Below are 72,089 nucleotides of genomic sequence, written 5' to 3'. Positions count from 1 at the left end.
GGTAGCGGTTGGTGTGTGTTTTCTTCTGGTATATGGTGTGTCCTAGTGTGCCATCTGTTTTTTTGTAGATTAGTACATCTAGGAATGGTAGTTGTTTGTTTGTTTCTGTTTCCATGGTGAACTTGATTTTGGGGTGTGCGCTGTTTAGGTGTGTTAGGAAATTGTTTAGGTTTTCTTGTCCATGGGGCCAAATCACGAATGTGTCATCGATGTATCTTAACCATAGTTTGGGTTTGAGGATGGCGTTGGCCAGGGCTCTGGATTCAAATTCTTCCATGAACAGGTTTGCAATGACAGGTGACAGTGGTGATCCCATGGGGGCTCCTTCTATTTGTTTGTATCTTTGTCCTTTGTATATGAAATATGTGTTGGTTAAGCAGTGTTCTGTTAGTTCCATGAGGTGTTTAGCTGGTTGGTATTTATTTTTGATGATTTCAAGGGTCTCTTTTATCGGGACTTGAGTGAATAGTGAAACCACGTCGAAACTTACAAGCAGATCTTCTTGCTCCACGTGTAGATCTTTGATCATTTCCAAGAAGTGGTATGAGTTTTGTACATGAGAAGCTGCTGTTTCAGCATGGGGATGTAGCTCTTTTGCTAGGTGTTTAGCTAGGTTTTGTAGTGGTGCTCCTCTGGAGCTGACTATGGGTCTGAGAGGTATGCCTTCTTTGTGTATTTTTGGGAGGCCGTATAGTTTGGGGCATCTGGAAGATTTCTCTCTGGGTATGATCGTGTGTTGGATCTCTTTGCTTATGTGGCTGGTTATAATTTTCTTCTTGGTTAATTTTTCCAGATATGTGGTTGGGTCTGTGTTTATGGGTTTGTATGTGGAGGCTTGAAGTAGGTCTGTCAATTTTGTTTCATAGTCTTTTCTGTCCATTACTACAGTGGCATTCCCTTTATCTGCTGGGAGGATGATTATGCTGCTGTCTCTTTTCAGGGTTTGTAGCGCTTTAATTTCATTTTGCTGTAAGTTGCTTTTTGGTGGTTTGCTTGTGCATAGGATGTTGGTAACTTGGTGTCTTATTTTATCAGCTTCATCTGTATTTAATTTAGTTAGGCTGGATTCTACTGCACATATGATGGATTCTGTGGGGATTTTTTGGGGTGCTATAGCATAGTTGAATCCTTTGGTTAGGACTTCTGTTTCTGTTTTGGTGAGTTCTCTGTTGGAAACATTGTACACTAATTGTTTCAGGAGTTGTTGTGAGTTGTTGGGGGTTTTCTTGTCATGTTCTAATTTCTTTAATTTTTTCAAGAGCTTTGCCTGTTTGTAAGTGCTTGCAGATTCTGATCTCCAAGTTGTGAGTTGTTTTATCTTGTCCCAAAGTAGAGGGTGGATTTTGCTGCTCAATTCCAGGTGTAGTGCTAGCAAATCTTTGTTTAACTGATCTAATTGGAATCTCTTACTGTGGAGCTCGTTCCTTAGTAGAGCCATTTCAGTTCTTTTCAGGATACGTTTAGTGGCTGCTGTGCTTTGATGAAATTTTAATTTGAAGCAGGTTGGTGTAGTATTGTTATCTCTGCAGCTGCGTAGGAATTGGAGGTCACATAGTATTCCTACTCTTTTAATTTCCAGTTTCTCGTAGGTTTTGATCTGGCTGTTTAATCCCTCCCCGTAGAGGTTTGATATTTGTTTTCTTAAGTTTTTGCGGGTACTTACATGTATGGCCTTCAGCTTTGTTCGGGTATTTTCCCACGTCATTATAGTTGTGCTTTTTAAAGTTGTAGCAACGTTTCAGCAGAATCTCATCTGCCATCATCAGGCTTCTGTATTGTGTCCGTCTGTGAGTCAGACTTTTACAGTGGTTTCAGATTTAAATTTGGGGCAGCCTATTGCTGTGCCAGAATGGTTTTTTCTTCATCCTGATTGGTTGGGAGTCTTGGTCTGTGTTTATTGGTCTCGGAGTTTGCTGTGTTCTGCTTGATTGGTGTCTCTAATATCTTCTGTCTGTTTTTTGGCTCTTTTTGTATCTTGATTGGCTGGCAGCATTGTGTTACTTTATTGGAGGTCTTTATTGGAGGTTATATATTTTCTGAGGTTCTCGCGGGTATTTGTATGTGGATCTTTGGTTATTCGGGTTTTCTCCCGCGTAAGATTGGAAGTATCTAGGCAACGTTTCGATGAAGTCTCATTCATCATCTTCAGGCTTCTGTCTTCAGCTCTGTGCTTCTCAGAGTGAAGCACAGAGTGAGAAGCACAGAGCTGAAGACAGAAGCCTGAAGATGATGAATGAGACTTCGTCAAACGTTGCCTAGATACTTCCAATCTTACGCTGGAGAAAACCCGAATAACCAAAGATCCATATATATATATATATATATATATATATATATATATATATATATATATATATATATATATATGTTTTCTTAAGTTTTCGCGGGTACTTACATGTATGGTGTTCGGCTTGGTTCGGGTATTTTCCCACGTCATTGTAGTTCTTTTAAAGTTGTAGCAACGTTTCAGCAGAATCTCATCTGCCATCATCAGGCTTCTGTATTGTGTCCGTCTGTGGGTCAGACTTTTACAGTGGTTTCAGATTTAAATTTGGGGCAGCCTATTGCTGTGCCAGAATGGTTTTTTTCTTCATTCTGATTGGTTGGGAGTCTTGGTCTGTGTTTATTGGTCTCGGAGTTTGCTGTGTTCTGCTTGATGGGTGTTTCTGATATCTTCTGTCTGTTTTTGGCTCTTTTTGTATCTTGATTGGCTGGCAGCATTGTGTTACTTTAATGGAGGTCTTTAGTGCAGCTTGGCTTCGGGTAAATGGACGGCTATCATTAGTTAGGAAGCTGGGTTTCATCTGGGTGCCTGGTTGGGGTGTGTTTGAGCTGGAGGTATCAGGGGGATCTGTTTGTGCCCAGGTGTTTGCCTGGCTTGTGGTGTGGAGATTTTTTGTTTGTGAGTGCAGGCTTCCAAATGATTGACAGCCTGGTGGAATCATCTCTTCTGTTCATGCTTTCTGGTCTTTTTCAATCTCTATGGCTTCTCTGATGACTCTGTGGCTAGGGTTTTCCATAGTGGCCAGGGTTTTGGTGCCATTGAAGTTGATGCTATGACCTGTAGCTTCCATGTGTTGGACTAGTGAGGAAGTGTGTTCCAGCTTTTTGACTGCATTTTTGTGTTCATCCAGGCGGTACTTATTCTTCTATTGGTCTGTCCAATGTATGTGGCCGGGCATGATGCACAGGGGACTTCATATACGCCTTGGTTTTCCAGGTCAATTTTATCTTTGGGGTTGCTAAGGATGGCTGCTATTTTTCTGTCTGTTTTGAAGGCAGTCCTGATGTGATGTCTGTGTAGTACCTTACTAATTTTGTCTGTAGTACCTCTTATGTAGGGCAGGACAGCTGTTCCATAGGTCTGTTCATCTTCTGGGTCTCTATTATGTTTCAGTGTGTTTTTGTGGATCAAGCTGGTGATTTTGCTTTTGTGGAAGCCGTTGGCTGTCAGTACTTTAGTCAGGGTGCATAGTTCAGCCTTAATGTGTGTCTTGTCTGCCAGGCGTTTGGTTCTGGTAATTAGTGTTTTAGCCACGGAGTTTATCTGTGCTGGGTGGTGGTGGGATTGGGCGTTGAGGTAGCGGTTGGTGTGTGTTTTCTTCTGGTATATGGTGTGTCCTAGTGTGCCATCTGTTTTTTTGTAGATTAGTACATCTAGGAATGGTAGTTGTTTGTTTGTTTCTGTTTCCATGGTGAACTTGATTTTGGGGTGTGCGCTGTTTAGGTGTGTTAGGAAATTGTTTAGGTTTTCTTGTCCATGGGGCCAAATCACGAATGTGTCATCGATGTATCTTAACCATAGTTTGGGTTTGAGGATGGCATTGGCCAGGGCTCTGGATTCGAATTCTTCCATGAACAGGTTAGCAATGACAGGTGACAGTGGTGATCCCATGGGGGCTCCTTCTATTTGTTTGTATCTTTGTCCTTTGTATATGAAATATGTGTTGGTTAAGCAGTGTTCTGTTAGTTCCATGAGGTGTTTGGCTGTTTGGTATTTATTTTTGATGATTTCAAGGGTCTCTTTTATCGGGACTTGAGTGAATAGGGAAACCACGTCAAAACTTACAAGCAGATCTTCTTGCTCCACGTGTAGATCTTTGATCATTTCCAAGAAGTGGTATGAGTTTTGTACATGTGAAGCTGCTGTTTCAGCATGGGGCTGTAGCTGCTTTGCTAGGTATTTGGCTAGGTTTTGTAGTGGTGCTCCTCTGGAGCTGACTATGGGTCTGAGAGGTATGCCTTCTTTGTGTATTTTTGGCATATATATATGCCAAATATATATATATGGCATTCAGCTTTGTTCGGGTATTTTCCCACGTCATAGTAGGACCACTACTATGTGAGACCACTACTATGACGTGGGAAAATACCCCGAACAAAGCTGAATGCCATACATGTAAGTACCACGAAAACTTAAGAAAACAAACAAATATATATATATATATATATATATATATATATATATATATATATATATATATATATCTCTTTGTCTAAGTTTCAATACCTTTCCAGTCATCATATTTATACTTTTGTCTGTCCTGTTTCAATTTCATATTTTCTTGCTCATTAAACAAAATTTTCCCCTGTAGTTACTAATTGGAGTATGACACCTTTGTATCTTTTAATTTTTATCCATTCAATTCTTATTTCAACTTCAATTTATGCATTTACAATTATAACATTCAATACAACACATAACTTCCAGTCGAATTCCGCTTGGTACATTCTTAAAATATGCACTGTTCTTAAAGAGAATATATATATGTGTATGTATGTATGTATGTATGTATATATATATATATATATATATATATATATATATATATATATATATATATATATATATATAAACAACAATAAATAAAATACTTATTCTATTCCAATTCAGCTCTATCATTAATGTTAGTTATAATCTTTGACATCTTTAACATTTCTTTTCAGTAGGATATCATACTTCTAGGAACACTTATAATATTTCCATAATTTTTTCATGTTTCTTTCATATTCCTCTTCACTTAAATTTTTATAACACATTTATAATAATTAAAATGTTCCCCTCCTTTCCTAATTTCATTCTCTCATTCTCTTTATTTCATTTATTTATTAAACATTCCATTACATTACAATGAGTATTTTATCTATCATTTTAATCACTCTTGTTTCATATTTTCAAAGTTCATTTCTATTTCTAATATAACAATACTATCTTATGTACCCTTGCAGAATCCCCCTTTCAATTAAGTTTTCACCCATTATCTTTGTGTCTTGTGCATTTTCCCTGTTTCTCTATGTCCTGATTCTGTCCTTTATAATTTCTTTTCCTTTCCCTTTTCTCCCTCTTTTTCTCCCTTCCCTTTTTGACCCCTTCTCTCTCTAATTCTGATTCTCTCTTCTGTAGTCCTCTCTTCTGTTTCTTCCTAATGTTGTAGTTATTTTTCAAACTATTCTTTTTTTGGTTGTTTTTTCAGATCTTAAATTTTCCCTCTTTTTCCACCCCTTCCCTTTCTTTTCCCACATAAAAATACTTGGTCATTGAAAATGGCTTCTTCTTTGTCCCACCCTTCTTGTTCTAAAGGCATTTCTTGTTGTTTCTCATAGTTCAGGATCTCCATTTCTAAAAATTGAAATACAAAGCCAAAATAACCGCTTCCTTCTTGTGCATCTTCTTTATGTTTTTTAAGTTCCATTCTCAATTCTTCCAAGAGTGAAACCATTTTAAAAACTTTTGAACAACCACCTGATTAATTTTAGTCCTTTAGATCCAATAGCCAAAAATCCAAAAATCACCAAGTACTCCAAATAATCTAAAGCTGTTTCTTCTTGCTTCTTTTTCCACTTTCTCTTCCTGGGGTTCTCTTATCTTGTTACAACATTTCAGTTAAAATGTATCTTCTAGGAATCTTGTTAAAGTTTCACTGTTAATTCTTTTCACTTCCAGGTGGTCTGCTCCATTTTTCCAGATCTCACCCTTTTGTTTTTTTTCCTTCTTTTAAATTTTTTTGAGAATTCAGAAATCTTTATTATCCCTTTGACATTTTATTTTCAGCTTAAATACCTGTTAATGTCAAAGTGGATTTTTGCCGGTTTCTTTCTTAAATCTCTTCATTGTCAATATGGAGAAGAAAAGAAAAAAACCCCAATCCTTTCCCTTCCCTCTCTCATTCACAGCTTCAAAGTCTTCTTTGGGAACAATGTTGTTCTTTATAATTCAAATTCCAGGGTACCTTGTATTGTTGCTTTTCCAGTTTGACCCGGTCAGCCAAAACTTTCTCTTCTTATCTTCCTCCTGCACATTCTTTTCCGGTCGAGTTCTTCTTTGAGGTGGCCATTTCTGACCACCGCTGCAACTGTCTTCGGGAAAGGGAGTAATGACCAGCTGAGGAGGAGAGATGCAGCTGTTCTCGACCCATCTGGCAGTTTCTCCCCCCCCCTTCACCACCTTTACGGGGTGATTTAGCCCCAAAACCAGCCAACTCGGGATGCTCCAGCAGCAGGCACGGATCGAAACTGGGCATGATCGCAGATTTCAGTCTGTCACCAAAGAAACTCAAACTGGAACAATGTGAGTGCTTTTGAAGAGTAAACAGAAGATCAGTTATTATTTGGGAGAATTTCTTGCCTGGTGAATTTAATCATTTTTATAATAAAATAGGACTTTTCTTCCTTTCTCTGTTCTCATTTACAGCCAGGTTTGCTCCCGACTCTTCTTTCCCTCTTTTCCCACCTTCTTCTTATCCCACCTGACTCTTACATTGTCTTTCTTTTTGCTATTCCTTTTGGAAAGAGGGAATGAGTATAGATATGGGTATAGGTTTCCTTGCATGTTTCTTTGTGACTAAATAGCTGGTGTGTGTGAGACAGAGTGCATGGTGAATTTGGATGGGAAGCATTTAATGTTACAAATGGGACCCCCTGTTTTTATTAGTGCTTCATATAAACTTTTGTGTCAGGGCCTTGTCATTTGTGAGGGTTTTTTTTTTTTTTTTTTTTGAGAAAGAAGAGAGTGGCATACATCCCTCTCTCCCTCTCTCTCTCTTTCCTCCCCCTCTCTGTCTCCTCTCTGTCTCCTCTCTCTCTGTCCCACTCTCTCCCTTCCCCATACATACAGTTATTGAACAGAAATCCCTGTATGGGAAGTAGTGAGGAAGTGGATTGCCAGGAGGAAGAGGTGCTCTCCAGAAGAGTAAGAGGCAATTCAGCTCAGATATTATGTGGGCAAGAAAGATGGTAAAAACAACCCCTCCCTAACAGTTCACAGAATATATGATAGAAGCAGTTAATAGAATCTTCACTTTGGCAATATTCTGTCTATAGGTGTAAAACAATAAAGAGCTCTGCTTGGAAGGATCATCACAAGTTATTCTTGGTTTGGGGCCTGGCATCAGGATTGTTTTAATCTGGAGATGACCATTTTAGGTTGACAAAATTTGTCTTGCTCCTGCATTAAACAATACTTTTTTCTGCGTTTATTAATTCTTTCTTTTTTTCTAGCCCTCCTTTGCGGTTGCGAAGGAGGTTATCTTAAGTGTACACTTTTAAAGCTTCTGTTTCCCAGGCTGCCTTTCAGCATGTTTCTCTTTCTGAATATTATGTTCCAAAATCATTGTATTTATCTAGACATTCTTTGGCACCAGGTATTTATCTGCCCCAGCAATTGCATTGCAAAATAATAAGGAAAAATGTCGACAACCAAGCATTCAAAATGGAAGCACAGCGGATTAGCTAACAGGAAGGAAAGATGGTTTTAATATAATCTTCGGACCACAATTTCACAGTATATAATGTAATAAAGTTACGTGTTTGATTTTTTAAAAAATGCCTGGAACTCATTAGAACCTTAGTGAAATCTGACAGTTTCAGTTATTGTTGCTCTTCTGGGAGGGCAAACATCCCAGACTATTATCTGTTATGGGATCCTATAGCTGTAAGCCGCTTATGTTTTTAATACATCTATTCAAATTTGTTTCACTTTTTTGTGCTCAGTCCAAACATCTTCTAATCCCAGCTAATAAGGATTTATCTGGACTTCAGCAATGCATGCAGAATAAAAGCCTTGAGAAAGTTATCTCTGGCACCCATCTTCTTCACTGATAATGGGTATGCCAACAAATCAGGAATAGAATGCTCCCTTCACCCCCCAAAATTTTAAACTGTAGCAAATACAGAAAAAAGATTTCAGTTGACACCAGCTTGGTAAAGTTTATTTAAAACACAAACACACACACACACACACACACATCCTAACCAAGCAATCTATGTTTTATTCATGAGGAAGCATCGTGTTCTACGTCAGAAATTGAGAAATTTATATGTAATTCTAGCCACAGGGCATTGATTTGGCAAAAAACAGGGGAAGAGTCCAAGGTAAAACCACCCCATAAACAGCCTGGGGAGCAATCCTAACCATTGTCCCAAAGGTGCTTTTTCAGGAAGCAACTGGACTTTCTTGGTTTTTTTCTTTTCTTTTGAAGACGTTTAACTTCTCATCCAAGAAGCTTCTTCAGCTCTGACAGGATAGTGGGGAATGGAAGGATTTATATTCCTTGCTGATAGCTGGTAATCTGCATCCTTTTAGGATGCCTCCTTCCATTCCCCACTATCTTGTCAGAGCTGAAGAAGCTTCTTGGATGAGAAGTGAAACATCTTCAAAGAAAAAACAAGAAAGTCCAGTTGCCTCCTGAAAAAGCACGGGACAACCATGACCTGGATGATTGAGAGTCTACAGAATCCTAACCATTGTGCACAACATTGTGCCCCATCATCTGCAACCCAATTTAGATGTCATGCAAAATATATTCTAGGTGCAACGGTCTAGAAAAGGCCTCTGTTCAAAAACCTAGAGTCAGCTAGACCAGGAAAAAATATATATCACAGGATGGAATATCCTCCAGATAGTTGTGGTTGCCGTTTTAATAACTGCAACGAACATGCCTCATGGGAAGAGATTTTGATAATTCTACATTAAGAAAAACATTCTGGAATTACAAATTGTTGTGGAGAAATATTAGACTATGTAAACCAATAATCTGATTCTGAGTAAGAGATACTTGCACTTTTAGTCTTTGGAAGTAAGACCGCAGGGAATTCACGAGGATGCGCTCGATTCGTAACAACTCTATGAAGAAATGCTCACCATCTCAATCTGCTTCCGGAGACAATTCACAGCTCTTGCAAGGACAGTCCAGCAATTTCCTTGATACAGGCCATCCATTGTCTTCTCCCCTTCTATTACCTTCAGCCTTGCAAAGCATAGCCATTGTTTCCATCACCTGCTTGCCCAAAGTATGCGCCTTTCAGCTTGCCGTCTATCATCTCAAGGAAGCAACCAGCCTTTATTATTGCCTATAATTTCTCTTGATCTCTCCATTATCCCTCTTGTCTTAGCTATGTGATCATATGACCCTCTGCCTGATAAGAAACCTGCTTTTTGAAGGGGAAAAAAAACCTTCTCCATTTTTTGAGAGGAAACCACACAATCTCCTTATTTGAACAGCGCTAGGGACAGACTGCAAGATTGTGCCCACCAAAGGAGGGTACAAACAAACTTTATATCAGTGGCTAAGACGCTGAGCTTGTCAATCAGAAAGAACCTTTACCTAATAAATGCTGACCTGTAATGATACCACATGCCAATCATAACACCGTTTTTCTGTTTGTTATGAGATAACCAGAATAATAAAATAGGCATCGGTGTTAGTCAGTTTTTGTAATTCGTTATACTTCCCAGTTCCCGTTTAAAAACACAAGAGCTGTTATAAAATAGCTCATGAACCAGCATTGGCCAATGCCTAAATAAACGATTTTCAGGAAGCTTATTTGGGTTCAGGAGCCTTGGTGGTCTGGAGGTTTGAGTTCAGGTATTTGTTTTACTCCTTCACTTTCTTAAGTTTGACTAATCTTCGTAGAACTTTTCTTGGATAAGATATTCATGCCATGGTTTTAGAAAAATATGCATTCTCTACCATCTCCTTTCTTCAGAATTGGGATACATGTATCAATCTTTTTCAATCTCAAGGCCCCAGCCTGATTTCATATTCATTGATGCCGAGGGGTCTTGTCCTACTGCTTCAAACAGTTTAATGGGCAATTCATCTGCTTTCCTATTTGATAGCTGGTTGTTTGCTGGTCATACCTTCCTTTTGAATGAAATTGCTTCCTGAGCATATTCTCTCTGTGTGTATGTTCCGTCATGCATTAATAAAGAGTTTCAGTGCCGTATTTTCTCTCTGTGTGTATGTTCCGTCATGCATTAATAAAGAGTTTCAGTGCCGTATTTTCATTTGACTTTATGCTTTCACAATATCTCTTTATCACTTCCATAGCAATGTTGATTCTTTAAAAAACAAAACAAAACAGGGAAACCATGTGAAACTGTTCCTTAAACTATAAAAACGGCATTAAGTCCTCCAGAGTAAATCTTGCTGGCATCAGCTATTGTCTTCGGCTTTCTAAGCATAACTTGTTTGCTTGGTACCAATAATTCATGGTCCATTCCACCTGGAGTTTTCTTGACTGATTGCAATAGACTTCTCCATTGTCTGCTTCCGAAAATGTATTCAGTCTGATTCTAGTATTACGCATAATGGCATTTATGCTGCAGGTATTTGCAATAAACAAATAATTCTCTTCACAAAACTCTATTGGGCTGTCTCCTGCATTAATACATTGATCCAACCTACTTTCTTCTATCATTCTGCATTGCTCTATTTCTTCAACTTCTGTATTCTGGTCACTCATTAGTAGCAGCCTCCTTTCTTGATACTGCACTTAGCAAGAACAGGTGGTCCTCGACTTACAACTAGAATTGATTCCAAAATGTATGTTGCTAAGTGAAACTGTCGTTATGTGAATTTGGCCGCATTTCACAGCCTTTACAACCTTTCATGCCATAGTTGTTAAGTGGATCTCTGCAGTTGTTCAGTGAGTAACACGGTTGTTAAGTGATTCCGGCTTCCCCATTTTGCTTGTCCGAACATCACAAAAGGTGATCACATGACTCTGGGACAATGGACCTGTCATAAATATGAGTCCGCTGCTTAGCGAAGTCTGATCACGTGCCCACAGGGATGCTGCCATGGTCGTAAGTGTGAAAACCAGTCATAAGTCTCTTTGTTTCAGTGCCTTTGTAACTTTGAACAATCAGTAATTGAACTATTGCAAGCGGTGGACTACCTGTATTGCAATTTGCCACAGAATTCTTCATTCATCTTTTTCCCTCAGGAATTAGATCGGGGTCCCCAAACTTGGCAACTTTAAGACTTGTGGACTTCAACTCCCAGAATTCCTCAGCCAGCAAAGCTGGAAATTGAAGTCCACAAGTCTTAAAGTTGCCAAGTTTGGAGACCTCTGAACTAGATAATTGCCTTCTGATTCATATCCATAGATTTTTTTTTTTCCTTGCAATGATACACATTCAGCTTCCAGATTCAGCTTTTTTCCTCACAACTGCCGAGACTCCACCCTTGGCCCTATTCCCACTATTGGTTATTCCTAGCATCAGTCCTCCCTCTGCATTTGGTCTTACCAGCAAGAGTGGCCCTGTGAGGAACTCCCAACCTCACCAGCAGGATTCTTACTGTATATCCTGAAGCCACTGCCCTCCCACCACAACCTCTAACAGAGAGCTCCATCAAATGACAGGTAATTGTTCAGTCTCATGGTACATACAAGGGTATTTATTGATTTAAAACCCTGATGTGTTGAGTCAAAGGATAAAAACAATACATACAAATATAGTGAAGTAAAAGCTGTAACACCAGAAAGGGAAAGACAACGTGCTAAGCTAAACTTTCTGATGCAGCCCACAACACACTCCTTCTGTGATAATCTTCCCTTATTATTTGTTTGTTTGTATGTTTTCCATCTTTATTATTTTTACAAATGATTCCAGGCAACGAGTATATCCAATAGACCTTCTTCCTCCCATTTTCCTCACAACAACAATCCTGTAAAGTGAGTTGGGTGGAGAGACATGACTGGCTCAAGTTCCTCCCCAGGTGGTTTTCATGGCTAAGACAGGACCTGAATTCACAGTCTCACATTTTCCCAGACTGCCTTAACTGCTAGACCAGAACATGAGGAGCAGGCAGGTCTTAAGTGCTTTTGGGGAGGTTTGAAAGGGTCAAGGGGAAAGCTGTTCCATAGGGCAGTGATGCAATGGAAAAGTCCTGTTTCCTAGATCCCATAAATAGCAGCATATAAGGGAATGGACTTGGAGCATGCCTACTCTATACAATCTAATGCAGGGCTGTCAAACTCATGGCCTGTGGGCTGGATGTGTCATGTCCACACCCATGCCTGGTTTAGTGAAGTGGGGGAGGGGGGGCAAGTCCTGATATATCACATGGTGCCACTATGACAACATGAGTTTGACACCCCTGATCTAGTGGGACAAGCTGTGTTGCTTCTGCAAATACTAAAGAATACTAGTGATCCCTCTGACAAAATGAGTAATTCGTTAACCCACTTGAGTTAAAGGCAGGGTTGTTAAACTGCCAGTCTGCAGACCAGATGCGTCACACACTGGCCACGCCCACCCCAGCTCCGTGAAGAGGAAAAACATCCCGATACATCATGTGACAGCAACATGACATCACACGTTTGACACCCATAGTTTAAGACGTTTCATGGAAAGTCCTGTGTTGTTAACGACTATCTGTATCTGTATCCACCATAAACAAGAGACCCTTCCCTCCTATCCTTAGCACTTAGGGGGAGTAGCAGTTAAAAGTGACGGAGGGTGGGAGTTTCAGGCTTGCAAGGTTTTGTTAACATAGCTATACAATAAAGTGGATGTAGCTCATCTAATGATGTTCCCTGTCTAGTTTCCCCCAAGAAAGTCAGCATCAATCTCGCAAGTCTGAAAGTACAAACTTCCCTCTGCCAATTTTAACTAAACCCTTTTAACTGCTACACCCATTAGGGTAGCTCCTTCCTATCTTTCTTTCTTTGTCTGTTAAATTATTGTGGACTCTCGCCTTTCTTGACTAATGGTTTCCTAGGCAGCATCTCCTCTTCCCTCTCTTCAGGGTTATCCATGCATTCCATTAAGTTTTCCTTGCTTTCTGAATGGAACAGTTCAGTGGTGGCATTCAAATTTTTTTACTACCAGTTCTGTGGGCGTGGCTTGGTGGGCGTGGCAGGGGAAGGATACTGTAAAATCTCCAGAAGTGGTATTTTCCGATTCTCCGAACTACTCAAAATTTCCGCTACCGGTTCTCCAGAACTGGTCAGAACCTGCTGAATACCATCTCTGGAACAGTTATTGAGAAACAATCTCCATCTCCTACCCTTCCCTTGGCAGCTCAAATCAGGGTTAGGGAATTTATACAGGTACAAACATATACACAAGTGGAAAAGGCTCCTTGCTTACACACACACACAGCTTCTCACAGCCTTGTGAGAACACAGGAATCAACAATCCTTCCCCTTGCATTTTACAGTGCACACAGCATAGCCTCCTCCTCCTCAAGTAAGGGTGGCTAAGAATACCCAGACTCGTTATATAAGAGCCATGGTGGTGCAGTGGTTAGAATGCAGTACTTCAGGCTAACTCTGCCCAGCGCCAGGAGTTCAATTCTGACTGGCTCAAGGTTGACTCAGCCTTCCACTCTTCCAAGGTCAGTAAAATGAGAAGCCAGATTGTTGGGGGCAATATGCTGACTCTGTAAACCACTTAGAGAAGGTTGTAAAGCACTGTAAAGTGGTATATAAGTCTTAAGTGCTATTGTTGTTGCTATACAGGCAGGATTATCAATGGACAGAAACATACCACAATCAGCAAGAAGCAGATTAAGAAAAACAACAATTATCACCCCGTCATTCCCTTTCCCCATTTGCACTTATATTTTCTTAAGATTATTGTCAAATCCCTCATTCCCTATTACTCACTCCTGCTGAGTTAGATGGCAGGAATCCATGATCAAATCCCATGAGCAACTCAAATAGATTCAGACCAATAGAGTTCTGGACTCAATCATGTAGAATACCCCCAACTATCTTGATCCCAGACACATATCTCTAACTGAGCTCAAGATTGAAAAAGGACAAAGGCAGGGATCACAAACCTTCAAGTGTGGCAGAAGTGCATCTAACCTAGGAAACTCCCCAGACTTTTTGGCTTTCCAATGCTACTCACTATATCAGGCTGTTGTGAGAAAGTGCCCACTTAAATAAGAAATCAAAGTGTTTGGACCTAAACATAACAAATTATTTTTTTTATTGACATGTACAACCACAATTACTGGGCTTCTCACCAAGGGAAAACAGAACAACCCTAAGCCCACAAGGTTACAGTATATATACCCTCTGAAAATGATATATAGGAGTTACAAAACAGTATAAATTGTAATTTGGCCTATAACAAGAATAAAAAAATTGTATCAGATAATAAAAAGGAAAGGGATATGATGGAATATGCACTTAGAGAAGGAGGGGGGGATCCTGGTACAAGCATTGTGGTTTTCCAGGGAGAAGGGGTATATAATACATTCCAGAGAGAAGTCCAACTTAAGAGACTGCACAGTCTAGATCTGGATGGGGAAGGAGGAAGAGGTTCAGGGTAACCACTCTGAATATTCCTCTAGAATATTTAAGAACATATCTATTAGATTAGAAGGTTATAGCTTTAGCCAGGCAAGAATATTTCTATTAGGAATACCGTAAGCAAATAAAGAATTGAACTTGGTTGTTTTTCAACCAAGTCCAATTCTTTATTTGTCATATTTGGGCTTGACAGTACATAAGTGATGGAGGCTGTACCGTTCTTGTGAGTGTGAGTTCATGGGAATGTTAATCTAAAAGGTGAGAACTTGATCAGGACGATAGTTAATGGAACAAGTTTGCTTTATGAATAGGTTTAAAGAGAAAAATAAACACTACAGAGATAGGCAAAGCATAGCATCTAGCTAACCAAAGCCTTCCAGGAAGAGTTAAAGAGCAACATGATCTGTTGTGTTTACTTGAGACCGACTATCTCAAAGGAGCAATCTCTTGCAGAAAGAGTAGGCAGAATAATAGATAAAGAGAGAGCACAGAATAAATCCCTACTTTCTGTATTCCATTATTCCTCTGTATTCAGTGGGAGATGTTCCATTTGTCATTGCCAGGAAATCAACAAAGTCTCCCTTATAGGTTCTGTTTTTGGCATTGTGTCTCTCTATGTTGGATAGTTTGCTTTTCGGCCCCACAGTTACAATTCAGTGGTGGTATTCCCCCCTTATTTGCTTTTGCACATTCTACCGTGGCCGGTGCAAATTCAGTTCAATGTTATCCATATAATCATTCAAAAAAATATATGAAATGTGTGGTTAGTCCATAACAGAATGACAAAGTCGGAAGGGATCTTAGAGATCTTCTAGTCCAACTGCTTGCTCAAGCAGGAGAAACTGTACCATTTCGGACAAATGGTCATCTAATCTCTTCTTAAAAACCTGCAGTATTGGAGCACCCTCAATCTCTGGAGGCAATTCATTTTATTGTTCTAACAGTCAGGAAATTTCTCCTTAATTCTAGGTTGCTTCTCTCCTTGATTAGTTTCCATCCATTGATTCTTGTCCTGCCTTCTGGTGCTTTGGAGAATAGTTTGACCCCCTCTTCTTTGTGGCAACCCTTCAAATAGTGGAACATTGCTATCATGTCACCGCTATATTGGTCAGGGCTAGTCAAATCCTATTCCCGGTTTGCAAAGGCAAACTTCAACATAACGGGAGGCGATATCCAATGTTGTTTCCACATATTGTGTATGTGTTTGTACGTATGTTTATAATATTTCAGACCTTATATTTCATATCTTGTATTTTTATCTTTTGCGTTTTTACTAAAATGTTATGTGTATGTGCCACATGATAAATAATAATAGTAGGAAATGTGATGCTGAAAAGTCAAAATTCTTGGATTTGGACCTCCAATATTAAGCCTCTTGTCTCCTCCATGCCTTTATTATCCCACTCCTTTTTCTTTAAAAACAAAATGCCCTGCTTATATAAATCATATAGTAGATCCCTTTAGCATTTTATAATCCTTTCCCTGATGTCTTAATCTTCCATGGACTTTCAATTACTCTGAGAAACAGCAGCAGAGATGCAATGAAATGCCAAACCACTCTCCTATTAATGCATGCTCCTTCTAAAGTAAGGATGGAAAATTGTGTAATTTCTTTTGCATATGGATGAGCGCAGTTAACAATGGGAGCAAAGCTAAACGACAGCAGAGAACATTCTACCAAAGCCCTAATGAATCATTTGGATCTTGAAATATTTTGTTTCATAGTGGTAAACTACAGACATTTGACTTGTGGTTAATTTGGTTTTAACTGGCTTTTTTAAATGGAAGAAGTAAGCCAATTGCAGTTTTTTATTTACTATTTCCTTCCTAATTAACTTGCAGCATACACCATAAAGCCAATTGTCAAAAACTATCTTGTGCTGATAGTAACAATGCCTGTTCAATTTTGCTAAAGGCTTCTCTTCTGCTGGTGACACTGTCATTATAACATTACCACTGCTGAGAACCGAAGGGACTCTTGGAACACCTTTTCCCCCCCAGAAAGTACTTCCTTCAGTGACAGGCTCTTGAAAAGTGTAAGTTCTAGGAACCGTGCAGCAGTGCTGATTCAAAGGACACTCTTGGAAAAGTGCAGATCCCAATGACTCTAATCACTCTCATAATGGTTTTGCCACCTTTAAAGCATTGGGAAGGAGATCTGCAATGGAATTCCCTTATTACCACTTCCATTTCCTGGCCATATACTTGAGGAGCTGGATCTAGTTTTTGATCTAGTTCAATTCTAATCAGACTTTCAATAGGAGAATGGAGTTGTGGATCGTTGTTGTTTTTTTTAAGTTTGAGGTAATCCAATAACTTCCTCCATGATTTCCTTCTTAAAGCAAGTCTCTGGACTGTATAATGGACTAGGTGGAGCTAAATATATATTGAATAATAAAAAATGTTTATATTTACAGATAAGATTTCCCTACCAACTTGTTATGGTTAGTCTTTTCATCTCTAAATATATCTTTTTAGAGCCATTTATATATGCTTAGTTGATTGTCAACAATTGTCACCTCTCTAGATCATCTAATGATTGAAGCCTCTACTATATCACCTAGTGACTGGTTCAAATTCCATAATATAATAACGATGGACTAAGAAATTTAGACATATATAAAATCCCCCACAGCAGCTTTATTTATTAATGCTTTTTTTTTTCCAGATGAGAAGTTTCCATTCTGCTTGATCAAATTAAATATATGAACGGAGCAAATGCAGTTTACATTACCAATGATTCCAAGGGTGTCTCACTGTCTCTTTCCTCCAACCATTTAATTCTAGAAATTTATTTCTAGGTTTGACACAAGTAAATGGTTCATTCATGAAAATGTCAGTATCTCAAAGTCAAGCAGGTATAATCAGGGTTGATGATTCCCTCAAAAGAGGGGCCAAACCCTTTGCCATTACTCTGGTGTTGAGGAGTGCATGATCAAAGATTGCTGCTTAGAACAAACAGCCATGTGAATTCTCAGCCCATGTAACTGTTCCTCTGAATCAATTTTGTATGAATTCAAGCTAAGCGTCTGCCGTGGTAATCTAAGAACTGGTAAGTGCAGACAAGAAGTCAGGACAAAGAACATCCAATGTGTAGATGGATAGTTTCTGTCTTTTTTAGCATTTAAGAGAGGATCCCAGGACCACTAGTGAAATATAGGGAATGGGACAACTCAATCAATCGGAATAGAGCTGGAGGTTTTCAATTCCCTGCTCAAGCAGGAAACTCTATATCATTTGAGATAGGTGGCTCTTCACTCTTTTCTCTAAAAAACTTCAATGAAGAAGCCTCTATAACTTCTGAAGGAAAGCTGTTCCATGAGTTAATTGTTCTCACTGTTATGAAGTTTCTCCTTAATTCCAGGTTGCTCTCCTTGATTAGTTTCCATCCATTGTTTCTTCTCTTGCCTTCTGGTGCTTTGGAAAATAAGTTGATCCCCCTCTTCTTTGTGGCAGCCCCTCAAATACTGGAATACTGTTATCATGTCACCCCCTAGGCCTTCTTTTCTCTAGATTGGCCATACCTAATTTCTACACCCATTCTTCCTTTTTTCTTTTTCTTTTGTCTCAAGACAGTACTACTTATAAATTGGAATGGTTGAAAGCAAGGTACAAGGAGCGAAAAGATCTCTGCAAACATAAATCTCTTTACCAATTTTTCTGTACATACTTCTACCAAGATAGTTGTCAATTGCACAAATCGATGAGTGAATCACTATCCTTTTCAAGTTTGCTAGTTCCATTGCAAACTTAAACATTTTTAAGTTTAAGATTTTAAGAGGGCAGACTTGGAACAGATTGATATTGTTTATTTGTGCCTTCGCCATTACTAGCAATCCATCATTTTTTGTGCACAGAAACATGTCACTGTTTGCTCACTCTTAGCCCATAGTTAATGCATCTCCCATCCATGCTCGGAAGCTTCAAAAATGCTATTTTTTCCCCAAGACATTTTATGCCTTTCTAAATGGATGGTCTGCAATATTTTCTTTTGATCTAAATGACAGCCCCAGTTCCAATTGGCTAGAGTACCTACTATTCCCCTCTTCTCTTTGTCTGGTTGATGCCCCATGCAGCCATTTCATCCTGGATTAATGGTTTTCCATGTTGCCTGTCAGTCAGCAGTTGCCTTTCATTTACTGTCTTGCAACAATGGTCCATTAATTTGATGATGATATAATGAATGGAATAAGACAAAGAATCTGTGTTGTATCAAGTCATAGAATTTGGAAAGGGGGTATGAAGGCATACATGTAAGCAAATATCTGGGAAAGCAAAGGAAAAGATCAGGGATGATTGTAGAGGTAGCAATCCCTATCTGGCAACAACAGGTGGGAGATCTGCCTACATAGGGCCTAGCTATTATGGCTTGGCTGATGAGAAGAAAAAGAAACAAGGGGTGACCATTCAGGGCCTGCAGAGGCCATAGCATAGACTGAGGTTCAACCCAGTCTTCTGCCAACTCACTTGCAAAGTAAACTGGAGTGTTTAAAATTAGCTTCAGGATGTCAAGAGCAGCATGGGAGACCAAGCAGTTCAGACTGCAGTTCAAAATGGTCCTCAGTGGCAATTCTGCCCATCTTTCCTCTTCCATCATATACCCAGTTAAATTATGACCCAAGAAATCCATAGATTAACTCTTATCTGAACACATAATCTTCTTTTCTCTTAGGGAAGACTGCAAATCCTTCTATTTTCAACATGGCCTAAACAATACAGATTGTTGTGAGATTTACTGAGACAATATCAGTGAAAGTCTCTTCGAGGGAAAATAGCTTGTACAATGTACCTTCAGATATTATGTTCCTTGACACTGACATCTCAAAGACAGCACTTTTGGCTTCCAGTGATATTTCTGTGAACTTCCAAGCAAGATCTTTGCTTTAAAACCTCCATTAACTGCTCAATTCATGCCTTCCCACATGTCTATGGAGATTCTCAGTCATCCAGATCATGGTTGTCCCAAAGGTGCTTTTTCAAGAGGCAACTGGACTTTCTGATTGTTCTTTGAAGATATTTCGCTTCTCATCCAAGAAGCTGAAAATCTCTTGGATGAGAAGTGAAATGTCTTCAAAGAAAAACCAGAAAGTCCAGTTGCCTATAGAAAAAAGTACATATAGAATACCTTCCCATAGTTTTATTCTTTCATCCAGGGCTTGTTCAGTAGCACCTATATCTTTAAGAGCACTCATAGTTAGCCAGCATGGCTCCCTCAATGTGTAATCTCCAAGACTATATTAAACTCTTGTCTGGGCAAAAGTGCCTTGTAAAGTGAGGCTGAAAAATAAAACACCTAAAATAGACAAATAAAGGCAGCTAAAAATCCAAAATCCAGTTTTTAAACATGCCCTCAAGGAAACTTTGCAGTCATGGCGATTTCTTGCTAATTGTCTTGCTTTTCTAAAATTATGTTTTTTCCAGATTGTATGCAGTTCAGGGAAAGAGTGTCTTGCAGAGAGCAGCAAGCTGCTTAACCTGAATCCAAATTGGAGAGAAATTTAAGATAAACAGGAATAGAAGTTAATTCACATGGAACACATGAATAGAGCCAGTCACTTTCTTCTGGTCAATGTCTCTGTATCACAGCAGACTGTAGCACTGATAAACCCAATCTTTGGGGCGATAAGTTATATCATTATTAGGTCACCTGATACTGTGAGAGATCATCTTTTTCATTAATCAGAACTCAAACAAGTAGGTGGGATCTGAACTGTTCAAATAGAATTAGGACATGATGTTTTCAGATGTAAAATGGTTTTCAGCTTCATCAAGTTTGGACACTATTATTAGACATTGTTACCCAAAAAATCTATTAAAGGAAAGACATGTAGCCATAAGTACTCTCACTTTGCCCCCTTCCCTATTTCTTTTAAGGGCCCCTATGTTTATCTTTTGCAACAAGCTAGTCCTTTAAAAAGGATTCAGCTGAAGAGAAAGCTGAAAAGGACAACAAAGAAGAGGTGTTATAAATGATCCAAGATACCATTTGTGACCATGGGAAAGCAAGTACCAGTTTAGACCAATGGAAGATCAATCATTCTAAGACAGTGAGAAATGGGAAGGAGTCTATTTGAGTAAGTATCTGGAAATAACTTAACATTGTGATTCCCTTGGAAAAGGGAATATGCACTCAAGAACAAATTGCCTGACAGTAAATTCCACTATAGAAGGACTTATCTGGAGGCAAAATCTGCCAAACAGTGCAGGCCAAGTTGGAAGATAAAAGGAAGGTGGAATCAAAAGATTCATTGAAAGACTTCTGAATTGGGTCATCCATCTCCAAAAACCCTAACCTGTGTCCATCAGCTTGGGCTGAAGTATGATGTATAAGAATGAGTGAATGAGAATAAATGGGAATTGATTGTTGAAATAGTTTAAATAAAGCAATTAGTATCATTTATATCAGCTTTGCTGGCTGAGGAACTCTGGGAGTTGAAGTCCACAAGTCTTAAAGTTGCCAAGGTTGGACACCCCTGATTTATATGATGTGCCTGTGGTCTCTAACTTATTATTGTATAAGACCCCAAATCTTTCAGCTTTGTTCCTGGGAGCAGCTACTTTCTAAAATAAAAAAAGTGAGGATAAAAGGGTAAGACTCCAGAAATTCCACTACAAAAGTTAGTGGAAGAAGGAAAAGAAGAAGAAACAAAGGTGGAAATGGAGAGAGAACTCAAATCAAGCAGTGAAGTGTTGAAAAAATTAATACAAGAACACTTTGATGGTGATGTGACATGGAACATTAATAGTGATCAACTTCTGTGTCAATCTTGAGCCACATGTCTTGGTAGAATGGACAGTGGCATAGCTTTAGGGCCACCTAAGGAGCAGAAGTGACAGGACAGAAGGGAGGTGGACTCAGAAGATCAACATTAGTCAGCAAGCCTCTCCTAACAAGTCATCTATATAATGACAAATCATAACACCCAGGTAATGCCCAAATTATTGGCAAGATGGCCTGATCCAAAATGTTAAAAGCCACTGTAAAGATGCTACCATAGACTAATGCAGAATTCCTATGGCAAAGACACCTTCCCAAACCCAATTGAAGTAACCATCCAAATGGTGGTGGAGCAATATGGGCTGGAGGGGATTATCATAGGTATAAAAGTCCAGAAAAAAGTAAGAGTGTATGGAGATGCAGATGTATGCATGTATATATAGTAGCAGAAGAGTACAAGAAAATGGAACTATAAGAGATGCAAAAATTATAGACTGTACATCCATAAAATTAATGACAAGGTTCAGAAGAAAAAAATGGGTAGCTTTGAAGAGTAAGGTAAAAGCAATGAAATCCTTTTTGTTGTAACAAAATGGTTGCCTTAAATGTTTCTAATATAAATCCTTTTGGAATGGTAACACTATTCTATCAGCCTGATTCCATGTGGATTCCACCACAGGGTAAATGAAAATTCATTGAAGAACAAAGTTTATGTCAGAAAACTAGGAATTTTAATAAAACATATAGGAGGAATTCCACAAATATCTAGGTCAACATGGTCACTGCAGTGTGGTTAAATGTACAAAGGTGGAAAGGCTTTGAAGCACCGACAATAGAGGAATGGTTGATAAAAAATGTCAGAATTGCAGAAATGGCAAAATTGATTTGTTTGGTTAGGGAGAAGACAATACTTGCTAGTGATTGGAAACCCCTTATGGGCTTTTTGCTGAAAATGGGGCAGGGTGTAGAGAAAGAGTTATAGGTTTGATGATTAGAAAGAGTAGCATGATAAAAGAATGAGTCATAAAGTAACCATAATGTAACATAGGCAGAGAGAATAAAATATAAATATAAATGCATTTATAACTACTGTAAAGAAGATTGAAAGCCATTTTTATATCTTTCTTTCTTTTTTCTCATTCATTTCTTTTCTCTTATCATTTTTATTTTACTTTTTCTTTAAATTTGTATTGTTTTTACTTTGTTAAAAATTACTTTAGTAAAAAAAATTTTTTAAAAAAATATCTAAACCAATAATCCTTTGCACAACTGACATTGGATCTCCTGAAATGTACCTGCAAGTGTTCTTGGTAAATATATGCTGAATCTAAAAATCTGCCTGTTTCCAAAATTGGAAGATCATCTTCCAAGTCACCATCAACATTCAAACACTTGACAAACTCCGATTAATTTATTAGAATGTAGTTCATTCACGTCCAACTATTCATAACATTGAACTACATCTTGAAAGTTAGTAATAGAGGTGATACGCTACAAGCAAAAGCCATATAGCAGAGGTTCTTCCAACATAAATTAGAAATTTAGCAAAATGTGCTTATTTGATGCAGGGTTGGCTATGAATCAGGAAAACAATATGAAAAACTGAAGGAAAAAGATTTATATTCTGAGTACATCATCTTCCTGTCTCAATTAAATCCATACCTCCTGTTAGTTTTATTAATAGATATTTTAAATAACATATTGACTTCTGCCATTCCATTGAGTTGCTATCAGTTTATTAGATATTATGCAATTACATAGAGAAAATTGAGTCAGGCTGCATTGACATTTACTAAGTATACAAGAAAAGGTGGAAGCACATAAGCCCACATCACTGTAAATCATCAAAGCAGAACTACTGAGCAGTGAACAAATTAGATTTTAATGCAGCGGATTAGTTAAGGGGAGAGCAAATCTCCTTCTATGAGAGATGAATCACCAGTCTTTCTGGGATAAAAGAAAGCAGAGTGATAGAGTGAAGGATGAACATTAAATATACGGGAATCAATGGAATGAATAGCAAGAAGGCATTGAACTCCAGGCATTTATGTGGCTTGATGACAGTTTCTTTCTTGTTCCTGTTTTGCTTGCTAGGTAACAGCAGAGTATTGAGAGAACAGGAAGACCTAGATCAACCTGTTCACTGAAAGTGTCACCTTTCCCGAGAGCATTAATATCAATCATGGCTAAATGTCTCTTGGTTAAGTCAGTACTAATTGGACTTCTCTAATAAATGTTCCCCTGTTAGTGCTTGAGCTAGCTTCTTTCATAATGGTTTTAGGAGCTGTAATCTCTGATTCTAACAGCGGTGCTATTTTCAGGGCTCATCAAGGTCGATATTTATATGTGACAACAACAGCACTAGCCACACACAGCGAGAAGGTATCAGCAAAATAACAAACCAACATAAAAAAAGGGCATCAGAACCTGGTCAAAAGGCACAGAAAAGAAATTAAAAGAGGAATGCTTCCCGTCCCCCTAAGGAAGACTCCACAGGCTGACAGAACATAAAAATGAAGTATAGAGGAAGAGGAAGGTCACTATTCATCTAGTGGAATGATGTACAATCTATGTACCTATTTCTGGATTGCTACAGAGTCATTTAGGCAGTTGCAAGCAGATTTCACTCCCATTTGCACTATTTAGGTGATCCTGAGGGCAAAGATACTGTATACCTGCAAGTGATCTCAATTACTCTCAGAAAGAGTGCTAATGATGCCAAGATACTCTTAATCTTACACGGGAAAAGACCCGAACACACCTAGACCTGTGTGTGTGTGTGTGTGTGTGTGTGTGTGTATTTTTTCTTAAGTTTTCGCAGGTATTTATATGTATGGTATTCAGCTTTGTTCGGGTATTTTCCCACATCATTATAGTTGTGCTTTTAAAGTTGTAGCAATGTTTCCGCAGAATCTCATCTGCCATCATCAGGCTTCTGTATTGTGTTCATCTGTGAGTCAAGACTTTCACAGCTGTTTCTGTTTTAAATTTGGTGCTAGCCTACTGCTGTGCCAAAATGGTTTTTACTTCATCCTGATTGGTTGGGAGTCTTGGTCTGTGTTTATTGGTCTTGGAGTTTGCTGTGTTCTGCTTGATTGGTGTTTCTAATATCTTCTGTCTGTTTTGTGGCTTTTTTTGTCTTGATTGGCTGGCATCATTGTGTTTCCTGTATTGGAGGCTTTTAGTGTGGCTTGGCTCTGGCTATCATTTATTAGGAAGCTAGGTTTCATCTGGGTGTCTGGTTGGAGTGTGTTTGAGCTGGAGGTATCAGGGGGGGTCTGTTTGTGCCCAGGTGTTTGCCTGGCTTGTGGTGTGGAGATTTTTTTGTTTGTGAGTGCAGGCTTCCAGATAATTGACAGTCTGGTGGAGTCATCTCTTCTATTCATGCTTTCAATCTCTATGGCTTCTCTGATAATTCTGTGGCTGGGGTTTTCTATAGTGGCTAGGGTTTTGGTGCCATTGAAGTTGATGCTATGACCTGTGGCTTTCATGTGTCGGACTAGTGAGGAAGTGTGTTCCAGCTTTTTTACTGCATTTTTGTGTTCATCTAGCCGGGTACTTATTCTTCTATTGGTCTGTCCAATGTATGTGGCAGGGCATGATGCACAGGGGACTTCATATATGCCTTGGTTTTCCAGGTCAATTTTATGTTTGAGGTTTCTTAGGCTGGCTGCTATTTTTCTGTCTGTTTTGAAGGCAGTCTTGATGTGATGCCTGTGTAGTATCTTACTGATTTTGTCTGTAGTACCTCTTATGTAGGGCAGGACAGCTGTTCCATAGGTCTGTTCATCTTCTAGGTCTCCATTATGTCTCAGTGTGTTTTTGTGGATCAGGCCAGTGATTTTGCTTTTGTGGAAGCCGTTGGCTGTCAGTACTTTAGTTAAGGTGCATAGTTCAGTCTTTATGTGTGTCTTGTCTGCCAGGCGTTTGGTTCTGGCGATTTGTGTTTTGGCCACAGAGTTTATCTGTGCTGGGTGGTGGTGGGATTGGGCATTGAGGTAGCGATTGGTATGTGTTCTCTTCTGGTATATGGTGTGTCCTAGTGTGCCATCTTTTTTTTTTTTTTTTTTGTAGATTAGTACATCTAGGAATGGTAGTTGTTTGTTTGTTTCCATTTCCATAGTGAATTTGATTTTGGGGTGTGTGCTGTTTAGGTGTGTTAGGAAATTGTTTAGGTTTTCTTTTCCATGGGACCAAATAACAAATGTGTCATCAATGTATCTTAACCATAGTTTGGGTTTGTGGGTGGCATTGGCTTGGGCTCTGGATTCGAATTCTTCCATGAACAGGTTTGCAATGATGGGTGACAGTGGTGATCCCATAGGGGCTCCTTCAATTTGCTTGTATCTTTGTCCTTTGTATATGAAATATGTGTTGGTTAAACAGTGTTCTGCTAGTTCCATGAGGTGTTTGGGTGGTTGGTATTTATTTTTGATGATTTGTAGGGTTTCTTTTATCGGGACTTGAGTGAATAGTGAAACCACATTGAAACTTACAAGCAGATCTTCTTGTTCCACGTGTAGATCTGTGATCATTTCCAAGAGGCGGTATGAGTTTTGTACATGTGAAGCTGCTGTTTCAGCATGGGCCTGTAGCTGTTTTGCTAAGTGTTTTGCTAGGTATTGTAGTGGTGCTCCTCTGGAGCTGACTATGGGTCTGAGAGGTATGCCTTCTTTGTGTATTTTTGGGAGGCCGTATAGTTTGGGGCATCTGGAAGATTTTTCTCTTGGGATGATCGTCTGTTGGATCTCTTTGCTCATGTGGCTGGTTATAATTTTCTTCTTGGTTATTTTTTCCAGATATGTGGTTGGGTCCGTGTTTATGGGTTTGTATGTGGAGTCTTGGAGTAGGTCTGTCAATTTTTAGTTAGGCTGGATTCCACTCCACATATGATGGAGCCTAACTAAATTAAATACAGATGAAGCTGATAGAATAAGACATCAAGTCACTAACATCTTATGCACAAGCAAACCACCCAAAAGTAACTTGCACAAAGAGCAACTAAAAGCCCTGCAAGCCCTAAGGAATGACAGCAGCATAATCATACTTCCAGTAGATAAAAGTAATGCCACAGTAGTAATGGATAGAAAAGACTACGAAACAAAATTAGAAAATTAGATATTAGAAACACCAATCAAGCAGAACACAGCAAACTCCAAGACCAATAAACACAGACCAAGACTCCCAACCAATCAGGATGAAGAAAAAACCATTCTGGCACAGCAGTAGGCTAGCACCAAATTTAAAACAGAAACAGCTGTGAAAGTCTGACTCACAGATGAACACAATACAGAAGCCTGATGATGGCAGATGAGATTCTGCTGAAACGTTGCTACAACTTTAAAAGCACAACTGTAATGACGTGGGAAAATACCCAAACAAAGCTGAATACCAATATATATATATATATCCATTCCAATTTGAAGTTGCAATAATGAATCCTAAATGAAAAACAAAGTATGGAGAATCAGTGGATCTCAGAGTAATAGTCAGTGTAAAAACAAATATCACATTGAGGTCGACTGGGCAGAAGAAAAGTGAAATTTTTCCTAAATTCAATAGTGTGATAACAGTGAGCAGAATAATAATTGAAAAGTATACGACAGTGCCCATTTTGTGTATTATGTTTAGATATCAACAAATTTTGGATTATGAACCAAATCCAATATTGTTTAAGATAAAATGAAGCATATTTCACCTACAGAATTCTGGATGAGTACTAAAAGGCCATGCATAAAATTCTGATTCTTTGTTACTGCTGAGTGATACTTTTGCAGCTTGAGAGCTCTGTGCAATCAGATTTACACTCAAATGGTACAACTTTCTCTTCTGACCTTCCTTTGGGAACCTACTGAATGATTCACAATCTCCTTTGAAGACTATTCCTCAGATGTTGAGGATACAGAAGGCCATACCACCAGAAGAAAAGGCCTTTTCCAAGTTACAGCGATTGAAATAGAAGATGATAAAAATCCATCCTTACACACCCCAGTTGGTTATGCCAGAATTGTAAAACATTTTAATTCTGGAAAGATGAGCAGGAAAGTGAATTTCAGTTTTGGATTATTTAAAAAAAAATGTAGTAAAAATTACTGTTTTAGATTCTGAAACATAATATTTTAGTCTTGCATGCCATAGGCTATCATCTGTTACACTCTTTTGTAGTACTTAATGTGTATGAGAAGGAAAAACAAAAGATGTCTGCAGAAATAAATTATCTGAACATCTGATATAATTTTAGATAACAAACAGGTGTCCTTTAGCAAAATTGAGTCAGTGATTCAAATTAGATTCAATCAAATCATCCCTTCAAATTGATTTGATTCATCAGATTAAATCAGATGTTATGAATTCACCTCAGGGAGACTTGAAGGAAAAGTGAGTACTTCAGTGAAAATGTTTGGTTTAGAACAGCCTCAAACATAATTGCAGACTTTGTTTGATAACATAGGTTATCAAAGCAAGGTTGCTGTGGTTGACTCAGTGATAGTGACAGGAGTAGGTGGTGAAGGGATTTTATTACCTCCCAAAACCCTGCTTATATGGTCACTTGAGAAATAATTTCCCCGGTTTGACTCTGGCTCTTCGGTTAGAATTATTCCTTCCGTGAGTTAATCTGAGACAGTTTACTTGCTGTTAAAATACTGAAGTACATAAAATATCTTACTGAGGTGTGCTTCATATACAAAAGAGCTAACCCACATCCAGTACTTATATAGGTGTCATAAAATATTTTAATCTTTTTTTATAATATAGATCATCATACAAAATGCCTAATATAGTTGAAAAGAAAAACAATGCATAAATCCATTTATGTCAAAATTGTTCTTATTCAAAACATTGTAATAAGTTGCTTTCACTGTAGGTAGATTAAGTTAAGTGTAATTGGATACCTTTGATATGCTTTATAATATCCATACAGGCAGTTCTTGATTTATGACCATCATGGAGCCCGAAATTGTTGGCCATAAATTGGACTGATTTTTAAGCAGGTCAGTACATGATTGTGACTGATTTTATGACATTTTTTGTGGTGGTCATTAAATGAACATGAGAGACATAAAACAGTCCTTAAGGGAAATCATAGTTCACAATGGACATTAGAAATAAACATTGGTTACCGCCCAAAAAGTATTAAATTGCAGCCACATGACTATGGGATGCTGAAAATGAGTATAAATTGCAGTCACATGACTATGGGATACTGAGGGCCCAAAATGTGATCACATGACATGAAATCCTCATGTCTGGCATAATAGGATCTTATTCTAATCTTGGTCATGAGGTGGCTCAGGGTTGTGTGAGTGCTTTTTTTTTATTATTATCTAGTCATCTCTCAGCCAGGAGGTATTGAAACTTCAAATCCAGGTCATAAGTACCTTTTGAGGGGGGAATCTGTCTTAACTTTGAATGGTTGCTAAGCAACCAATCATAAATCGAGACTAACCTTACTCTTTTTTTCCCTTTTTTGTCATACACACAAACACTACACATATATATCCCTCTACAACAGGGGTGTCAAACTGGCGGCCTGCAGGCCAGATGCATCATGCACAGGCCACGCCCACCCCAGCTCTGCAAAAGGGAAAAATGTCGTGAAACATCACATGACGGTAATGTGACACAGCGAGTTTGACACCTGTGCTCTAGAAAGTGGGAGATCATGAGTTCAAGTCCCTCTTTAGCCATGAAAGCCAGCTGGGTGACCCTTGGGCCAGTCATTCTTTCTCAGTCCAACCCCCTCACAGGGTTGTTGTTGGAAAAATATGAGGAGGCAGGTGTGTTGGATATGTTCATCACTTTGAGTTATCTGTAAAAAATAATAATAAAGGCAGGATACCAATAAATAAATGCATAACTATCACAGATGTATGCAGATACATGAACTAAACTAAGAGAAACTATAAGGCTAAGGTTTCAAGAAAGTGAAGATGTCAGTCATGATAATGACCACTGACACTCTAGATCAGAGGTCTCCAAACTTGGCAACTTTAAGTCTTGTGGACTTCAACTCCCAGAATTCTGGGAGTTGAAGTCCACAAGTCTTAAAGTTGCCAAGTTTGGGGACCCCTACTCTAAATGGATGTCTAGAGTTCAATTATTCAATTATTATACAGTTCAATTATTCTTATGAAACAATTCATTAACTCAAAAGAAGCTCAGTACTTTTAAAAAATCATGAATTTGGTTTGGTTTGGTTTGAACTTATATCCTAAAATTCTAATATCCTCCTAACACATATCTCAACTGTCAAGCAATCATCCCCAACCCGTACAAATGTTGCTAAATCAAAGCCTGAAAAAGTTCCAATGTGTCTTTGGAAATATTGAGATTGTGGAAATTTTATCCACCATTGCCAGATTACCAGCCTGCACAAAAGTTGCACATCATATGTGGAACATGTCAGCTTGTGCTGACTCATAGCTAGTGATCTATTTTGTTAACTAAAATGCTGATGGCATGACAGTTGCCTGTCGTGCTCTGCATATTAAGGTTGAAATTACAGCGAGGAAAATTCAGCCTCCGAGGCCAGGTTCCTCTCTCCTGGAGTTCTGCTGTGTGCTGGAAAAGCACCAGCTACTTGTTCAGAAACTGCTGAGGCATGTCCTCCTCTTCAAAATCATAAGTGACCCATAGAAATGCAGCCTTCCAATAAAATAATGAGCTCATGCATTCAGAGTTGTTTAATTCTAAAAAGGAAAAAAAGTATAGAGTCATCCTCTAGAAAAAAAAAATGCAATTCTGCAGGCCTTGGAATTCCTTGGAATCACTCCACCATCACTGTGGATTAAAAAAATCTTCTAGACTCAAGAGTAAAATCAAAGCCAGCTTTTGCTTGCAATTTAATCAGTAGCCATCTTCCTGCTTTCATGTCTTATCACCTCTTAAAAAGAATTTATCTTCATCACACTCTTACCTCCTTTCAATTTTGTCAAGCAATGATTGTGCCTCTTTGTTTTCTCTGGCTGGGTTTAGCTTGATTAAATCTATTTGATTTTCTTCCGAAATTAGAAGGATGCTGACTGAATAACTTTTCATCATCTAATTGTTTCTGAGGGAACAATTAGTCCAAGTATGAGCTGCAATTAGTTGATACCTACAAGAAGGAGAAAATCAGTGTGTCTGCAAGTACCAGGAGACACCAATCTCTGGTTCAACTAGACCAAGGGTGTCAAACTGGTGGCCCGTGGGCTGGATGTGTCAGTGCAGGCCACAGCCACCCCAGCTCCCCGAATGGGAAAAACGTCACGAAATATCACATGATGGCAACATGACACGGCAAGTTTGACACCCATGACCTAAACAATAATACAGACAGTGCTTGACTTACAACCACAACTGAGCCCCAAATTTATGTTGCTAAGTGAGTTTTGCCCCATTTTATGAGATTTCTTGCCATAGTTGTCAAATGAATCACTTCAGTTGTTAAGTTAATAACATGGTTGTTCAGTGAATCTGGCTTCCCCATTGACTTTGCTTGTCAGAAGGTCGCAAAAGGGGATCCCATGACCTTGGGACACAGCAACTGTCATAAGTATGAGTCAATTGCCAAACATCTGAATTTTGATCTTGTGGCCATGGGGATGCTGCAATGGCCATAAGTGTAAAAAAAGGGTCATGAGTCACTTTTTTCGGTAACTTCGAACGGTCACTAAATGAACTGTTGTAAGTCGAGGACTGCTTTACTTTAAGCAATCCCTTTGTTGCATATTTTATCAACCATCTTACTTCTAAGGAAGGAACGATTACCATTCTAAAACTTAGATTTGCTACCATTGCAGGGCATACACTGGTTTTTATTAGATATCTTTTGCAATGTTTTTGTCATTTATGTCGTAGCAATTTTCTGATTTGGGAAATATTAAGTAACCATGTAAAATAAGGAAAGAGTCGCAGAAGCGCTCCCGAGATGGAGCCAGAGGAATAAGTGGAAGAGGGTGTGTGTCTGTAGGTGGGTGTTTTTTAAAAAGTCAGAATGACAGTCAGAGCCTTGTCCCATCATTCATGCAACACTGACAAATCTACAAAAGGCTTTAATTGTGTTTCCATAATCACCATCTTGATTTTTTTTAACCTTCCCTATAAACACTGTTATGGAGCCACATGTAGTAAATTATTATTACTCAGCCTGAAAAATAACCACATGACTACTGATCCATAACACATTATCCTAGATGCTTGTGAGATACTTAGTGACTCCTAACCAAATGGAGAGTGACCAGCAGAGATTCCATTTGGTACCATCTGTGGAAATCATAGTTTGGTAATGGCATTAAAGTAGGTTCAGAATGGTGCCTCCTAAATGACAGTTTCTTGATTATAAATTTCTCCTAGGAAGAAACATCGTAGGCCCATATATTATCCAGTTTTAGAAAATAATAAAAATGTTTTTCTGTACCCAGACATTTATGAGATAACATTTGGTCCTAGATCTAAATGTTCATTAGCACAATACCTACTCGGGGGTGGGATTCTACTGGTTTGGACCAGTTTGGGTGAACCGGATGTTAAAGTTACATCTGGTTCGCCGAACCGGTATTTCAACTGACCGGCTGGCCCTTCCCACCCTTTCCCGCCCTCCCAGGAGTCTCCAAGCAGCCCATTTTCAATGGATGTAAGTGCAGGGTCTGCATGGAGGCTCTGGGAGGGGGAAAAATGGCCTTCCCGGAAGTCCATAAATGGGCCTGTTTCTGGTTACCGGTGGGCCTCCAGAGCCTGTGGGAGGCTGTTTTTGCCCTCCCAGAGGCCCGGGAGAGGCCTCCAGACCTTTGGGAAGGCAAAAAATGGCCCTTCCAGTAAAACCGGAAGTGGGCCTGTTCCCGGCTTCTGGTGGGCCTCCAGAGCCCAGGGAAGGCTGTTTTCGCCCTCCCAGAGGCCAGGGGGAAGCCCCTAGATCCTTGGGAGGGCAAAAACAGCCTCCTCAGGGCTCTGGAGGCCCACTGGAAGTGGCCACCATGGCCACACCCACTCAGCAACTGGGCAGTGAACTGGTCACTGGGATTTTTGAATCCCACCCCTATACCTACTGAATAATTTTCAGCAGAAGTGAACAAGTTCCTATTGTTTTCTTGGAATGTCTTGAATACTTGGTAAGAAGCTTGCTCATAGCAAGACTCTCTGTGTGAATTTTCAATTCTGATTGCACAAAAGGGAATGCAGCATCTATCTTACTGTCCTCAAAAATACATTAAACACTGTTTGGAGAAAGCCTCAGTAGGAATGACAACAGTAGGAAAGATTCTTTTGGAATGTTAAAATCAAAAATGTATCAAATTATCAAATATACTTGGTGGGGGGGAGATATTCTTCCTCTCAGCTTAGTGAATGGCCGAGTCATTTATTTATTTTATTTATTAGACACATTGATGTGACCATCATCTTGCAGTCAACTCTAACAATGAATGACCAAAAAATCACGTCAGAAGATGAAGAAGAAGAAGAAGAAGAAGAAGAAGAAGAAGAAGAAGAAGAAGAAGAAGAAGAAGAAGAAGAAGAAGAAGAAGAAGAAGAAGAAGAAGAAGAAGAAGAAGAAGAAGAAGAAGAAGAAGAAGAAGAAGAAGAAGAAGAAGAAGAAGAAGAAGAAGAAGGAAAGATCCTATAACAAGGAGATAGGCAAAGGAAGAGATATCCTAAGGGTTCTCCTGTATGTAGTGGATAAATACCTTCTAGAACATTGTACCTAGTACACCCATCCTCCAATTTTATATATGTTTTCCCCAGCTGCAATGTCTCATAAAACATAGGACAAAGCAATATCCAAGGAGAAGAATAAATGGAAATCAGAAATCAGGTAATAATTTTAAAACAGTAGGGATCATTTCTATTCCCAGAGACGTATTATTTTTCACCTAGAGGGAAAAAATAAGACTGATTTGAATGCAGTAGAACAGAAATTCATTTGGAAAAACTAGACCTTTTTTTACTGAATCGAACAGTCAACCTTCTTATCACACTGTAGTTTTCTTGCTTCTCCTTCTTTCTTTCTTTTGTCTTCTTTCCTGCATCTCCTTCTCCCTTCCATCTTGCCAAAGCAATTATTTGTGTAAGCATATTCCTACCTCAGGGCAATAAAATTCATTAGATAATTTATTTACTGGCCAGTATTAAATCAATACAGGCCTTTCTGAAGAAGCTTTTTGTACCAAAGCTGTTAAAAAGAGACTCCGTAGCAAAGAAAACTACTTGAATATTCTTACAATTTTGCCTTCACTGTACAAAACAATTATATTTCTTTCTACCATTCCCATTTCTCTTTCTCCATTCCACCCACAAATAACTATTAACACATGAAAGGCTCTCTTGGGATTTTCCTCCAAGCGTTGGGTGAAAACAAGCAGAGATCCATGAAAGCTTATGTGATCAGCTGGTCTTCAGATGTATCCTTTCTCCTTGTCCTTCTCAGATTAATATACCGACCTTTATAAAAACATCTGTCAGTCTAATTGCTAAACCAATGAACCAGTAGAGACTGACACTCTTGGTACTGCTTATAGCCAATAAGATGCCAGATGAACCTGGGCTCTATTTAGGTTTCCCAAATACTCCTTTTTAAATGTTCGGTATGCTGCCTTTTTTTTTTTTTACATGTGACTTTCAAGGAAAACAGTAAACTATTACATTTGATTATTCTACCCATTTCCTCCATCCGACAAAGGGTTTTGAAATGTTCATCAGCTACATTCAAATAAACACAGTAGAGATGGACAAATCAATCACAGGACAAATTAATCTATACCTCATCCGTCATATTCAGGTGTATTCACTGTTCAAAAATGAATGGAACATTTTACATTTAACACATTTTTTGGTGCTTGCACATCTGAATGCAGTCATTGAACTGCATCACCTGATTTGGGAAAGAGCCGTCTGAAACTTAAGAGTGTTCCAATCTGTATATTGGTGGCAGAAGAGGTGAAGAAGGCTTCAAAATCAAGACCATTTCTCGATCCAACTGATTTTCTTAGTGATTACAAGATTTTCCCCATCCCTATTAAATAGCTAGCGCACCATTTTGAAAAGATAATGCTTTTCTGAATTTTGACAGTAACATATGCTAGTACCTTTGGAAATCTTAAGTGTTCAGTAAGTGTATATTATGTGTTATCTTTTTTTAAAAATTAGTGCAGTCTCTCTAAGCCTGTATATAAATCTGTGATTGCTAATCTGTTATTGCAGCTTCATAATGGCATTTGTTTAATCATGCTATGGGTCATTTACTTTCATATCTTCACTCTTCAACTTGCACTGCAAGAAAACATCATTCATGCTAAATGAGTGAAAAGGATCTTAAATTATTTAATAATAACCATAAATATATTTGGAAAGAAAGTGTTATCCTTCATGCAAGTTCACTTCCCTATTGTTGATTAATAATTTTTTCAAACATCTAAGTTTCTTCATTTGAAGCCTTTCAGTCTCATACCTCAGACCAATATCCCACAGTTAAGATAAACGACACTTTAGCTTTTTGATATACTATCAAAAGTGTACCCTTTTCTTAGTCTTCAAATTAACCTTGACTCCCATTAACTACATATACAAGTTACCTCAGTTTTCTTGACAATATGAGAAGATAAGAAATGAATGGCCATTGCCTCTTTCCTAGGGCTGAAAGAGACTGACTGGTCTAAAGTCACCCAGCTGTGTTTATGGCTAAGAGAAAACTAGAAATCACTAGTCTCCTGGTTTGTACCCTGGTGCTGTAACCAGAGGTGGTATTCAGTAGGTTCTGACCAGTTCTGGAGAACTGGTAGTGGAAATTTTGAGTAGTTCGGAGAACCAGCGAATGCCACCTCTGACTAACCCCGCCCCCATCTATTCTCTGCCTCCCGAGTCCCAGCTGATCGGCTGAGTCTTCTTTTGTTGCCCTGCACAGGAGAACGGAGCTGGAAAGCAGGTTAGTGGGGTGGGGAGAGAATGGGGATTTTGCAGTAACCTTCCCCCTGGAGTGAGGTGGGAATGGAGATTTTACAGTATCTTTCCCTTGCCACTCCCACCAAACCACACCCACCAAGCCATGCCACGTCCACTGAGCCACGCCCACAGAACCGGTAGTAAAAAAATTTGAATCCCACCACTGGCTGTAACCACTACTCCAAACTGGCTCTCAGTAATAAACTGTACTTAATCAAAAATGTAGGTAGAAGTTTTCACTCTTCCCATGATTCAAAAGCATTTGTGAAGAGTGCCCAAGTCTACAGCTTTCTGGATTCATTTTTCCAAGTGTGATTTAAAGTGCTAATAGTCACTTTTAAAGCCTTTCATGGCTGAGGACCTAGAGATCTGTAGAATCTCTTAACCCTGCCCACCTGATAAAAAAAAAAAAAGAAGAATGGGCTTTCCAGTGCTTTCATCCATTCAGAAATATGTCTTCTCTGTCAGTGCCTTTGAAATAGGATCTCCCTGGAAATGGATATATAGCCTTCTTTTTTGCCATTAAAAAATTCTATTAAGTCCATTTAAACAAGCCCTAAATTATTAGTTTTTCCCTCCAACGGTTAGAAGTTGTTAATTGTGCTTTGCTGATTGGTTTTATTTCCAGGTCTTACAGAGATTATTTTGCTGATTATAGTTGCATATTGTTTTTTAATCATTACTAATGAAAGGACAATTTTACCTTGCTTGCTTCTGATTAGAATGGCCTACAAGCCCCCTGTAAATAAATAAATAGATTCTCATTTCAGTAAATTATCGGGACAAGAAACCGGAATGCAATCATAGGAAGCTGCTGTACCAGTGGTGGGATTCAAATTTTTTTACTACCTGTTCTGTAGGTGTGGCTTGCTGGGCGTGTCAGGGGAAGGATATTGTAAAATCTCCAGTCAGAAGTGATATTTGCCGGTTTTCTGAACTACTCAAAATTTCCGTTACCGGTTCTCCAGAACTGGTCAGAACCTGCTGAATACCACCTTTGTGCCGTACATGTTCATGATCCAGCGTTCTGTTTCAAGTTTAAATCTTGAATCATGTTTTGTCCTCTGCTTTTTCCTATTCCTCCATATAAATAGCAGTAGCACTTAGACTTATATTGTAGTGATTTACAGTACTCTTTGGGAAGTTTACAGAGTCAGTATGTTGTCTCCAACCGTCTGGGTCCTCATTTTACCAACCAACCTGGGAAGAATGGAAAGCTGAGTCAACCTTGAGCTGGTCAGGATCGAACTCCAGGCAGTGAACTGAATTAGCCTGCAATACCACTGTGCCACCACATCATCATCATCATCATCATCATCATCATCATCATCATCACAACAACAACAATAATAGCAGCAGCAGCACCTCAAACAAATAGGCCTTGAGTGGTCATGTATCTCTACAAAACGCAAATAATATCCTTGAGAATAGCTGCCTTTGAAGAAACAAAACGTTTTTGGGAGGCTGTACTCAAAACTACCCTTCACATACAATGGGAAAGAAGCAATATATTATACCTAATGTCATGCAAAATATAAGTCTATTAAAAATGTAACCATGCCATGTAGTCTACTATAGTAGGTTTTTGTTGTTGCTTATTCAGAGCTTTTTCCTATGTTTAAGTCCATGGGAAAAGGTCACCACATCAAAAGAAGAATGATTAATTGCTGCTTGGTGTGAAGCAATGTCCAACGCCATCAAGTTATTATTCATGTATCTATGACCTCAGAAAATGTGAAATGTTAAAACTGTGTAAATCAGTACATAACCATTGAAATGAGGATATGTGCCAGATTGCACAGAAGCATACAGTTTACCTTGAAGGAAGCACCCCTTATTGCGAGGAGGGGGGTGGGGGATCTTTAGGACCAGCAGTATAGGTCATCCTCAACTTATAACCATTCATTTAGTGACCATTCAAAGTTACAAGGACACTGGAAAAAGTGACTTACATCAATTTTTTGCACTTATGACTACTGCAGCATCCCTATAACAGCAATAGCACTTAGACTTACATACCGCTTCATAGTGCTTTACAGCATTTTGTAATGCTGTAAAGAGCCTCGTTGGTGCAATGGTTAGACTTCAGTACTGCAGATGACTTCTGCTGCCTGCTGGCTGCCTGCAATTTGGCAGATTGAATCTCACCAGGCTCACGGTTGACTCAGCCTTCCATCCTTCCGAGGTGGGTAAAATGAGGACTCAGATTGTTGGGGGCCATAGGCTGACTCTGTAAAACTGCTTAGAGAGGGCTGCTATTCTCTGAGTGGTTTACAAATGTCAGCATAGTGCCCCCAGCAATCTGGGTCCTTAGTGACTACAGAAAGATAAAAGGCTGAGTCAACCTTGAGCCGGTCAGGATCAAACTACAGGTTGTGGAAGAGGATTAACCTGCAATACTTCATTCTAACCACTGCACCACCACAGCTTAATCACGTGTTCAAAATTCAGATGCTTGGAAACTGGCATGTATTTATGACGGTTGTAGTGTCCCAGGATCCCCTTTTGTGACCTTCTGACAAGCAAAGTCAATGGGGAAGCCAGATTCACTTAACAACCAGCTTACTAACTTAACCGCTGCAGTGATTCAGAAAACAACCATGGCAACTAAGGTAATAAAAATGAAGCAAAGCTCAACATGACAACTGACTTGCTTAACAACAGAAATTTTGGGCTCAGTTGCAGTCATACATTGAGAACTACCTGTACAAGCAATGGAGGGAAAGCAGCTGGGTGCAATCTACACACAAAGAGGGAATTGAGTATTGCCTTTCAAAAAGAATAACTTACAAAAGCATTTTTCTGAATTTTACTATTCACAGAATTTTCCATTGCACTGCTACTTATTCAGGTAGGTGAAAATCTATACATTAAGGAATGCAGAACTCTACCTAATCCAGAATTCCAGGAACACTTGAAAACAGTCACTTGAGTAGCTTTCTGATTCGGCTTGATGCTCTGATTCACCTTGATGCTCTGTTCTTCTGTAGTCTATTAAGGCAAGAACACGGAGCATTATAACTGTTCTGCTTTTAAGCAGGGTAGCATGAAACATGCTAATCAAGTCAGCAGTTTTCAAACAACATTTCTTTAAAAGCTGGGGTGTATATTTTCCAAGTGAACTTTGTTCTTTTGGCATAGTGATGACATTTGCAGCAAGAATAGCTCAAAGGGTATGAAACCAGCCAGGAAAATGAAGATAGACATAGACATAGAATAACAGAGTTGGAAGGGATCTTGGAGATCTTCTAGTCCATTCCTCTGATCAAGCAAGAGACGCTGTACCTCTTCAGACAAGTGGCTGTCCAGTCTCTTCTTAAAGTACCCACAATTTCTGGAGCCGTTCCACTGGTTGATTGTTCTATTTGTCAGTAAATGTCTCCTTAGTTCTAGGTTGCTTCTCTCCTTGATTAGTTTCCATCCATTGTTTCTTATCCTGCCTTCAGGTGCTTTGAAAAATAACTTGATCCCCTTGTCTTTATGGCAGCCCCCCAAATATTGGAACACTGCTATTATGTCTCCCCTAGTTCTTCTTTTCACTAGATTATACATACCCAATTCCTGTAGCCGTTCTTCATATGTCTTAGCCTCCAGCCCCTAAATCATCCCTTGCTGCTCTTCTCTGCACTCTTTCCAGAGTCTCAACATCTTTTCTATGTTCTGATGATCCAAACTGGATGCAGTATTCCAGGGGTGGTCTTACCAAGGCTTTGTAAAGCGGTACATTTTGCAGCCTTTACTGCAAAAAATGATTGTTCCCTTTACTGAATTAAAAAGAAGTGAGGTTTTCTTTGGAGCGGGGGGAGAGGAATTTGCTAGACTTTTCTATAAATGCAATTTAAAAATTAGATAGATTAATTATCTAACACAATGCAAAAAAAAATGCCATCACATAGCAAGAGATAAGAGATAGTTGTTTTTTTTTTTAAGTAACCCATATAAACTTCATTCTCAAGACATTTCTATCTGTGAAGACACTGTGATTAGAGCAACCAAAGTTGCTCAGATTATAAGGGTACCAATCTGAAGTTAGAGCTTCTGGTCACCGGATCCAATTTTCCTTCTGTCTTCTGTCACAATACCAGGGGTGGGAATTCTACCACTTCAGGCCAGTTCAGGCAAACTGGTAGTTCTGGTGATCATTTGGCCCCGCCCACATGCCCCTGACCTTTCCTGTGTTTTATTTCCTTGTTTCACGTGGCAGAGTGGTTTGCTGCACATCAGTTGTTTTATTCACTGGGGCTGTAGCAGAAGGTAAGTATTAAAACTAAAAATGGTCTTTTCTAAATGCTGTGTGCATGCGCAAAGTGTGCGCTCACCAACCCGGTTGTTACATCAGTGGAATTGCACCACTGAACAATACCCTAATCATGAAACAGGAAAAGGAGGACTTTATGTTGTTAGAAAGAACCCCAAAACAGTAGACATGTCCCTTAGTAGGGAATCCTACTAAGAAGATGAATGTAAGTTAGAGAATAGTTACAATAAGAGGACTGTAAGGTAGGGAGGAGAAAGGAGAAGGAGATGGAGATGGAGATGAAGAAGGAGAAGGGAAGGAGAAGGAGAAGGAGTTGGAGACAGAAACAGAGATAGAAACTCTATATTTAGCTTATATTAGCTTAACTGAAAGCCTTAGGGTATTTTGTAAAAAACAACAACACCAATCTCCTAAGCATAGTGTTTGATATAAAATACACCTTTTCTCTCTCTTCTTGCTGCTATGTACACCTTCTGTAGTACATGAGCTCTGAATCAACTGACTGATATTCAGACAGGCCAAGATCTATAAGGCAACAGTCAAACAAGATTTGATTGTTCTAATCAAAGAAATTGACAACTCTTTTTGATCATTCTGCTTGATCTGAGAATCTGGAGTTCAGCCGATACATAACCCAAATAAATACACCTATATTTTCATGTTTACAGCTGAAACATGAAAATATTATCTAAGAAAGCTAGCCAACCCAATGTACATGCTACTTGGATCGTTCGGTGGGTTTTGATGAATAAAACATCATTTCGGTAGTACTACTATTATTATTTTACTTTTTTTCCTGCATCTTGAGTATGCGTCAATACCTTACATATCATCTGACTGGGTGGGATTTGGGCAAGTTCGTTTCTAGGTCAGAGATCTTAATGTGCACAAAATGCAATGACCATACCTGAGCTTAGTTGCATTTTTGGTATATCAGCCAAAATGTACCAAAATTGACATACTATTCTTAGTACTAACAAGGAATGGTACACGTGAGACAGATACAGTTACTCAATATGTCCTCTATATTGTGATATTATTAAAAAGCAGAAAGTTTTGATTGACCAAAGGTATGATTTCGGGCAGGGGACAGTATTTATGGGCCCATATAGTGACCATCAATGGAAGACTGCAACTTAGAAAGTAAAAGGAATATAGTGTAAATTGATGAACAAAATGAAAAGAATAAAGTATGCATGTTGTGCAAAATTAAGTGAAGGATATAATAGATCTGAATGCAGGTGGTCTGATTTCTTGGAGTTGAGTTTGTAACTATATAAAGGAATGGGAAGATGATTTATAAATTGATGACTTTTTAGGTTGCTATGGGTGCTTTTGGAATTAGGACTCCATAGTTAGGGAAAAGTTTCATGTTAGACTTCAGTGAATGATGGTAATGGGGGTGGGGGGAGAGATGAATCCTAGGAAAAAGCATGCAACATTCTGTATGAAAACTTCATCTATACTTTATAGAGAAACGCTGCTATTGTTCTCTCTTACAAATAGGTAGGTAGCAAGAACTAAAAGGGATTTCTTTTTCAAGTGCAGCCAGGAAAGTGCTTGCCAGAATTCTGATCAAAGGCATATGAGAGGTGACAATAAGCAAAATTTGATCGCTGTGGTTTTAGGCTACTCGGAAAGTTTGTACATTAGAAATAACCGAATGGAAGACCTGTTTTTGTATGTTATTCTATTTAGAGCAGGGGTCCCCAACCACCGGTCCACTGATTTAGAGGAGCAGCATCTCAAGATCAGAGGTGGTATTCAGCAGGTTCTGACCATTTCTGGAGAACCGGTAGCAGAAATGTTGAGTAGTTTGGAGAACTGACAAATACCACCTCTGACTGGAGATTTTACAGTATCCTTCCCCTGCCACGCCCATTAAGCCACGCCCACAGAACCAGTAGTAAAAAAAATTGAATCCCACCACTGCTCAAGATGAATAGGGTTGAATTCTAGAAAGTTTTTGTGCGTCTATGGAGTTCATGTCTAGCTATTGAATGTGATAAAAGTGATATATAAGGGAAGCAAAACACTCATGAGAATAAAAGGATTCTGTAGTGAATGATTCAGTACTGAGCAGAGAGTAAGATAAAGAGGTTTGATATCCCCTAGAAAATATATAGAATGTTTAGGGTAGAAATGGATTGGTTGGATTATTTTTTATTGAAACGATTGTGTAAAATTTTCATATATAGGTAGCTCTCAACTTATAACAGTTCATTTAGTGACCGTTTGAAATTACAACAGCACTGAAAAAAAAGTGACTTATGATCACTTTTCATACTTAAGATTGTTCCAGCATCCCCCTGGTCACATGATCGTAGAACGAGATTGTAGAACGGCGCAGGATGGACAGGAACGGCCAAAGGACTGGCTGTAGCTCTCAGGCCATAGAATGGTGAAGTCTGCAATAGATAGATTGACACCATTGTTCTATTGCTTTTTTCCTTAATTCCTTTCTCTCCTCTGTAGCTATTGTTTGATTTCCCCCCCCCTTTTTTTTTAAATTAAAGGCAAAAAAGGCAACTTGGACAACATGTCATCTTTGAACCTGAAGGACTACCATATAGAATCCTGTATAAATATAATTGTATCAAAACAATATACCCTATTAAAAGTTACCAAAAGAAACCCCCACCAACCCATGAAGAAAAGAATGGTTTGCAAAGTTTAATGGTGCAGTATGAAAAGGTATGGTGAATAGTTTCAGTACCAACTAGATTTAGATATTTTTCCTTTTATTTTTAGTTACTATTTCTTACTTTCTTTTTGGGATTCTGCATGATGTTGTTTATGTGGATGGATAGGAAAAAAGTTTTTAAAAACCGGAGAATGAATTAATAGGTTTAGCATTAATTTCCAACCTGATCCCAGCAAAATACTAACAACCCATCTGATCCTTTCAATCAGTGGAAAGAGGTTTGGAGACTGATCTCTTATTTTAATTATCTACCATTTATGTGGCTTTTCTAACAACCAATTAAACAGTTGAGTACAACAGCTTTGTTTTCCATCTCATGAAGGCAGATTTCAAGGGGAAATCAAATGCAAGGAAGCAACAGCTGAAGATGAATGTTAGTTAGAGAATAGATACAATAAGAGGACTGTAAGGTAGGGAGGAGAAAGGAGAAGGAGATGGAGATGAAGAAGGAGAAGGGAAGGAGAAGGAGAAGGAGTTGGAGACAGAAACAGAGATAGAAACTCTATATTTAGCTTATATTAGCTTAACTGAAAGCCTTAGGGTATTTTGTAAAAACAAACAAACACCAATCTCCTAAGCATAGTGTTTGATATAAAATACACCTTTTCTCTCTCTTCTTGCTGCTATGTACACCTTCTGTAGTACATGAGCTCTGAATCAACTGACTGATATTCAGACAGGCCAAGATCTCTAAGGCAACAGTCAAACAAGATTTGATTGTTCTAATCAAAGAAATTGACAACTCTTTTTGATCATTCTGCTTGATCTGAGAATGTGGAGTTCAGCCGATACATAACCCAAATAAATACACCTATATTTTCATGTTTACAGCTGAAACATGAAAATATTATCTAAGAAAGCTAGCCAACCCAATGTACATGCTACTTGGATCATTCGGTGGGTTTTGATGAATAAAACATTATTTCGGTAGTACTACTATTATTATTTTACTTTTTTGCCTGCATCTTGAGTATGCGTCAATACCTTACATATCATCTGACTGGGTGGGATTTGGGCAAGTTCGTTTCTAGGTCAGAGATCTTAATGTGCACAAAATGCAATGACCATACCTGAGCTTAGTTGCATTTTTGGTATATCAGCCAAAACGTACCAAAATTGACATACTATTCTTAGTACTAACAAGGAATGGTACACGTGAGACAGATACAGTTACTCAATATGTCCTCTATATTGTGATATTATTAAAAAGCAGAAAGTTTTGATTGACCAAAGGTATGATTTCGGGCAGGGGACAGTATTTATGGGCCCATATAGTGACCATCAATGGAAGACTGCAACTTAGAAAGTAAAAGGAATATAGTGTAAATTGATGAACAAAATGAAAAGAATAAAGTATGCATGTTGTGCAAAATTAAGTGAAGGATATAATAGATCTGAATGGAGGTGGTCTGATTTATTGGAGTTGAGTTTGTAACTATATAAAGGAATGGGAAGATGATTTATAAATTGATGACTTTTTAGGTTGTTATGGGTGCTTTTGGAATTAGGACTCCATAGTTAGGGAAAAGTTTCATGTTAGACTTCAGTGAATGATGGTAATGGGGGTGGGGGGAGAGATGAATCCTAGGAAAAAGCATGCAACATTCTGTATGAAAACTTCATCTATACTTTATAGAGAAATGCTGCTATTGTTCTCTCCTACAAATAGGTAGGTAGCAAGAACTAAAAGGGATTTCTTTTTCAAGTGCAGCCAGGAAAGTGCTTGCCAGAATTCTGATCAAAGGCATATGAGAGGTGACAATAAGCAAAATTTGATCGCTGTGGTTTTAGGCTACTCAGAAAGTTTGTACATTAGAAATAACCGAATGGAAGACCTGTTTTTGTATGTTATTCTGTTTAGAGGAGCAGCATCTCAAGATCAGAGGTGGTATTCAGCAGGTTGTGACCATTTCTGGAGAACCGGTAGCAGAAATTTTGAGTAGTTCGGAGAACTGACAAATCCCACCTCTGACTGGAGATTTTACAGTATCCTTTCCCTGCCATGCCGACCAAGCCACGCCCACAGAACCAGTAGTAAAAAAATTGGAATCCCACCACTGCTCAAGATGAATAGGGTTGAATTCTAGAAAGTTTTTGTGTGACTATGGAGTTCATGTCTAGCTATTGAATGTGATAAAAGTGATATATAAGGGAAGCAAAACACTCATGAGAATAAAAGGATTCTGTAGTGAATGATTCAGTACTGAGCAGAGAGTAAGATAAAGAGGTTTGATATCCCCTAGAAAACATATAGAATGTTTAGGGTAGAAATGGATTGGTTGGATTATTTTTTATTGAAACGATTGTGTAAAATTTTCATATATAGGTAGCTCTCGACTTATAACAGTTCATTTAGTGACCGTTTGAAATTACAACAGCACTGAAAAAAAAGTGACTTATGATCACTTTTCATACTTAAGATTGTTCCAGCATCCCCCAGGTCACATGATCGTAGAACGAGGTCGTAGAATGGCGCAGGATGGACAGGAACGGCTAAAGGACTGGCTGTAGCTCTCAGGCCATAGAATGGTGAAGTCTGCAATAGATAGATTGACACCATTGTTCTATTGCTTTTTTCCTTAATTCCTTTCTCTCCTCTGTAGCTATTGTTTGATTCCCCCCCCCCACTTTTTTAATTAAAGGCAAAAAAGGCAACTTGGACAACATGTCATCTTTGAACCTGAAGGACTACCATATAGAATCCTGTATAAATATAATTGTATCAAAACAATATACCCTATTAAAAGTTACCAAAAGAAACCCCCACCAACCCATGAAGAAAAGAATGGTTTGCAAAGTTTAATGGTGCAGTATGAAAAGGTATGGTGAATAGTTTCAGTACCAACTAGATTTAGATATTTTTCCTTTTATTTTTAGTTACTATTTCTTACTTTCTTTTTGGGATTCTGCATGATGTTGTTTATGTGGATGGATAGGAAAAAAGTTTTTAAAAACCGGAGAATGAATTAATAGGTTTAGCATTAATTTCCAACCTGATCCCAGCAAAATACTAACAACCCATCTGATCCTTTCAATCAGTGGAAAGAGGTTTGGAGACTGATCTCTTATTTTAATTATCTACCATTTATGTGGCTTTTCTAACAACCAATTAAACAGTTGAGTCCAACAGCTTTGTTTTCCATCTCATGAAGGCAGATTTCAAGGGGAAATCAAATGCAAGGAAGCAACAGCTGTGGTTAGCAGTCCTTTAGGGGCAAATTAGCAGATTTATGTATCCAAAATGTGATATAAACATCCCTTTTTCATTCAGATCTGGCAAACCTCACATTAATTTGTGTTTTTGTTTTCTGGAAGGGCTCTGGAGCATTTTGATGGATAATTTAGCGTGGCATATCTAAATCTCAGTGATTGTAAGCTCCCCATCTTGAACAAACAATGGTGCCAGCTTACCCACTTCATTGATTGGCTTCACAGACCACAAACCAGTAACATTATGGTGGCTTGATTTTGAATAGATTTTTGGAGCCCTGTAAACAGATTAAAAATGCATGTGACTCTCACCAAACAGCTTTCAAATGGAAGCCAAGTATAATTAGGATAGAAGTAATGGGAAACGCTAAATGGAGCCTTTTCTTTTTGTTTCAGTTGTAGTCAGACAGCAGGGCCACAATGGCCAACTTAAATACTAAGGTCATAGTTAACCGAAGCACACAGTGAATTCTCTAATTATAATTATTACCATGTGAAAATGGTTAATTCAATTTGCTTTTCTTTCAAAGTGGGTTCTTTCTTCTTACTTTTTAAAATTCTCTAATATTTTCTCTTAAAAATAAAATCTGAAAGCCCATTTGTCTTTGGAATGCAAAGGGAATCCAACCTGGGCTCTTAATCTACAATATAAAGCAATTTCAGCTATTGAGAATGGTCTCTTCTAAATTTCTAGCTGCTGTCAGAAGCATACAACAAACATTTGCATAGAGCCATTAGTGTGCTGCTTAATGCACAGAACCATTTCTAAGGTTCTGTATTCAGTCCTGAAAGCTGAATACTTGGGGGATCCTTGTCTTACTATGCCATGAATAATAAGGTCAAGGCAGTGTGAGCAAATTAAAGGAAATTTTGTAATGTTATTCCCTGCAAATGTGGCTAAATGCTTTGCTGTTGCTGAACATGTTGAGGCTCTTTATTCTGTTAAGAGTAAAAGTAATAAACAAAGCGTCGTATTATGTTACAAAATCTTCCCTTTATATAGGTTCCAGTTTGGTTACTTTTTTCTGGAGTTGAACTAGAATTTAAGTTCAACATTTGCTAGTGAGGATTTTAGCCATGGTGATCTTTTGTCTCATATCATTTCCTGTTGACCTGCAAATACTTTAATTCAGATGAGCCTTTCCCCCCCTAAAAGAGTAACAACATCAGTAACATGACAAAATGTAAAAAGAATAATTCTTCTTTTAAAGGGGACACTGCAAATGCCTCTTCCTCAATGATTAGATGACAGGCAATTATTGTTGGAAAGTGGCTTTTATGTCTAATTTAGTACTATCAACTCCTCAAAAGCTGGCTCATGAAGTTACCTGTCAATAAAACCTTGACATAAAAAATAAACAAAACTAACAGTCATCCATAAGTTATCTTTGTGGATTTTGAGCAGCACTCATGAACATTTTATTGTAGGCCATCGTGGAGAACTATGGCCTTTTTATGACTAGTGGACTTCAACTCCCAGAATTTCTGAGGTGGCTCAGGAATTCTAGGAGTTGAAGTCCACAAGTCATGAAGGGACCATAGTTCCCTACTCTGTTCTCGCTTTGCTGGCTGGGGAATTCTGAGAGTTGAAGTCCGCCAGGCTTAAAGTTGCCAAGGTTGGAGACCCCTGTACTAGGCAATGGTTCCTAGATGTCCAGCATAGTAGATGGATGGATATTTAAATCAATCAATCAGCTAAGATATTTTCTAAAAGTCTACTTGACTACAAGGTTAAAGATGATCTTTATACCTTTTAAAAAATATTCTCAGGTTTAGGTCTTTTTTACCTATTTTTCTAAGCCTCAAGCACATTTAGAAGTTTAGGTCAAGAGTGACTGAAGGTTCCTTTGCTTTATTCCATCCAGTATGTCTTTCTTGCCATTTCAAAAAAAATCTTCCTTTCATTGCCTTTATTGTAATTTCTTTGATTTAATTATTGAGAAGCACCCAGAGTCATTGGGAGTCAGGCAGCATATAAGCTTAATAAATTGCCGTTGCTATTAGTCTCCAATACCATGCAATATTTTCCAAGCTCTGCTCTGGAATTTTAGACAGGAGGCTATTTTTTTCCTTAAGCTTCTTTATTTTGTCTGATTTGTTTTCCCATATCCACACAGAAGTGAAAATGTCTGTGACCACTATTTCTGGCTGCTATCTGTAATCAAGGTTATCCCTTATTTCTTTATCTATTTACTGAGGGTTATATGCTGCCTCACAAATCTAAGGGGGACCTACCTCTCAATTTCAATAACTCAGAACAAACTAATGAAGATAATTAGCCACTGTATGCCTGCAACCCTGTTTTCCTTTGAAAAGAAATTTTTAAGGGAGAAAGAGATGAAGAGCATAGAAGCACCCAAGCCTGATAAATAACAAAACACTTCAACCCGATTTACAAAGTGTTGAATCACTGGAGCTCCACATACTGCAAATCAGTTCCCCACTCTTCAGTCTCTTGTTGATGTTTGTTTGAATTTTAATGCAGAATAACATTCATTGTCAGAGGTAAGGATTACTATTAGCAGATTTTTAATTGCTTCTATCGTTTGTGTATGTAAAACAATGCAAAGTAAAGCCAAAGAAAAGCAAGAGCCTGATTGTTGCAAAGAAAGAAAAATTCAGGATCAACCAAGAATAAAACAAACATTAAGAGTAACAGTGACATCAAGTGGTGGACCTGTTTTCATTGCAGAAATGTCAGAGATAATAAGTTATTGATTTTACATCATCTCATCTGTTTCAAAGAAATGGACATTTACTTTTTTGATTTCTATTTTTAATGTACCCATCTATTATAAGATGTATTTTCATTTCTTGCTTCTTAACATCTTTCACCAAATAACAAATGGTTAGCATAACAGTAGCTATTGTCTAAAGAGAGCTAGTACCATGAATGTGTTTCTAATCTTCTCACCAGATGCTTGAATGAAGGGGAATACAACTTACCATGATGATCTACAACTTAGTTAATTCTGAAGAATGCTAGAATATGTTCATGGAGGGGGGGGGAGTTATTACTATTGGTTCTGATAATAAAAGGGACCTTCAGGATTGATGTCACTTTAAATCATGGTCGCTTAGGATCAAAAATAGCAAAAAAAAAAAAGCAATTCTGTGCTGTGAGTAGAAGTTTCCAACAGGCCATTGAACATCTCTATGTGGCGTACAGGAAAAACCATACTAAACCTATTGGAATCTAGCACAGCTCTTAGATTCCAAACCTGTTACAATATGTCCCTTAGAGAGGCAGATGAAACCTACCATCTTGGAGGAAACAGATATGCACATAAAATAATATACTACACAAGTTGCTCAGCAGTGGGCGTCCTATACTGGATCTTTATAATTGCACATAATTTGTCTGGAAAATAACATTTGCTAACTTGGTTTTCATGTACCTGTAATCAGTGGTGGGATTCAAATAATTTAACAACAGGTTCTCTGCCCTAATGACTGGCTGGGTGAATGTGCCTGGGTGGGTGTGGCCAGGGGCATGACAGCATCCGAGCCTCCTGCAGCACTCTGCCAGTCAAAACGGGGTTAATTACAAAATGTCGGCTTAGCTTTGTGACATCCAGATCCAGCGAGCCAGGGTTGTGAACTGTACAGAAAATACACTTTTGTTTGATTATGAAGAACTATCCCCAAAGTCAGATCTGCACGAAACATAGACTGACTTTTAGCTACACATCTTCCCAGCAAACAGCAAATTTTGAAGCTCCATGTAAAGAGCATTCATTTTAAGATGAGTAATCACAGTTTGCATTTTGGAGGTTCCTAAAGGAATGCTGGAAAGCTGCATTTTAAGGAACATTTAAGGGAGGGGTGCAGAATAGCCCATCTCTGCCTGAGGCTGTAGAGACCTGGCACCAATCAAAACACTTTTTGTGAAGCAACTGATCAACACTGACAGGGTAAGCCACTAATATTTGAAAATAAGAGCAAACTCCACTCCCTTCTAGTTCTGATGATGTTACCTAGTTTGGTAATGAAACGTCTGCAAGAAAACCATCATGCTCAGAGAGCACCAAGGAACCCACAGTTCAACCCTAGGCTACAAATATTCTCTTCTATTGATAAACACTTTTTGGTTAGAGGGACTCAGAGCCTGAGTTTTATGAGATGGCTCCTAATGGATTTCATTCTAAATTTTGATATTTCTGTAAATAAGGAATGTAGAATTATAATGGCTAGGTATTTGATCCTTCATACATGAAAAAATACAAAGCTAAACAAATAAAAAACAGATTTGAAAAAAGAAAAGGCTCAGGAAAGAAAAAGAGTGAAAGTGTAAGAAAGAAAGGAAAAGAAGGAAAAGTGAAAAAGAAGGACTTCCAACTTTCTTTGGTACAGATATAAGAAAAAATATATATCAAACTCTTACTCTGAGATTAACATTTGTCTACGTTATTTCCATAATCCCTTATTTAATCATCAAAACCCAGATCAGCCTTTAATTTCAGTTTCTCACAAAAAATCCAGTAATGGTTCATATTGCTTTAATCACCATTTGTTAACAAAACTACAACTGATTTATTTAATTGCACAAGACTCTAAATAAAACAGGAATGGAAAATCCTAATCTCTAGTGTAGACCCATGCTTCTCAACTTTGGCAACTTTAAGGTGCATGGACTCCAATTCCCAGAATTCCCCAGGCAGCATGAAGTTCGCTCATCTTAAATTTGCCAAGGCTGAAAAATGATGATCTACAAATAGGGATTTTTCCATTCCTCTTTTACTGGTTCCTGCTTACTTATAAGCAATCATAATGCAAAATCCCCATTCCTAACTCATCCCACAATAATGATCATGCAAAATCCCCATTCCCAACTCAGCCCAGGGATTTTGGGCTTGGACGGCATCCTACACCACCCTGAAAGCCAAAAAGGGCCATGGGGGCACCCGCAATGCCCACCCCTGTTCCCCATTTTGGGCCTGGAAGGCCTCCTGCACCACCCTGGAAGCCAAAATGGGGTGTGCAGGGGACTTCTGAGAGGGGTGGGGTGGGCAGGGCCAGCCAGAGATTGGATTAACCGGTTCTCTGAACTAGGTAAAACCTTAACTGGTTCATGTGAACTGGTGAGAACCGATTGAATCCCACCTCTGCCTGTAATTCTATGGCTGCAGCAGATCATTTGTTCAAATTCTCTGCTGTACTAATAACTTTTAGCTTGAAAGCTGCATCAGGTGATATCAGTTGGCAATTTCCAGACACGGTGATTACCAGAAATATGTGCAAAGAAAGAGGGGAAACTGCAAACTTTCATGTCATCATTTAAAGCCCATATTTTTTTAAAAAACATAAACCAAATCCAATTTTTAGGATGTTTTATGGAGTTTAAAATTCTCAGCTCCTATGCAGGTATATTTGGTACAAATTGCTTTATTTTTCTCAGGATAGATCCAAATTACAAATCTCTCCAGTTTAGGAATCACTAATACGAGGGCTATCCACAAAATAGATTACGTTTTTGTCTGTAGCAAGAAGGGGCGGAGCTAGCGCGGCCATCTTTGGTCTGTGCATCCGCTGCTCAGTCTGCATCTAGTCATGCTAGTGGGAGGTTCGTATCGTTGCCCGTTATTTCACAGCAAACGTTTGAAATGTGTGCTGCAATTGAAAATCCCGCGAGTTGTGAGGTGCGATCAGTGATAAGGTTTTTGTTGGAAAAAAACCATAAACTGATTGAAATTTCTCGGCAACTGTGTGAAGTGTACAGGGATAACATCATCACTGAAGGTGGAGTGCGCCAATGGTGCATTAAGTTTAAAAATGGCCGAACTACGGCACTCAAGAAGTCCTGAATGCTTTCAAGTGGGAGATTTTTCCTCATCCTCCCTACAGCCCCGATCTTGCACCAAGCGACTACCACTTGTTTCTGAGGATGAAGACCTGGCTTGGAACACAGCGCTTTGACGACGACGCGGAACTGCGGGCAGGCGTGACTGACTGGCTCAAATCTCAGGCGGCTGAGATTTCAATCGGTTTATGGTTTTTTGCCAACAAAAACCTTATCACTGATCGCACCTCACAACTCGCGGGATTTTCAATTGCAGCACACATTTCAAACGTTTGCTGTGAAATAACGGGCAATGATACGAACCTCCCACTAGCACGACTAGATGCAGATTGAGCGGCGGACGCACAGACCAAAGATGGCCGCACTAGCTCCGCCCCTTCTTGCTACAGACGAAAACTTAATCTATTTTGTGGATAGCCCTCGTATATGCAACATTTTCAAACAGTTTAGGTGATACCCAGTATAAGATCATGACTTGCTTTAACAATGATTAATTAGTGTATCAAGCAATCTGACCTTAAAATCTCATAATTAAATCCTGTTTTTAAAAGAGAGGATTCAATGACCGATTGAATTAGAAAAGGTTGCAATGGGGTAATAGAGTAGAGTAGATTTGTACTTATATAACTGTCTAATATAAACTAGACAGTTATACAAGTATAAATGACAGACTCAATAACCAGGAGGAAAATCTTCCATATTTCTCATGCCAATTTTCTCAAGATTCTTGCTCCTATGAGGTGCTTTTGTCAAGAGGCAACTGGACTTTCTGGTTTTTCTTTGAAGATGTTTAGCTTCTCATCCAAGAAGCTTCTTCAGCTCTGGATACATGATTTAATCTGTGCTGTGATTAAATGTTCCTCCAAAGAGCTGTGATTAAAGAAACTGATATTTCAGAGATGCATCACCTCTTTGCATCTATTAGCCTATTTGACCACAAAACCAAATGGAAAGAGATAAGTGGGGAAAACTTCAAACACTCTCCCTGTGTTTTTCACTTGGATTGTTCTTAATTCAATGAATCTTTAAATTTAAGACATAATGTAACTTCCTCTCTTCTCTCTCATGATTCCAATGTTATTACTGTCTTCTCTCTCCAAGATGTAATTTAGATAAAAGTGAGACTATTCTATATTCTATTTGTTTCTTAATTAATTCAGTTTTCTGTTAGCATTGTGTCTGTTAGTATTCGTTGAGCTAAGCCTGTATTTCCATGCTTATGTTTGGGAATATATCTTATAACAAGATCTCCTCAGGAACTGAAATATCCAACTATATCTGCTTCACTTTAGGTCAGGAGTCAGCAACCCATGGTTCTGGAGCCTCATGTGGCTCTTTCATCCCTCTGCTGCAGCTCCCTGCGCAATTGATAAGACAGATAGAGGAAAAAGGAAACCGCACTAGGAGAAGACTCTATGGTGGGGGAACCAGACTTCCAGTTGGCTCCAGAATTGAATGGGAGGGCTTCCGGTTAGGACCTTTGTGGCTCTTTGAGTGTTTAAGGTTGCCGACCCCTGCTTTAGGTGAACCTCAGAACTTTCCAAAAAGAAGCTCATTTCAGTTTAGGACTTCAGATCCATCCAAGGATATGCATGACTTATTTCCACAGTATCTTCACATGAGAGAGAGAGAGAGACAGAGAGAGAGAGAGAGACAGAGAGAGAGACACAGAAATACAGAGACACAGAGAGACAGAGAGAAAGAGACAGAGAGAAAGAGACAAAGACACAGAAAGACACACACACAGAGAGAGAGAGAGAGACAGAAAGAGAGACAGAGACAGAGAAAGAGACAGAAAGAGACAAAGACACAGAGATACAGAAAGACAGACAGACAGACAGACAGAGAGAGAGAGAGAGAGAGAGAGAGAGAATATATCATACTACTTTTTGAATTTTACATATACTTATATTTGGTTAGCTGTTATCAGCAATATCCTGATAACAGCACTAAGGGGTCAGATGGGTCAGATAATTGGCAAGCTGGCAGGCAAACAATTTTGATGCAAATTTCACATTCCTTTTCTCATTGCACACACATTCAAAAGGAAGAAAGGCATGCACCACCATCTTGTTCATTTTGACCCATCTTTCAAGATAAGTTGAGCCAAAGCAGGAGGAAAAAAGCATACATCATGTTATCAGTTGAAATATAAATCAACAGCAGCCCATTAAAATGTAAAGGCTACACTATATGATTTCTTAGAGTTAGCAGGAAATCTATCCAAATTCACTTATTTAAATTGTAGCGATTCAAAGGAAGGTTCGTGATTCCTTTAAAATTACAGGACTAGAAATTGTCATTAAAAGTAATCAATACTTGTCACATCAGCCCCCCATTTTTTGAGTAAAACAACCATGTGTCTTGAGATTGGAGTCCCAATTAAACTGACAAGGGTAGATATCCACATCCTTCTGGATCAGATTAGGTCTATATGTTCCAGACTGTTTGATATTTTCCCCAACTTTGTTAATTCCATATCCAAAGTCACAGAGATTTTGAACTTTAGGGCTTCAGGAAGGAGACACATAAGATGCACAAACTGATAACACTTCAATAATATTTCACAGACTTTGCTGAGAGCACATCAAGCTTATAAAGCTTTTTTAAAATCTACCCATTGGCAAAATCCTGTTCGTCTTTTAATTGCAACATATCAAATCACAAGTTTTCTTCCCCGGGCACCGAAACCTTTCTCCCTAATGCTGGCACCATAAGTTCTTGACAAAGTCTCGACTTTTAAAAAGTTTTGGGATGGAACTTCATGCTTAAAAATGGTGTTGTTCACTTTTGAGTATCTGGGGAAGCAAACTTGTGATGCCGGGGTCAGGGAAACAGGTGCCTGGATGCCAATTTTATTTTCAACCCAAATGCAAAAATGGACACTGGGACAGAGTTTGGGATGGAATTTCATGCATAAAAATGCTATTGCTTAGTGTTTTAAAAAAATTGAGCCTTTTGGGTGCCCGGGCAAGAAAAATTGTGATGCGGGGGTCAGAAAAAATGGCACCTGGACACAATTTTTTTTTGTCAACCCAAATGCAAAAATGGATGCTGGGAAAAGATTTGGGATGGAATTTTATGCTTAATAATTGTATTTCTTGTTATTTTTTTAAATTGAGCTTTTTGGGTGCCTGGGGAAGAAAACTTGTGATGCCGGTGTCAGAAGAAATGTTAACACATGGTGTTAAGTGAATCTGACTTCCCCATTTATTTTCTTGCCAGAAGCTTGCAAAAGTTGATCACATCACCCTGGGACACTTCATCCGTCATAAATATGAGTCACTTGCCAAACATCTGTAATTGGATCACGTGACCATGGGAATGCTGCAATGGTTGTCAGTGTGAAAAATGTCATAGGTCACTTTTTTCACTTTGAACGGTCATTAAATGAGCTGTTATAAGTCGAGGACTACCTGAATGTAAGTCGTATTTCTCAGAAAAAAATGAGAGTTTCCCTAATATGATAGCCAATTAAGGGTATTTCCCAGTATTGTTTGCTTTTGCAATAAGCTTTTTCTGGAAACCATTCACATAATACTTATGATGAATGTATGCAATACAGAGGTGGTATTCAGCAGATTCTGACCAGTTCTGGAGAACCGGTAGTAGAAATTTTGAATAGTTTGGAGAACCGGTAAATATAATCTCTGAGTGGAGATTTTACAGTATTCTTCCCCTGCCACGCCCACCAAGCCACACCCACAGAACCGGTAGTAAAAAAAATTGAATCCCACCACTGATGCAATTGTTTGTTTGATGATCTTTCACAGTTAGGGTTAGTGAGGTTGTTGAATCCTCACATGTTTGTTGGGAGAAGGAAGTTTATCTCCATTGCTTGTTTGCATTGGGAGTCCTAGGTTAATGTAATGCCAAAGTAGGGCTCAAAGATCCTAGATTTTAATTTGTCAAATATACAGGGCTATAATGAATTACTTACTGAATTAAGATGATACAAATGAAATACAATCCAAATAATAAAAGCAGAACAAGATACAAGCAAAGCAGAGGTGGTATTCAGTAGGTTCTGACCAGTTCTGGAGAAGCGGTAGCGGAAATTTTGAGTAGTTCGGAGAACCAGCAAATACCATCTCCAACTGGCTCTGCCCTCATCTATTCTCTGCCTCCCAAGTCCCAACTGATTGGCTGGGTCTTCTTTTGTTGCCCTGCACAGGAGAACGGAGCTGGAAATCAGGTTAGTGGAGTGGGGAGGGAATGGAGATTTTACAGTATCCTTCCCCTGCTACACCCACCAAGCCACGCCCACAGAACCGGTAGTAAAAAAATTTGAATCCCACCACTGAAGCAAAGAAGAATTACAAAAAGTACAGAAATACACACACAAACACAGATATACAGGTAGTCCTCAACTTACAATAGTTCATTTATTTATTTATTTATTTATTTATTTATTTATTTATTTGATTTGCCAATTGTTTACAAAATAATAAGTATAAGTGTATACATAGTTGTGAATACATGAAATGGGTACATATAAGAAAAATAAAAGAAGAATAAGAGAAACAATAGGACAGGGACGGTAGGCACGTTGGTGCGCTTGACTGTTCAAAGTTATAATGGCATTGAAAAAAGTGACCTATGACTGTTTTTTATATTTATGACCTTTCCAGCATCTCCATGATCAGGTGATAAAAATTCAGATGCTTGTAACTGGTTCATATTTATGATAGCTTTTGTGCCCCAAGATCACCTTTTGCAACCTTCTGACAAGCAGTCACTGGGGAAGCCAGATTTATTTAATGACCAGGTTACTAAATTAACAACTGCAATGATTCACAACAACTGAGGCAAGAAAGGTTGTAAAATGGGACAAAATTTATTGAACAAATGTCTCACTTTACAACAGAAATGTTGGGCTCAATTGTGGTTGTAAGTTGAGGACTACCTGTACTGCAAAACCATACTTTTGACTGTGCTTCCATATTTATGTTCGGCATATATAGAAATAGGTATAACATCTTTATTTTCAGGATATGCACTGTAAAAATAAAGATGACTCCCTCCCTTCAAAACAGATGTATGGAGATCATGTAAAATTTCATGCATGGTGGCAGGACATAGTATAACATCTATATCTTTCTTCTTAAGCTTAAAGGAAGGTGGATTATATATATTATATTCCCTCTTTATTTATTCATCTATCTTCAATGTGATATAAAACATTTTATTTCATCTATCTGAAATGTGATATAAAAACCATTTTTGTATCCTCATTGACTTCTTTGGACAAACTGAAAATAATTTTAAAAACCCAATTCTAATGAGGAGCAGAAAAGATGTTTGAGGTCACTGTCACAAAAAAACATTCCTTTCTCAATTCATCTTGGCTTCTCACTTCTGTAGCAGCAGAGGGGGAAATTACAAATAAAAATCTGTTCTTCTGAAGCGGTTTTGGAATTCAATTCACTCAATTTTTAAAAAGCATCAAAGTCAAATCACTAAGAAGCCAGGCTTCAAAAGAATGGTTTGCATTTCCTGCGTGATGCCTGTCTTCTGATGGAAGTTTTTTTGGATCCATCAGAAGCTTCTAACATCAAGAAATCTCCTCCTATGCCATGTGCTTCACTCTTTCAGATCCTCTGATTCTCTGGAACAGATCTGGAGGACACAGATGATTTCAAGTGGCAGGGAAATTATCCTGTACATTTCCTTCTTTAATCCTCTGGTATAGTATGGGCATGGGCTGAAGGGTATGTTGGTTGGGGAAATGATGCAAAGAAGGTAGGGTCACATCATGTGTGATGATTGTTAGGATATTGGATTTAGTAGCCAGAACTGTAAAGTGTACAATATTTTATACTATTGTATTACAACACACAGTTGTAAGTGATTAGAGAGTGCTGACTAATGCATGATGCAATCTACGTTATGATTGGTTGTTGTAAGCATAAAGGGGGCGTTTCCCTTTTTTCCCTCCTTTTTTCCTTCTGTGTGTTCTGTACGCTGTTTAGATTTACCTCAGGATGTTCCTGACTATCTTATGTTCTTCCTTTTCTGGCTGACGACAAAGGCTGCTGTACATTTGAATATTAAATATATTTATATCTGTATGAAAGACTACAAGTTTGTGTCAGTGTCGTTGACTTCATCTGGCCAACTGCTGCACAATTCCTATGTAGACTCAGAAGCCAAGTGCATATCACGCTTTCAGATTCTCTAATTCTCTGGAAACACACAAGATTTCAAAACCTGTATTTTTTTTCTCTCTCTCTCTCAAATTTTCTAATATAATATGGGCTGGATTGAATAATATGTTTGTTAGTAAAATAATGCAAAGAAGGTGGAGTGAAAGAAATCACATGCGATGACGAGATGAGGATTTTTCTTTTTAATGTTTGGTACATTCTCCATTTTTAAAAACTTTTGTTAGGCTAAAATCAATATGTCGTGTTTAGGTGTGATTCTTGCCTCAAAAATGACAGGAAACCAGATAGCCAATTTTCAGGTTTGCACTGCCAACATTTAATGGCAAAGGAAAAGGGGGGTCCTTGGATCACAAAAGAGTTGATATATAGGAATGTATATGGTTCCAGATCTGGTAGACAATACATTACAATTGGGACAGGCATGTGATGCAGTCATTAAGTGAGACATTACCTGACCACCATGGACTTTTGAATTCACTTCCACCTGCAATAATTAAAGACTTCACATGACTGTAATTGTTGTGCCTGACAATTGTAGGATGGGCTCTTCAGTGCTAAAACTGTTAATTGTTCAAAAAAATTGGATTTAATTTATATTTCCATTTATTAATCTCTGAGAAGTTACAATATGAACACATTTAAAACTTAAAATATAAAAATACAGTTAAAATAAGCTAAGCCAACAAAACTAAATGTAATCAAGAGAATTAATTAACATTAATAATTGAGATAAAAGCTTCTTTTTAAAAAATTAGAGTTTTAAGATTAGCCTTTTTGAAAACTAGTGTGGATATTAGGACCCTCTGTTGAGCAAAAAAAGGCATTTGAAAGAACTGGAGCATCAGTAGAGAAGACCTGACCCTGAGCTCAGGGCAATTATAGCCCGACTGACTCAGATGACCTCAATAAGAATAGTGGTTCATCTCTGTAACCCAGAAAGCTACAGTAGAAATGGGAGATAAATTAATCTGTTTTGCCAGAAGCAAGGGAATCGTGCAAGCAGCTAGGGATTTGGTTGCCTGAAGTAGTTAGAAGCAGAGAGCACACAGAGACACAAGGTTACATAGGGAAGAAAGGAGAAGAGCAGAAGTAGCTTAGCCTGCAGGCATAGTTAAGAAAAAGAAGAGTTAGCCTAGTAAGAAGCAGTTACAAGGGATCGTGGGAATAAGAAGCAAAGCATTTCAGCCAAGGAAGAGAGAAAACTTCTAAGTCAGAGGTAAAGGCAGAAGGTAGCAGGCTTTTCTCTTCACATAACTTTGCTCAGATGGGAATCCATTCCCTCCAGCTACCACAGAGAGAGTCTGAACTATGCACAGGGTTTAGGACTGTGGTTCTTAAACTGGGGGTAATTTGGGAATATCCTGGGTATTAAGGAGCAATTTTTGTTATCTCCTTGTTTTTGAGTCAAGGTTCCAGTTTAAAATGATGTTTGTGTAAACAATCACATGTTTTATTGTGGGGTTAATGACATTATTCAAGATGAGATAAAGGGATGATTGAGTCGAACAATTAAGAAACATTGGCTTAGGAAACTGGCTAGCAGAGATGAAGTTGAGCTAGGAAGTTTTACCCAAGAAGTAATTGTCTAGAAAAAATGAGTTGTGGGGGGAGGGAACTGAGGCTTGGAGAAGAGGGCAGGAGTTAGATGGCCAGGATGTAGGAAGGCCACAAAGAAGAGAAGAACTGTTGTATGAGACTTTGAATAAACAGTTGTCACTCAGGACAATTTTGTAAGAGATGGGGAAGAAGTGGATTGCCTTGATAAGATCACACTTGGAATATTACTTCCAGTTTTGATCACTATTTTAAAAAGATGTTGAAATTCTAGAAAGAGTACAGAGAAGAGCAACAAAGTTGATTAGGATATTGAAAGTTAAAACATATAAAAATGGTTGCAGAAATTGGGTATGTCTAGTTTAATGAGAAGGATTAGGTGATATAATAGCAGTGTTCCAATATCTAAGAGGCAGCCACAAAGAAGAGGGAGTCAACCTATTATCCAAAGCATCCAGTCCAAAGCATTGGATGGAAACTAATCAAGGAGAGAAACAACCTAGAAATAAAGAGAAATTTACTGACTGCTAGAACAAGTAATCAGTGGAACAACTTGCCTCCAGAAATTTGGGTGCTCCAACACTGGAAGTTTTTAAGAAGAGATTGGACCTTTTGTTTAAAATATTATAGAGTTTCCTGCTTAAGCAGGGGGTAAGGGGGTTGAACTAGAAGACTTCCAAGGTTCCTTCCAACTCTGTAATTCTGTTATTCTGCCTAGGTATACAGAAAGATACAGAACCATTCTCTTGTATGTGAATGAGTTAAATTGCCCCAAGGGAGCTTCATTCAGGACACAAGGAGACTCACTTTTTAAATTAACACTAAGAAGAAAAGCTGCAAGAACAATCATAATCCTTTGAATTAGTTTTCTGAACAGAATGCCCAATTAAAGCCCAAGCTGCAAGATAGCAAACTTCTTTTTTAAAGCCAGTTATTCCCCCCTCCCACTTTTGTTTTAACTAAGTGCCCAGTTCCTGCTAGATAGTTAACACGGTAGCCGGTAGCCGTAGCTCATTAATGTGTGACTTTTCCTTGCTGATGTCTACACTAAGCAACTTTGATGAGTGAGAGAAAAAAGTTGAAGGGTATAAAAACATGCTCAATGAAAGCAATCCTAATTGCTTTGGAACCCAGATTACATGCAGTTCCTTTCTTGCTGCCACAGTGGCCAACTGGGCTAGGATTTCTCTGACTGTAAGCATTGGGACTTTACCAATAAACTTTTATTAATTGCAAATATGCTGGGATCTTACCTTGTGTTTAGTTTACTTGGTATCTGATCCATCAACACTAAAGTCAGCAACACATGTAGAGTGCATGACAGTGATCTGGAGATTACATGTATCACAGTTCTAAGATCATTTTTACCCAGAAAGAAATGCAGCTGATATATCATCTTTTGGGAAAATATAATCCAATTCAGAACAAGAAGATTCTTGTTCCTCTCTAAAATCAACATCCTTAACATCCTCTCTGGATTTTATTTGTTTTACTTTATCATGACTCATTCAGACCATCCAGCCAGGCATTTAGCACTGTTGGTTGTGTTTTGCTGACATTTGATGTAATATTGTTTGGATCAGTGTTAATTCAATTGGCACATGTTCCACACATATTCTTTGTTAATTTTTTTCAGCAAGTCAAAAGCATTAAAAATTATGAATATGCCTTTGTTTAAAATGTGGCAATTGGCATGCCGCTGATATAAACACCTTTAACATTTGTCTTTGTTGAACCATAATTATGTGTTTGTGTGTGTCCTATATATAATGCATTATTTAAACTTATTTAATGTACCCTTTAAACAAAGTTAGGCCTAATATACAGTTTTGCATTTATCTTTCCCAAACATATGGGATCTTCTCCGTAATTTTCACAGCATTTGTTTTACTTTTTTAAAAAAAGAGTGAACACAATTTGCTGCTGCCATCTGTGCTAAAGAAAAAAGCTACTTAAATGTATTCAGGTATTTATGTAAAAAGAAATCCCTACCAGACTTTTTTCATTTCACTTGGAAGATAACTTTTATTCAAATTTCACTTCATGCACTATTATGTTATAGCACTCCATTCCATTACCAGACTTGTATTTATTGCCTTTTAGAGTGGCACCTGCTAGAGTTCAATATTCCAGAATGAAGCAAACCATTGTAAAATTCATTTAAGCACAAGACATAGAACCTTCTCCCCACCGAAACAAGCATGGTATTGTAGTGAAATGAACTTTTCATGCATGAGCATTCTAACAAAATTAAGTAATGCAATTATACTTTTCAAGCATTGGATATAATTAGCTGTCTAGGAAAGAGTTGACATACCACCTGGATTTTAAAATTTATTACCTGAAAAATATGGCTGATGCAAAATTGATAGTGGTCTACTAGATTATATTCATTCTTCATAGTATGTTCACAATGTGACATATTGCAACAGCAAGCATTTCCCACCTCAATAGAGAAGTCAGTGATATAGCAAAGAAGTGAGGACTCTGGGACTACCCAAATGGCAAATCATAATTAAACAACATGAGGACAGCAGGTGTCATAAGCTCCTTGTGTCAAATGAAACCTAAGGCAAAAAACATAGATATTGTAATATCTTGATGGAAAGTATCCTACTGTGTGCCATGCATTTGGGATAGGCCTGATATATTTAGGCTGCAGAGATCTGAATGACTACTGGATGGCAAGAAATCCTCAGAAGGATATATCATCTCTGTGTCTAACATTTAAAATGATGTCTTCAAATTGATTTTAAAACCACATCTTGATGGTGATACCCTAATTACCTTTTTAGAAAATCTCTGCCATCTCCCTGGATAAGGAAGACAGCAAAGAAGAAGAACACTTGTGAGAAATTCGGACCACTGTTCAAAAATTGTATACCTAGCATTATTAGCAAATACTAGTCATGTAATTTTGCCTCTAGATGGGGCTCCTGAGCTTTGAAATGATGGAGTGCATAACAGAAGTATCTCCCATTCTCTCTGCTTTCTGTTAAACACATTTGGAGCATCACATTTCTTGTACAATTAATTCAGCTACTCTCTATTTACTCCCTTTGCCAAAATGACACTCAATTTATGAGATGTCTATTGGACAACTTAAAAAATTATTTTTGATTAAAATGTGTTCTTTTCATTGCTGTTATTTTTTAATCACTCCATTTTAGTTTTTCAAGCTTTATTTACACTGAAGAAAAATGTAATTGATTCCTGAAAGTTCTTTGCCAGGCACCATTTCAGTCAGTTTAGTTCACATTAATGAAAAAAATAAATGTTCATATCAATGTGTAATACCCACAATGCACATCATACTTTTAGTAAGAGAAGATGCCTGTTCATTCATCTTTACCATACACTCATCCTGTTCACTCATCTTTACTTTGCAATACCTCTTGATAGTCAAAGTCACTTCACCTACACTCTGAATGAAGCAAAGTGGTGATACAGATAAATAGGGCCAAGTTTAAGTACCATGATTTGCAAAGAGGAGTACATGGAAATTGATTAACTAGCAAGGGTAGTTCATATGTTCCTGAATTACAATTCCTGGCAGCCTTCAGTCCTGGTTCAGCAACATCTGGAAGGACAGAGGTTTCCAATCCTGCTTTAAATTGATTTAGCAGATAATTAACCGTCAGATTATTTTACATGACCCACTCTACCAAGGGAGAAATGTAGGCATTTTACTAAACCGCTTATTTCCTGAGTTGCTTTTTCTGGGGCCATAACTCCCAGTAGATAACAGGTTAGTCAATGATTATTTACAATTTTCCACACATCCCTAAATTATTACATTTTTGTGTATGTGTGCCTTTGGTTTATGATTCCTGGCCATTGCCTGGATTAGTCCTTACAATTTTGGGGGGTAAGGATTTTCAGAAGTGATTTGCTTAGCGTCTTTTCGAGAACTGAGAGAGAGGTCAACCAGCATTGTGCCTAAGGTGGGACTAGAACTCCCAATCTCCCACTTGCGGCTTGATGCCTTTACCACTACTACACCAAACTGGCGGGAGAAGACAAAAACACTGTTGCTTGGTTGCTTTTCCTTTTCTATGGAGAATAATACCCTATCCTATTACCTTTTGCTAATCTCTAACTTTTGTACAGCTGATAGATATCCCCTAACAGTGGAATGTTCTTCAGAGTGTTTTCCTTCTGTTTCCTAATGATTTTTTTCCCCCTTCACTCATCTAACACATTCTTAAAAAGAGTGAGAACAGATTGTGAAATAGCCCAAATAGCTATTAGGCCCAATAGCTCCATCACCATACTCTTCTATAGAATATAGTTCTTGCCCTAAAACAAACCTTCCTATGTGATCAGATGAAACCTATCGCTTGGAATCTTCTATGCTCATCTTTCTCTTGAAAGTTTGACCAGAATCTCATATCCCATTTTGCCTTGAATTTTCACATGCTCAGCCAAAACACATAACCTAATGATCAGGTGGACAGATTCAAATGTAAACAACATATTCTGGTCAGTGAGTGGATAAACATTTCTGAAGGAATAACCCATTTTTCTCCCTTTTTGCTACCTTTTTTGTGGATAGTGATTTGATCTCAATCTATAAAACTGCCTAAAGGGACTCTATCAGCATAGTTACAACACAATTGTTTCCTAATCCACCTGTACACGGACATTGTCTGACTCTGTAGCCAATTCTTGTCTTCAAAAATGTTTCTCCAAGTTAGTGGCTGTTGAAAAATCTTTGGACCAGATTAGTTAAAATGCACTCTTACTGCTCTCTGCTCCATGTTATTTTCTGGCAACAATCATTAAATTAAAATTGAAGGTACCTTAGATATGTGAGTTTGAGAAACAAAGTTTATGATAGTAATTTTTTTTCTGGGCTTTACAGTGTCTCTTTTTAAAGCATCAGAAGCATGAAGAAATGTATCTGATGTGGTTCCAAACTTTATTGGGGCAGGCAATCCCTTGTCTGTTTTGAGATCAAGGTCAAAGGAAGCATGGTCAAGGGCTGCTGTGTTCCCTTAAGTGTAAATGTCATTCAAAGTCCATTGTGGGATGTTCGTTTTACAAGGTCCCTTCCAACTCTGTTAATCTGTTTTCAAAGTGACTTTTCTCTAGTATTATATAGGAATGGAGAATCACTTGAAATCTGGTCCATAAGAATGCTACTGTCTTCATCTGATCCTTACCATCAAATTTAAAGACAAATACTTAAAGAAGGCAAAACATTGTTTTCATACATGTCAAACCATGAATGACAGATAGCAGGGGACTCATTCATTGACCACATTAGTATTGTCAGTTTGGCAGATGGTGGCATTTCGGTATTTTTAAAAAAAATATATAGTTAGATTTCTTTTGTAGGAGCATGGGACAAATAGATATGAGCGATCTTCTTTGTGAATTTTAATGCATATAGGTAGATGGGTGGTTGGTATGCTTTAGAAACAGAATCCATATCCACTGCATATTCTGGAAGTCCTGTTAGTATACAAGAAACAAGTTGAAGTGTATCCTTTCCTATTTCTCTATCCGGTGTGTCCACAGTGAAGGAAAGAAACTATACATCATGGGCAAAAACCCATGGCTCATAAGTTGGTGGACTTCTATGCGTTCCAGCAGTATGGACAATGATGAGGGAAACTGGGATCTCCCTATAGGATCACTCATCAGTCCCCGACCCTGGTAAGATATACTCATACTCATTCATCATTATTGGGTCTTGCTTCCTGACTGAATTTGTCACATGCAGATGTGACAATAAACCCATTCATCCAATAATCACAGTAATCCACTGTGAGTTTATGCCTGAGAGACAAATTCCTCGTGTGTCCGATCACACTTGAACAATAAAGAATTCTATTCTATTCTACACTATACTATTCTAATTTAGGAAGAAAAATATTTGTAGAAAACTGCTGAACATATGAGTTTCTTACAGTCTTTCTGGACCAACACCCCACTATTATTCTTGAAGTACAATAAAGCTTTCAATAATCCTTCCGTTAACAAATTGCAAACTTTAAAACCTTTGCATTTATTTCTAACAAATGACAAAAGTAACGGATCTATTTCATTTTCAAAGTATCAAATCTTTTAAAAGAAAATATAAAATAAGCCACAAAAGTGATCTGCACAGTACATTGCCTGTAGATGCAAATTTAGAATGCCATTTATTATTGTGGAAGCACATAGCAATTAGAAAGCCAATTTGCTGCAGTGATTAAGGCATTAGGCAAGAATCTCGGAGACCATAAGTTCTAGTCCTACCTTAGGCACAAAGCCAACTCAGTGGACCTTGAACCAATAACTCTCTCTCAATCTTAAGAAGGAGGCAATGACAAATCACTTTCAAAATTGTGTCAAGAAAATTATAGGGATTTGCCTGTGGCTCAAAGGCACATACAGACTCCCCCAACAGGTGGTGGGGATTTTATCACTGAATAATAGGGAGATCCAAGTATCTTTAGGAAAACAATAGGTGAATCAATTGTAAAATAGATCAGTTACAAGACATTTTAATGAGCATCTGGCAGTGAACATCAACCCTGCAATTTTCATAGCTAAAGCTTTCCAAGCAATGCATGGAAGAGCTCAGTATTGACTCTAATTCTATTATTTGTTAGAGTATTACAGAGTAAATATGAACTCAACGAGGAAGAGTAATGTAGAATATGAATATCAAAATTTAATAAGTGCTAATTACCGAAAGGAAGAGGCTGTCAGCAATATAATACCAGTATCCTTGTGGGGTTTTTTCCATTTTACTTGATTGTCCTAGTTGTTCCTTCATAGCAACACAAAGATGAAACAGAGCTGAACTGACAGCATACTTAAATCATACAGCATTCTTGTAGCTTGGTGATTCTCTCCATCTCCCAAGCTTTCTGCTTTAGCTAACTCAGGTTAAATTACATCTAGTCCTTGACTTACCATCATAACTGAGATCAATATTTCTGTTGTTAAGCAAAGTGGCTGTTAAATGAGACATACCCATTTGTATGACCTTTTTTCCCACGATTGTTAAGCAAATCCCTGCAGTTGTTAAGCGAATCGTGCAGTCTTTAAGTGAATTTGGCTTTCCCTATTGACTTTCCTTGCTGGAAGCCAAAAGGGCAGGTCATAAATGACAATCATATGACTCCAGGACATTGCAAACATTGTAACTACATGCCAGATGCCAAGCAAACAAATTGTGATCACATGACTGTGGGGATGCTGTCTCAGGTTTAAGTGTGAGGACTGGTTGTAAGTCATGTTTTTCAATGCTGTTGTAACTTTGGATGGTCACTGAATGAATGGATGTAAATCGAGGACTACCTGCACTGAAAAAAAGAAAAATGTTTAAACATTTCCATTCCATTGATTTGCATCAGAGCTAACTTTCTATTCTGTGGAGATCCGTCCGTTTAATCTGTTTAAAGAGGATCAAATCCAAAATGCTCTGCCACATGTCATGGTTATAGCAGATTCCTTTCCTAAAGTCAAAACATCCCCTGTGTTTGGAATATGGTGTCCCAGCACTTAACACTTTTTGCAGATGGCTTTTGAAGTATATTGCTGTCAAGTTGTTATTTCATGGAAACATAAATAGCATTTTCCCCACATATTGACTCTAAGGACAGAGTGAATCAGGCAGTGACCACAGAGAGGCCAGCTGAGGCCTCTAAAATGGATCTGACAAACAATGTTTTTCCCCCACCTCTTGGCCTACATTCCATGTGCCATCAGGGCAAGTTCATTTTCTTCAAATAACAATCCAGTTCAACATTTAAGATCAAACCAACCACATTTCCCCATTATAACCAATATTCTGGATGTTCAAAAACATTCCATTATTTTTTTAAAGGCATATTTGTGGTCCTGAATGCTGTTAGCAAATTGCTTGCACATTTCTACCAATCTTTTTTTAAAAAATATACTTTTACATATGCATCTGTTTTAGTCAAATAGTCATATGTTTTAGTCAAATCTTCCCTTCCCTCCAACACTACAGGTACTTCAAAAATTTGGAATAGATTGAGAGCAAGATTCTTAGCTGCTGTATGAGAGATATGCTTTATCCTGAAACTTAAAAATTTATTTTCTAGCAGTGAGATCAGCAAGTGCAGTGCTATCTTGTTTGTTGTTCATTCCAATGCAGACTGAAAGGCAGGAAAAGTGATAAAATTCTATCAGGAAAATGAAAACTTCCACAGAGAAAGAAATAAGTGTTTGTGTTTTTGTTTATTTTCATGGTCATGGTCATGATGTACACTGAAGATGGTATTTAATTTCGTTGTACGAGGTGCAATGACAATAAAGTAAACTAAACTAAACTAAAGGAAAGTGCAGGTTAGGCATAATAAATTGGAAAATTTAAGAAATTCAATCCTACCAAAAGCTAATACCATTGAACTAATTCAAAACTCAGTTGGCCATTGACTTTTGTCTTTCCCGAATGTTCTCATGCAATTTGCTGATTAAAAAAAACCAAAGTCCTTTTAAAAATACAGATAGTAAAAGAAGATGTTTGGAAATATGTGCTCAAATACTCATCTAATACAAAGGTTTAGGCTAATTTGTACACAAATACAAATAAGAATATCAATACAACATTCTGGCAGAATCCATAATAATCTTACAGGAGGTGTAAGGTTTGGTCCTCCTATATATACTGGAGACTCGAAGATGTAGATATATGTTGAAATCCACTTTTAAAAAAAGCTTTGTGGTAGTTTTCCACTGGAAAATAGCTGCAAAAGTGTTGAAGGAGAGATATAAAATATATCTGAAGGGAATGTTGAGAGATATGTCATACAGTGACATATCAGATAATGAAAAAAGGGCCAAATATTTATAGTTTAAAAAAATACTCACAAAATTGTTGTCCACTGAGGGAAATTGCCAACAAAAAACTATGAAAACTGCTAGATAATACATCATCTGATGTTATTCTTTATGGTAGGGCTTCAAGCAGATGCATGATATTTTATGTTAAGGAAAGAGTAAAAGTGCCATTTAATGATGATATACAGTCTATGTGCCAATTTTTCCCTTTGAATTATACTAAACATTTCTTCTCTGCAAACATGGCTTCTATTTTTCTATCTCTTTCTCAGAATTCTTGAGAATTCTTTTTATATTTATTGTTAGGATATCTCTATGTTTACTGTTTCAAGAGAGTAGAAAGTTATTTTATTTTATTACACATTTCACCTTCATGTTATTGGCTTGTGGGCTTTATTCCTGCCCATACTGTCTGAGTTGGAATGACTCATTAGAGCCTCCTCTTAGATTTACTTGAAAGACAGAAAGCCCAGGATTCTGTAGACTTTTGAGATGATGGCTGTACAGCAAGATATTCACACCCCTTAGCGTGCTTGTAAATAAGATAAGTGGAAAATAATTTGTTCCCCCATAGGCCTATCAGTAACATTTACTTCTCCTTGAAGATTAATTGGAAACAACATGTTCTGCATCCAACTGAAGGCAAAGCATTAAAAAAATGCAGAATATATTTACATTTTAGTATTGGTTTCTGTTGAATTGAGTCAATCAGCATGCTGATAAAATCATTCCTAAATTAAGAGTCTGAAATTAAATTATCCTCCAGGAAATTTATTCCAACAAATCTCAGTGCTCGTTTTTCCCCTTACTCATGGCCTAGGAGAGAAACTTTGAAAGATGAAGATAATACAGAGGAAAAATACTGTAATTTTCTATACATTTAGATATTCAGCTTTAAGCCACTGGGAGGTGCTCATTACACGTGTTAAAAAAAAACTTTTGGAATTCAATTTTGAAGGGAATCCAGCATATCCATTTGAACTATGGACTAAGAATGAATCTTAAATAAAAACTAGAACAAGACATTTATTTAACAATACAGATACTTACTCACATTCAAATATTAGAGGCAAATGCATGCTTTCTGTTTCTTATTTGTGAATGACCTCATTATAATTAACAGTTATAATTGATGTCAAATTTATGGATTGAAGAATATGGAATTTGCGCACAGTGAAAAGCTTGGTGAAGGTGCAACAGTTATTTCTGTGGCATTTATGGGAAGGATGTTTTTGAAGCAATAATGAGAGGGAGAGTTTAAGAAGCAGGAAGCCTGAAGCCTTTGAAAGTGATCTCAGAAAGATTTTGAAGGATACACAATTGGCTCTGCATAATACAATACATTGTGCAAATAGTTGTAGAAATTGTATTCTAAAGAAATGCAGATGTTCCATGTAGTGTTTCTGCATCTGCTCTTTGCACCAGTATTTTATCTTCTTATAAATGGTTGTATTTTCTCTCACACATTAAAAAAATCATATATATATACACATATAAAAAAATCATATATATATATAATATATATGATTTTTTTTTAATGTGTGAGAGAAAATACATGAACAACCAAAGGAAATGATGGTGCCAAGACCAACAGGACTTTGGCTTTCATGCCACATAAACATGGAATGCAATCCACACACAGCTTGGAGAATATTTTCTCCTGAACCACAGCCAAGCTACTAGGCCACAACTCATTATGCTTTCCTATACAAAATCAGATGCTGGGCCCGGTAAAGTCTAAACTACTCAACTGGGTTGCTATTCAGTTTGACTTTGGTTCTACAGTATGGACTTCTTCATTCATTTGTAATTTATTCCCCATCGCTTCCCTTCTTCTGTTCAGATAACTCATCTTGTTATTTCCCTTTCTTGGGTACTTTAGTATCTCTCTCTATTTCTCCCCAGTACCTAGTGATTCCATCATTCTCTCCAATGCCCCGTGCTTTCTTTGCTGCTCTTATTGTCTTTATTATTTACTATTATATATTGTTACTAATAATTACTATAAAGTCACAAGCCATTATACTTGTCCTTTCCTTTCCCCTTCTTTTTCTCCTTTTCCTTCCCCTCTATTTACCATTTTTTTCATGGCCAAGTAAATTACTAGCCTACAGCTGCTTATGGTGCCATCTTTACCTTCTTTAAATGCCCATTTCCCAATATATGGAGATGGATTGACTTCAGGGATTGCCTTGAAAGCTCTGAAAATAGTCTGTTTGTCTCAGCCTAACTACTTGTGGGTGATCCATTCTGAATTTCATTCTGTTTAAGTAGCAGTCCGGGGGAGGGGGGGGGAGGAAAGGTCTTTTCCTTCCTTTTAGTGATATTTTTCTTTTTTGTTCCTTTTAACCTCTCCCTCTGGGCCTTTTGAAAACAGTCATAATGGGTCTCTGTTCATAATACCCAAATTTGCTTCTTCTGAGAATCATACCTAAATGATGCGCAGGTTTGATACATAGTCTGAATCACCAGGATAAATGGTGGGAAATAAGTTACGTCTCAGAAGGATTGGCAAAAGAGTTTAGCCAAAGGGTGGAGTAGTTCATCAGGCGATGTTTAGAAGGTGTACTTTCAGGATTGAAGACTGGAGCGATGACCTTTGTGCTGTACACATAAAAGGTTATTGTAATGGGGCTACAAAACCAATGCATGAAAATTCACACTACTAACCAATTCACACTACTAACCAGAGCATACAAAACATTTGCTAGACCAATACTCGAATACAGTTCATCAGTCTGGAACCCTCATTACGTATCTGATATTAGCACAATTGAGAAAGTCCAGAAATATTTCACAAGAAGAGTTATCCACTCTTCTACTCGTTGTAGAATACCTTATGCCACCAGACTTGAAATTCTAAAACTAGAAAACCTTGAATTACGCTGTCTTCGGTCTGACTTAAGCATGGTATATAAAATCATACATTGCAATGTCCTACCTGTCAATGAATACTTCAGCTTCAACCATAACAACACAAGAGCACACAATAGATACAAACTCAAAGTAAACCACACCAAACTTGATTGCAGGAAATACGACTTCAGCAATAGAGTGGTCAATGTCTGGAATACTCTACCCGACTCTGTAGTCTCTTCCCCAAACCCCAAAAACTTTAACCTTAGACTGTCTACTATTGACCTCACCCCTTTCCTAAGAGGTCTGTAGGGGGCGTGCATAAGCGCACCATCGTGCCTACCCTCCCTGTCCTATTGTTTCTCTTATTCTTTTATTTTTCTTATATGTACCCATTTCATGTATTCACAACTATGTATACACTTATACTTATTATCTTGTAAACAATTGGCAAATCAAATAAATAAATAAATAAATAAATAAATAAATAAAAGCAGCTAGTTAAAGTGGAGAAATGAATAAAAACAAAAAATGGTTTTTCTCTCTCTTTTTGCCAAAGCTATTTCAGAACCATTTCAACATGCTGGAGATCTAGGGAAACTCATTGGGAGAAGCAATTAACATATATTTTGAATTCATAACAGAATGAGTTCGAGTTGTCTATTCTATCTCAATAGTCTGAACTGCCTCCAAATCAACATTTGCCTGTACCTGGGATACATATATCTATATCTATATCTATATCTATATCAGATTATTTTCTGAGATGGACCAATGTTAGCTATACCAAAGAGTATATGTCTGTATGCATACATATGTATACTGTATGTTTGTGAGTACATATGTGTGTGTGTGTGTGTGTGTGTGTGTATACACACACACTTGTATATGTACGTAGATAGATAGATGAGAGAGAACTTTGAAAATTCATTTGAAATTTTATTTCATAAAAGCCTATACAAGCCCCTTTTTTCATTGGGATTTTGTTTTGTTTCTTCCTATCTGGCAACCAGGTAGGTCTTCAATGACCAAAAACCTCCCCCTTGTTTTCTGTTGTAGTACACAGGAAATCCTCATCATGATATCTTCTGATCCTGGCAGTTCGGTGTCTTTCCTAGTCTGTTTTAAAGATGGTGCTCTCTAGCTGGAGGATGATCAGGCTGTCACATGAACTGACTCGAGCACGCCACATACAACTGGCCATGGGAGAAACAGTCACTCGTCAGATGCACATCAGCCACTTTCAAAGTCTGACCCTGTGCCTTATTGATGGTGATGGTGTAGCACACCTTAACAGGAAATTGTAGATGTTTGAACTCGAAGTGGTAGTCTGATGGGATCAGAGGAATTCGGGGGATGAAAATGGTTTCTTCCTGATTGACCCCTGTGAAAATAGTGGCTTCGATTACGGGTTTGTACAGAGTCGTCAGCTGAAGTTTAGTGCCATTGCACAGTTTCAGAGGGCTTAGATTGCATAACAGTGTGATTGGACCGCCAACCTTGAGGTAGAGGACATGAGGGGGTTGAGAGTGTGCAAGAACTGCACAAGGTAA

This window comes from Notechis scutatus, chromosome 2 (assembly GCF_049901735.1).
Source record: "Notechis scutatus isolate UNSWTSFEM ecotype Mainland chromosome 2, rNotScu1.2, whole genome shotgun sequence".
In the NCBI taxonomy this organism is placed as follows: domain Eukaryota; kingdom Metazoa; phylum Chordata; class Lepidosauria; order Squamata; family Elapidae; genus Notechis; species Notechis scutatus.
Note: the sequence above shows the minus strand (reverse complement) of the source record.